This window comes from Caloenas nicobarica, chromosome 7 (genome assembly GCF_036013445.1).
Source record: "Caloenas nicobarica isolate bCalNic1 chromosome 7, bCalNic1.hap1, whole genome shotgun sequence".
NCBI lineage: Eukaryota > Metazoa > Chordata > Aves > Columbiformes > Columbidae > Caloenas > Caloenas nicobarica.
The window spans coordinates 7,402,310-7,474,398 of record NC_088251.1 but is presented as its reverse complement, the minus strand read 5'-3'; the positions used below and the strand labels follow the sequence as shown (position 1 = coordinate 7,474,398).

The 72,089-nt window shown below is 38.4% G+C and overlaps 2 protein-coding genes across 2 annotated transcripts in view; one reads left to right on the top strand and one right to left on the bottom strand.

The window, feature by feature from the left end:
- The window catches only part of SLC18A2 (solute carrier family 18 member A2), a 27,372-nt gene extending 19,486 nt beyond the window's left edge, over nucleotides 1-7,886 (top strand). The window contains exons 10-16 of the mRNA XM_065638965.1: nucleotides 555-650; nucleotides 3,518-3,596; nucleotides 3,843-3,894; nucleotides 4,331-4,394; nucleotides 5,541-5,660; nucleotides 5,952-6,085; nucleotides 7,779-7,886. Coding sequence (XP_065495037.1) covers nucleotides 555-650; nucleotides 3,518-3,596; nucleotides 3,843-3,894; nucleotides 4,331-4,394; nucleotides 5,541-5,660; nucleotides 5,952-6,085; nucleotides 7,779-7,886 — 653 coding nt within the window. The remainder of the gene's footprint in view (nucleotides 1-554; nucleotides 651-3,517; nucleotides 3,597-3,842; nucleotides 3,895-4,330; nucleotides 4,395-5,540; nucleotides 5,661-5,951; nucleotides 6,086-7,778) is intronic.
- A 5,296-nt stretch (nucleotides 7,887-13,182) lies between these two features.
- PDZD8 (PDZ domain containing 8) lies at nucleotides 13,183-68,570 on the bottom strand. The gene is made up of 5 exons (XM_065639461.1): nucleotides 67,645-68,570; nucleotides 48,956-49,078; nucleotides 43,606-43,708; nucleotides 17,181-17,343; nucleotides 13,183-15,995 (listed from the first exon to the last, which is right to left on the bottom strand). Exons 1-5 carry the CDS (start codon nucleotides 68,541-68,543, stop codon nucleotides 13,801-13,803), a joined length of 3,483 nt encoding a protein of 1,160 aa, XP_065495533.1. The 5' UTR covers nucleotides 68,544-68,570; the 3' UTR covers nucleotides 13,183-13,800.
- Between the last annotated feature and the right edge of the window lie 3,519 nt (nucleotides 68,571-72,089).

Genomic DNA, 72,089 nt, shown 5'->3' with positions numbered 1-72,089 from the left:
GGGTGACTAAAGGTCCAGGAATTCAGAAGAGATCTGGAAGCATTTGAAATTCATAGGGCTGGGCAAGCTCAGCCAAACCCACGCTTTGCAGCATGGATTTAACTGGCTGCTAGCTAGAGGATCTCGACACGAAATTCCCTTTTGCAGGGGACAGACATCTCTGTGGCTGCCTCTTGGTATTTTTAGAATCAGGACCGCCACATCTCATCATAGTCATTCTCTGATGACGGAGGCACAGGGTCAGAGCCGGTGCCTGTTACACAAGAGGGCTCTGGTTTTGCCCCAGGAGACTAGATAAAGACCAAAAGATCATAGTTTTAGCTAATCATTTGTACAACAGTCAGACCTCATGAACTTCTAAATGTCATCAAGCTCACTGCAAACTTTCACATTATGAAAATAGCTTAACCTTTATTGTAGAATTTCTAGGAGAATAAAAATATATAGAATGTTTTCTTCAGTGATTTTACTTTTTGTTCTATTTAACATTTTTTGTTCATGGTCAAAAGAAATAATTACTACTACTTTTTTTTCCCTTCCCTTCTTTCTCTAAGGATCAATCTGCTTTGCAAACATGGCTATTGCTATGCTTGAACCAGCTTTACCCATCTGGATGATGGAGACCATGTGCTCAAAAAAATGGCAGCTTGGTAAAGTACAGTGTATTATTTGCATCTCTATATTTCGTCTAATGACTGTCTTAATTCTGATCCTGTTAATGACGGTCTCCTTATGCTTCAGGGTGTATTCTTTTTTAACTGTCTTTAAATTGCTGGTGTTGTACCTGTATGATTGCAAACATTGGTCTGTAAGAAAAATAGGTAGTGGATTGGTGTTATTGCAATAGAGGCTCCAGTAAGGGGCAACACTTGCATTGCAGGGAGAAATAGATGGAGGCAGCCGTGGCAATGGGCTTGTCCTGGCTCCTTCAGGAGCCCCAGCCGCAAATCTGGCAGCGAGTGTTGACTGGGAGCTGCAGAGCCAGCCCAGTGGGGCAAAACAATGTGTTTGGGATTTTTCTCAGAGGGAATCCTTCCTTAGTTCCAGGTTTGAATTGCCAGGAGTCATCACCCACAGAAACCTGCAGCACGGCCCTGTGTTTGGTGCAGAGCATGTCCGTGCCAACACATGCTCCTTCCAGGGCTGCTCCTGGTGATGTGTGGAAGGATGGACTTTACTGAAAGTGTAGCCACCAAGGGCATGAGGAGCATTTTCCCTTGAATCTGAAAGATTTGACATCCTTCCAGTGGTTACTTAGTCATCCCATGCAGTAGAAAACAATGGGAGAGCCCCAACTTGGACCACGTTATAACCTGTAACATGGTCTTGGGAAAACAGTGTCCACAGGCAAACTGAGAATGTGTCCTGTGTGTCAGGTTAGACTAGAGAGTAAAACTGGGGCAGTTGCTTTCTTTCTGAGATGAACAAGTGGAAAAAAAAAAAAAAGAAACAAAGATGGACTAAGAAATGGACTGACTTTCAGAGTGTCGAGCTGTATGCGGGAGGTTGATGTGAATCGTCCTGGGTGGGAAGTGGCTGTCGTGTACCACAACATGTAGTGCTGATCCTCTGTATCCATCTAACTGATGTTTACCCTTTTAATAGTTTGTAGGAAAGAGCTACCATTACAAACACAACATACACTTGATAATGTTAACGACTGTTCTGGATTGTGTCATTTCATTAGGGTATTTTTTAGTATCGATATGTGGCATTTGAAAGAAACTGAAAAATTCTTCATGAAGAGGATGATCAGCTAGCATCCGACTAATATCCCTACTCAATCTTAATGTGGATGTCCCTGCGCCATAAAGCAAGCACAAACCTTAGTTCTTATTAATGCAAACCCAGATCTAGAGTGGCCATATCTAGCAGTCCTGTAATATAGTGAAATTAATGCACAAACTTAGACATTTTAAACCCCATGAAGAAAAAGAAAGATTGCTTATCTACCTCCCTCACTAGAGCTTCATATTGCTGGTGCAACGGAAATGAGATTTGGAAATCTCTTCATTGAGCAGAGGTTCCTGAAAGAAAAATATCCATTTTAAATTAAAAATGATAGAAGTCGTTGACTCCATTACGTTTTGTCTGATTTGTCCGCATTAATTAAAATTTTTAAGCCTCTTAAATTATATCTTGAACTGCAGGGTTTTAAGCAAATGATTATCCAGCTGTTTGAAGCATGGTCTGAAGAAGGTATAAAGAACCTTGATTTGATCAATTAATGTTATTGTGCATAAAGCTTATTTGGAATATTATGGTTCTGCTTCAGTATACCACAGCTTACACACAAACCTGCAAGTCTTATTTAACAAGGCTTTGCAGTATTTTTTTTTTTCAGTCATAAAGGTCTGCTGTATGTGACCATTTGGTCACATATAAAAAGGGAGCTCCAAGCAGTACCAAAGTAGCTGTGGTTACACAGGTGAAAATGTTTCACCAGCATCACCATTGTAACTCGCAAGGATTTTAATCACAGGATATTGCTGGGCTAAAAATTACCTCTCTCTTTTTTTTTTTTTTTCCTTATGAATATCAGAGAGATAAGAAGGAAGATGGATAGGCAGGAAATGAGAAAATCTGTGTTGCCTTGGTGAAAGATGAGGAGCATATACACTTAGAGGAAATGGTTTGATTGTGTACCATAATGTCCCGGCTGCTTTCTAAATCTGAATTACCTGATTTAACAGTGACCAAATGGAGGGCTTGTCTTGGCATGTGCTAATTTGGCAGGCTTTCTTAGTTTTTTCAGGTTTCCCAGTTTTATTTTTCTTAAGAAGAGGCTGAATTTAATGGGAACAACGGAATATTTCCCTTCCTCTGCCTCTCAATATTTTTCATTTATTTTTCTTCCCCTCGAGGGCAGCCCTTGTTCTCACACACACCTGCATCCTCCTCTGTGCTGTCCCTTAGTATTTCATAGAATCATTTTTGTTGGAAAAGACCTTTAAGATCATCGAGTTCAACCTTTGACATTTCTCCTCTGGCTGGGTCCTGCCCTGCGGCTCATGGGTGGGAGAGGATGACTCCTCAAGCACACACTGTAATTGAATTTTAAACCCAAGAAGGGGACCGTGACTTGCAAAGCCACAGCAGCTGTCCTGCTGCCCCCTCCTCCCGGGGGGATCCCCCCACCCCTGACCATTCTGGGTATCTGCTCCCTAAGCCATGCAACCAAGAAAGAGTCACTTTCCTTGACCTATCCCAGCGCTTATTGTAGTTAGATATAAACTTGTTGCTCTTTGTTGTTCTGTCCCCTCTCCCAAACCAGTTCTTGCAGCTGATGCTGAAAAAATGCTTTTCAAAGGCATCACCTCACTCCTGCGTTTCATAGATGATGTCCTTAGATTTCATGAAAAGGCTGCAAGAAACCGGATATTTGATTTTTTTGGGCTGTGCACAAAGACTCTATTAGATGCGTTCAAATCAAAATTGCAGCATCTGGAATTTATTAGTTTCTTCTAACACTTTGCTAAAATCATTGCTGATAAAACATCTCGTTCATATTTTTCAGGTGTTGCTTTTCTTCCAGCTAGTATCTCTTATCTCATTGGGACTAATCTTTTTGGAATACTTGCACACAAAATGGGAAGGTATGCTTAATTTAAAAATATTAATAATATTTCAGTCTGTTCATGTACCATTTCTAGTGTTTCCCAGAGCAGTTTATTGATGATGGAAATTGTTAAAGTTTGTTCTATAGTAGTGAAATCACTTTTTTGAACGTGTCGCTACCTTGGTTGTAGAACTCAGCACTTCAGACATGACTTTGATCATTCAAGATCAGCTCTAACATCTCAGTATCCCCCATCTCTGAGTGACATCTCTTTTTTTGACAGGTGGCTTTGTGCTTTACTTGGGATGCTAATCGTGGGAATAAGTATTTTATGCGTAAGTAGAAGATCATGTATCTTTCAGACCATCTAAATGTTCATGTGTTCGTCTTCAAATACCTGCTTTCCCTGTGAGATTCTGCTGAATTTTCTGCTTTATGATACATTATTAAACAATATGTAGTTAATAGGTTCCAGATCACTTTTGAGTGATTTTGAATTTCAGTGCTTCAATTATTTTGAAGGAAGGCTGGCTTTGCAAGAAGGAGGATGATCCTTTTTTTTTGAGCTGTCATTCAACAGTTTGTTCTTGCTCGGTGGATTAATGGCACTGTTGTCTGAAACAGTAGCCCAGAACAAGAATCAAACTCTTAACTTGCACATCTGTACCAGATGTCGCCTAATTACTCTGAGAATTTATCTTAGAAAAAGAAAACTAACCTCATTAGCATGTGCAGTGTGACTTAACTAAATGCCTGAAATTTCCTTTGTAGGTACCATTTGCTAAAAACATTTATGGACTTATAGCACCAAATTTTGGAGTTGGATTTGCCATTGGTAAGAAAAATTACAATGACTTCTTACCGTGTGTTATTTAGGTAAAAATGATTTTATATGAGAAATTACATGGAAAATCAGTTTTGTTGCCATTCTGCTTTGACGATAGTGAAGCCTGAGCTGTGGCCCAAACTGGTAGGTAAAGCAAGAAGGACTAAAGGACGGTGCTCAGGCCGTTTGAACCAGGCTGCTGTTAGACAAGCTGGATTCCGAATTCTGCCCAGAATTGCTCCATCGACCTAAACAGGTCTTGCAAACCGTCCATGAGTTTTATTCCTTGTTTTCAGAAATAAAGCAGTGCGCTGCTCAAAACCCAACGTCTACCCTGTTTTGGGAAAAAATTAAATAGCTATTTTAATAGAAAAACAAACAAACAAACCCCAACAATAACAACAACCAAAACTACAAACAAACCAGAACAGTCTTAATTTTTTTTTCATCAAATCAGAAGTCCCAAGCCCACACACATGTGCTCTTTTTCAAGTACCGCATGTGAACTTTGCTTGTGCTGGACCACACCAGCAGGCTGGAATGGGGACCATGGCTTGTTTTTTAGTGCTTGGCTGGTCAGCAACATGTTCTGGGGTATCTTCATGCACAAGGGATGTGTAGTTAGAAGTTACAGGCACAACTACAAATCCCCAATATCTCGGCAGTTTTGTCAGCTGCCTTCTGCTGTTTCTTGCCAGCAATGAAAGTGTGGCTCAAGAGACCTGGTCAAATCGCCATAAATAATCTTGATTGATTGGATGGAGGTTAATGCTGTCTTTTAGGCCTACAGTAAGCGTAAGTTCATGCAAAATAATTTTCCCCTAGATGAAAGGTACTTGGCTGGTGATGAGAGAAAGGAGCCTTTGCACAGATGGACACTGGGAAGAGGTTGACATGCTCTAAGCTCACATCTCTCTTGTCCTATGTCTCATGTATACATCTGTACATGTCCAAATGTGCCCTCAGACACAGTAAAGACCTTAAAAAGAACAGATAATACAGTCTACTTGAAGATGAATATTTTGCTTATTAAAGAACAAGCATCCTTTTGGCTGCATTTGCATCCCTTTTTAGCACGTAGTTGGCCAAAACATTAAAAGAAAAAACAGAAAAGGCAGTATTTTCCTGAAATATGTTTCCTTCCCTCATGACCAGGAATGGTGGACTCCTCCATGATGCCAATTATGGGCTACCTCGTAGATCTGCGTCATGTGTCCGTCTACGGCAGCGTGTACGCGATAGCTGATGTTGCCTTTTGCATGGGCTTCGCCATAGGTAAGTCTGGCCTTTTCCTGCCTATAATGTACCCAATAGTTAAGAGAAATATGCTGTGATGGTTGGTGTGAGTCCCAGCGGCACCTGCAGCCTTTATGAGCTGGGGTGGTTGTTTCCTGCAAGAAACCAGAAGCAGAGGGAAAGGACACAGGGAATTACAAACATGTCTTTACATTCCTCAAATCCATTCGTGAAGTGGGAGGTTTGTATCTAAAATTACTGTTGTTTAAAGTGACTGCTGAAAAAATTACGTCTGGGCAGTATTCAGAAAAAGTGTTTTATTTATACAAGGTCCTTCTGCCGGTGGTGCCATTGCAAAGGCCATTGGGTTTCCATGGCTCATGACAATTATAGGAATTGTGGATATCCTCTTCGCTCCACTGTGCTTTTTCCTTCGAAGTCCACCTGCCAAAGAGGAGAAAATGGTAAGCATAACGTGGTTTCTTTAGTTTGTTGTTCTGCATCTTTGCCTTTAACTTCCCCAAAACGGGACCAGCAGAGTTCATTTCACCCTCATGCATCACCTTTGGAATGAACTCTGCCTTCTTTATATCTCTAAGACATATAAATAAAAGCTTTCCATTAGTTAGATGTTACAAAGTTGCAAATTTGATTATCATGACGCAGGGTCCAGCAGACATTGATCTGCAGCAGCGCATGCTGTGCTGGAGTCAGGGTAAAAGGTATTTTTGTTTTCCTCTAAGTGCCAGAAATGTATTGACCAAGTACCTGCTTAATGTGTTTCATGCCTTTGTGTGCCTCAACCAGTTTTCTTCATGGTCTTCTATAGTATATACGTTTTCCTCTATACATTATAGTGTATACAGTATATAAATTTTTCTATACATTCTTCCTCTTCTTTGCTTCTCCACACAGATCACCCACCCTTACAAATTAGTGGCTTCTCTTATCCTGTCTGTACCACAGGTCTTACCCTGACTCTTTCTTTTTTTAATATAACTTAATTTTCTGGAGCAGTCAGTAGATCCCAGACACCGTATAAGCATCCGTAGAAGGTTTATATGAATGATGTTTGGCCAAGTCCTCAACCTTGCCCAGTCCCCTGCAACCTGCAGTGGGTATTGAGGGATGTTTTCCCTTCCACACAATGTCCTTTACCTGCTCCCCAACTCTGCTGTTACAAGACTTGCTGTTCCTATAGATTTATATAAGATAAGCATCAAAACCCCCTTACTGCAGGAGGGGACCCACTGAATTAATCACTATTTATTCAGCAAGCAGATTGGAAGCTCCTCAAGGAATTACCAGGCAGCACAATCCCTGTTGTGATTCCAGGGTTGGAAAAGTCTTCGAAAGCAAAACCGAATCTTTGCTGGAACTTCTGCCACCACCTGTAGGTTTTGCCTACCCAGCAACTTCATCCTTGCTCATACTGAATGAGGTTGACTTGGGTGTAAAGTGCTGTCACTAAATTTTAGTTGGGTGAAAAGAAAATATAACTTTGCATGGCCATAGTCTTACTGTGCAGCAGCACATCCCTGCAAGGGAAGAGCAGAACCTGCTGCGTGCGCTGCTCACGCTTTGTACGGGCAAGAGCAGAACAGAAGGTGGAAAAAAGAATCTCGCTGAAATAGCGGCATATGTGAGGCCAGAGACCTTTCATTTTGCACATATTTGGACTGTAGAATCCCTGAGATTTCAGTTAATCCTTCCTCATAACCTTTGTAGACTACACTGATTTATTATTTTTTTTTTTTAACACTGACTAAGGCTGAGGAAAAGAGATAAGAAAAAAAAAAGCTGCTGCTGTTTGCTGGAGATATGAAGTTTATTGTGTGCTTTCCTGGTCACTGACAGGGTTTCACATGTAACATGGTAATTGCCAAAGGGACAGGATCTCTCCCCATGGCCTAAACACCTTCCACAGTGTCTGTGCCCCCCAAAATAACTTGAAATGTAAAGTGTCTCCTGTTCCCAAAGTGGCTTTGTGTCATCAAACTGATTTACTGTTTCTTTCAGCTTTGAAGAGTCAAAAAGAGAGACTCCATTTTGTGCTCTTAATTAACTAAAACCCAAACTTAATCACACTCAACATGAAATAAGTGAGGGAGTTAAGCTAAGCAGAAAAGTGAATGTTCATGCTTTGTTTTCTTCCAGGCAATACTCATGGATCACAACTGCCCTGTGAAAACAAAGATGTACACCCAGAACAACATCCAGTCCTACCCCATGGGTGATGAAGAGGAGGAATATGAAAGTGATTAGTAACATGAAAAAGCCATACATTTTGGTGTACAAAAATGCAGTGTTTCATGTGAAACATCTCATCCAGAAATAGGTTTTAGTTGTACTGTACATTTAATAGTGAAATGGTCAAAAAAACCAAAGGTATATTATTCATCGCCCATGGTTATAAAGCAGACTGCTAGCTGCCTTATAAGAGAGGGAAAAGCTTTTATAGAGGATTTGTATAGTGTTAATCTTTATTTTGTGTATTTAATTTTATTGAATATTACACTATATTTTTTGATTAAATGTGTAGTATAAGTCTGTATAAACATGTGAATTTTAACTATTTTTCAAAGTCAATTCATTGACAAGGTATTTCATATTTTGTTTGGAGTCATGAGTTACTGGCAAAACCTTGGTCTGTCTTATTAAATTAAAAGGAAAAAGAAAATAAGCAAAGCTCGAAGATGGATGCAAATTGGATAGTTTTTCTAAACTGTACCCTTGCAAGTAAATCCACAGGAGCTGGAGGCTGGAATTCACTATGAGGTTTTTGATCAACTTCAGATCATCTATTAGTAAAGTAAAAGGCAAATCTTTGCTGATTTCAAAAATGAGCTCTCCTTGAACCACCCACGGAAATGTTGGGGAAAGCAGTATTCTGAGCAGATGAGTGTATAGCTATTAGTCACTACTATTTAATGAAGTTTTAATTAGCTAACCACTTGTGCAATATGAAGCCCCCAACCAACCACACAACATCAGGTAAACTAGTAGGTATGAATGTTCCTTTCCCATACAGGGAAAAAGAACAGCATGAAAATATTTATTTCTGTATTTTTAATCTTTTGTTTTTAACATAACTTTATTTTAGATGCATTTTAAGTGACTGGTTAAGAAAAGCTGCAGTGTCACAGTATTTAGACTTAGCATGTACTGAAAACTGATAACTTAAGCAGTTCAAACAAAAATCGATTTTACATGTATTTGCATAAACGTCTAGAAAATCAATATATATTTCTAAAAAAATGAATTAAAATATCAACTTTGCTAAAAATAATGAAAAAAAAATGACCAATATTGCCAATATTTCTTAACATCTGGGGACACAGCCTAATACAGGAAAGGCAATGTGTTAGGCAGTCCCAATCTGCACTGAGAAAAATCAGACTTTGAAAGAAAGAGGTTTAAAACAATCCCAGTGTCCTTATCAACTGTGGTGTACCTTTTCATTTGTGAAATTAAAAATCTTCATGTGCCTTCTTTCATGTAATTGCAGATGTTTCATGTACTACAGCATAGATATTATGTTTACACATAGTTTTGTAAGGTGTACATACTATAGTCAGAGAATATGAAAAATATAGTGGATCAGACTTCAAGTATTGCTTTCTCAATAATTATGCATTCAGACCACAGTAAAGTTATGTAAAAGAAGTTCATAATCTATTGTAATACAGTAAAAATAACAATAAAGAAATCCCCCTCGTGATTTGCCTTATGCATTATTGTTTACTCTATATCAAGGAGGGAAAGGCCAACGATTATTTCAGGTCATGGGCAAAGATTCCTCAGTTCTAGTCCATTTGTAACCCAGGACAAAGATTTTCACTCCAGTTCACACAGGTGCAGTTGCATTAAGCAAGTGTGATATCTTCCAAAGAAAAAAAAAATATCAGTCTGGTATGTGGCTGCTGGTCAGAGATTCAACTTTTGGGAAAGAGACAAGGCCAAATGTGCAGGACCAGGGGACACCCCTGTACATAGGCTGTTTCAAAATGATGGACCCAGTTTGAAATCCCTACACTGCTGAAACTGGGTCCATCTTCTTGAAAACATCCTGTATTCTTTAAATAAAGGTGAAGATTCTGAGAAAACAGCGTACGAGGCTTAAATGGTGCGAAAGGCCCAGCAATACATCCTGTGGTTGACTTGAAAAATCCACTTACAGGTGTTTGTAGCGGTGTATTTTCAGTTGTGTTCTTTTGAATATAACAGAGATGAAAATCCTCCCTGCAAAGCTGGGAGGGGTTTGGAGACAGACATTAAATACCGCATCGACCAAGATTCTGTCATATGTTGAGTACTTCACTGCCACTGAATAAGTAACGATTGCACATATCAATGGTTATTTACATGAAATTCAGACTGTAATGTTGTAGAACACTCAGATATTTGAAACTTTGCCTCAAAAGAAGTTATTTTACTTAGCTTCACGGAACACTTCTGGTCAACATCAAATTGTTAATCCAATTAAATTTGAAAGTAATATACCGTGTTAGAATTCTAAATTATCACACAACATGTTCATTAATTTGCCAGGTGATTAACCAACGTACTGCCTACATTCACAAATACAAAAATAACGCAAACATAGCAATTTATGTACATTAAAAGGCACAGAATGGCTCACTTCACAGCTTGGCTTTGCTTTTGAGCACATCAAAATGAAGGAAGAGTTCCCATTAATCTGCAACACCAAACGAGCAGGAGGAGGCCCAAGGACGGATGAAATGATCACGGTCCTCGTCTGCATTTGGAGCCCGGTTTCTCCTGGGGCCTCACAGACCAGTACCTGACCCCAGTTTGCCCAGCAAACCCCCAGAGCTCAGTCTGGCTTCCCCAGGTCCTGCTCAGCCCCTGGGCCACCAGAAGGTTGGGACAGAGTTTAGTGCCACACACAACCCCATGTTGCGGCTTTCTACACTCCCAACCCCCCCAAAAATACCACCACAACCAAACAACCATCTAACAGTTTTTATACATTTTACATTTTCTGTGTCATTGAGGAATAAGGAATCAAACACAAACCTTTTTTTTCCTGACAGTCAGGAAATAACTTTAGTCACAGGAAATATTAAAAAAAAGGGGGTTCTTGCATATTTTGTGTATTTTTATCTGTGTCATTTGAAGTGCGATAAAGTCACTCTGTTCATTTGCTCCCACACCTTAGTCCTGCCCTGTAGCTGTAAACTTCCATGCATATTTTATTTCAAATCTGAGGGGAAAAAACAAAAGGATAAGGAGTTACAAGGAGAAACTGCTTAGATAAAAATGAGCTAGTAAAACAGTAAGGACTTGTTTAGTTATCCATTAACATTTTACAAAGGACAGGGCAAGTCAGCAGAATTTTTCTTAGACAATTTTTCCTCTAATGTAACTCCAGTGGTGATCATTATCACTAATAATTGAATGGCAATATCTGAGCAGTGCTTGGAGGCCTTAAAAAAAGCCAAAGCACAAACATCCATTTTATGAGATTATCTAGCTACACAAAGAATCAACTGGAATCACCAATTTGAAAGAAATCTACATCTACTAGAAAACTGTGTAGAACATAAATGCATATCCCAACAGAAAGAATGCATAAAAGCCCAGTTAATCCAGCAATCAGTAGTTTTATTTAATGCAAAATTTGTGGTTTTCTTCCAAAGATCTTTAAGCAGTGGCTTTAAACGACGAAATATTGCAGTACAAATGTTTTTAAAAAAATATTAACACAATGCAAAGAAGTTGATAATTTAGCAAAACTATTTTATTAAAGCTTATTCTCATGATAAAATAATAGCCAACAAAATCATATTAGGCAGATCTTCTGCAACTGTGTGTAGCTGCCACCTATTCCAATATTATTAAGTCAAGATATTCTTGTTTTCTGTGGTATTCTTTATTTTCAGCTATTTACAATCAAGCACGAAGCAAAGATTACATCAGGAATGTAGTATTACAATTTTCCCCTTGAGATTCACCGTTTATTGTAATTAATGCCAGATTGGAATTTTGTTTTCCTTCTTACCTCTAAAATACAATTATTTTGCCCTTTTCCCATTCAGTATATTTAAAAATATTGCACTACCTTCAATTTATCTCTTACAATCATCATTAGCAATACTATCCGAGGAAAACTATATCCAGCTTTTCTTGCCCACTGTATTACACAAGTACATTTAAAACCTTGAATGCAGTTTTTAAATCAGTATTTGCTTTGTTTTCACAGCTCCCTCACGTGTACTAGGGCTTAAATGAAGTACTTGGATATATTTGAAAACCTCTATAGTAGCCCACAAGAGCGAACACTGATGGAGATTGACCGCAGATCACCACCAATGAATGCAGATCAAGCCGCCGCGAAAATGGAGTGGGGAAGTCTCAATACGCATCTCAAGCAAGTATGGGTTAAATAACTTTAGTCAACAAGGGAAGCTAATTTTGTGCAATTATTTGCTGAAGCTTAATTTCCAAAGTGTGTCACATGCCTGTTTTAGCATGGATAGTGTTTTCCACACATCGACTAAATAAGTATCAACTGCCCAGAACTCACAAAAAAGTGCAAGTAGTTGCATGAGTGGAAGTAACAGTTTCATTTAGAAGTACAAGTACGCTTTTCCATCTGTGAAAACCATCGCTTCTCAATTTTGCCCACCACTAAATAAACTGAGAAGCAAATTTAATTGAGAGGTACATTACAGACTGCCTGAAAATTTAAATGAGTTATTTTACCGTCTTAGATTTGACTCCATTTCTACAAAGGCATTTTCTTTTCTACTACCAGTGATAATGACACCAGTATCCAACACAGTACCTAAAATAAAGATGATATTTTATATGGCATTTCTACACACGGAAGATGAAACAAAGACATGTTTACAGAAAATAAATAAGAACAACAGCCTTAGCCAGGTGATGCTAAGATCCACAGTTTACATGTAGCACAAGACCAGATAGTTCTTTGCAAAAGCTGCTGGCTGAAATTCTTCCTCATCTCTACCGGACTCACTGATTTTGACTCAAATGAAACACGTTATATACAGTATAGGACATTTTTCTGACAAAGATGATCCTTCTGCTCAGACTGCCTCTCGCCTGAGAAGCTGAATGCAACTTACCACTATATGATTACTCAAAAGTGTTTAGAGAACACATTTAGCTATTTCGTGTTTTGTACCTTAAGTTTTCTGAAATGATAAGATAAAGTCTGCAGCAAAATGCTATTTTTTCTTAAATTACTTAAACCGTCATTACATGCGTTTTCATAGAATGCAATGAAACCTCCAGTCTTATGAAGAACAATTTTCCTCTATCAGCTTATCGGATAATAAAACAACACTTAAACATATAATTTTGTTCTGGAAGGCAACCAGCCTCTTACTTCAAAAACATTCCTAATTAAATTATTACGAGATATTGGTATGTACTTTGATATCTAGTATTATTCAATCAGGATACAATAGCCCAAATTTCTAAGGAGGATTTTTTTTTAGCATAGCATTACTATATTTCATGTTAATTACAAACTATGAAAAGTTATTGTATTTAACAAAAATACGAAAGCAAATGATACGCAATGTTAACTTCAGTAAATACTAATAACAGACAAAATGAAAGACCTTTTGTTTGCTTTCATGATATGTTTGGCAAAAAAATACACGACCACCCAGAAGATGTACAGTAACAGTGATCAACATTTTAAAGCCTGGTCCCTCACTGACTTCTGTGTCAGTCATCAGCTTAGGCATGCAACAAGCTTATCATTTTTTTCATCATACAATGGAAACTAAACATTTTGAAAATCCTGACAGTGTCCTGTTGAAAACATTAATGCAAAAAAAAAAAAAAAAAAAGGGAGAGGGAAGAGGTCAAGTAATACATTCAGGACACCACACATCAATGTGAAATGATAAGGTTACATAATTAGAAAAAGTAAAAATAACTTATTAAAAATAAATTTCCAATATAAACCCCAAAATGCAGTTTTAACCAGCTAGCTTAACAAAATGATGGTGCTGTAGCTGGAGAAGAAATGTTATTAGCTGTACTCTTACACAGGCAAATAACTGTGGAGAAGCAGGACATGTACATTATACCAGTGTTTTAATTTAATTTGTGTGTTTGTAATTAAGTGCAAAGTATTCTTTTCGTCCATTTTTTCCAACGCCTAAATATGTAAATATCAGTCTACCGATTGAGGTGGATCAACTGCTTCTTCCGATACAATGTTGATTGTTGGCGCCTCCGTCAGACTGACGTCTTCGTTTTCCATTTCTTCTGCTACATTGGGTTCCTCCGAATCTTTCGTCACCCTTTTGGCCTGCCGCTCTACCGACAAGTTCTCCAAAGACTCGATATCCTCAATGCCCGCTCTGTAGTGGATCATCAGCAGCGTCAGGGCCTGCAGTCTTTCCCCCGACTTGGCCAGCGCAGCAGAAATCAAGGCTTTTCTCCTTGCGTCGGTTGCGTCTCTTTCTTCTTTAACGAGCGAATTATTATTTTCCAGCTCATGATCTATCTCATTCTGCAGCTTATCCAACATAAACTCCAATTTCTGAAAACGCTCCTCTGTAGGTAAACTTCTGTAGAGATCGCGTCCAATTTCTTTAACGGCGATGAAGACGCTGTCATCTAGACCACCCTCCTTTCGGACCAGCTTTATCCCGGTACCTGTCGCACGCTTGGAAGGGCTGCTTGGCCCGCTGATTTCAGTATCGCTGCTTTCGTTATCAGAAGTGTTTGGTGTGTGCTTTGGTGAAGGTTCTACCACCTCTGTTCCTGGGTCAGAAAGTCGAGCTTTGGGGACTTGACGAAGGTTTAAGAAGCGGGTGCTTGTATTGAAGAATTGCCTGGTGAAACCCGCAGTTCTGTTAACGGATTTGGATTCGGAATCGACACGAGAGGACGCGGCTTGGGGAGCCGCCTGTCCTTCAGCTCCACCTCCCACAGTTCGATCAAGTCGCTTTTCAGCTTCTACACAAAAAGGCGTCTCAGTAAGACATTTTTCTTGACATTTTTTGTGGCAAACGTAAGCGCAGAGCATACACTGTGAAGCCGCTTTAGTCCATACTTTCTTTTTGCAGTAATCACACCAAGTTGGATTCTGAAAGTGAGTATCTTGAAACTTATGCTTGTTCTCTGGAAGAACAACTGGCCCCAAATAAGAATCCTCTTTCTGAACTGCACGAGCTTCTTCTTCCAATGGACATTCGTTTTCTTTCTCCTGGAGAAAGCTTGAATCATCCGCTTCCCCTTCTTTTAAACATTTGAAGTGTAAAGTTACATCGCCGTAACGAAATTTTTCATCAAATCCTTTAAGGGTTGTCAAATTCCTCAATGCTGTTCTAGTGACTGCTGCTTTAGGTCGAGGAGCAGCCAGCTTAAATGTTCTAGTATATTCCATTGAGGATGTAGCTATACAATCGAAAGCAATTTCTTCAAGTTTTATGCTTGCATATCCCAAGCAGATAAAACAACCTACTTTGAGAGGGTCTCTGCACCACAGTGCAACATTAAGGTATTTATGGTGTCCTTCTACTTCAAATAGACAGGAGGATGTTCTTGTCCTTGGCCATCGGCCTTGCAGGACTTTATAAGGAATTTCTGGTGATTCCCAAGTGTGATTATCATCTCCACCATCTTTGTAACTGCGTGCATTTTCTGAAAGTCCATCTTTTAAATTATCTTGTTTTGGTGCTGTTATTACTTTTGATACTGTTGGGTCTTCTGTTTGATCATTATTCTTTACTACTTTCTCCATACATTTATCTCCGTTATTTGTAGGTGGAGGTGGCCTCTCTGGTTTTTCAGAAGATACACCTCCAGTTTCTCCCAGATTTTGAGTTTCACTAGTAGGCAAAATAGTCTTACTTTGTGGCCTAGGTGGCACAGGAGGCTTAGTACTGGATCCTTGGGATTGTTTACCTGATTGCTGTGATGCATCTAAACTCTCACCAGTTTTGGGTGTTGACACTTTAGCTCCATCTTTTTCTTGGGTTTTCGATGATGTCTGATAACTTCCTAATGGTATTTTTCGATTCAGAATTGGAGATATAGTTCCAAGTGGTTTAGCAGCAAGCATTACTGCCGAACGTTTGGGACTCGGAATTGTTGGCAGTTCTTCCTTTTGTTCAGGTGATTCAGAAGCTAATTCCTCAAATTCTGAATCAAAGTCTCTGTTATCAACATCAGCTGATAAACCAGCTTGGTCATCTTCTGGCTGAGTCAAGAACGCAGAGTCTTCCAATTGTCCAAATCCATCCTGCAGTGCTGAACCGTGCTGATTATAGCCAACGGGCCTTTCATAAAAGACTACAACTCTGTCCCCAGCCTGTCGAATAAGCTTCAACACTTGCACAGTTGATGTGATTTTAACACCTATTAAAAAAGACAAAAATTGTTAGATTCAAAAACATGGTAACAATTTAAATGGCCAAAACCAGTTGACAAATACATTTAGATCTTTAGTAGTGAGCAACAGTATTATTACACTAACAGAGGAAATAAATTACAACAGAAGAGCTGAACTTAAGTGTAACAGCTGGATCATTTGCCTACTATAATGTTTAATTTACTCCCATAATATTCAGCAGAATAGAAAAAACATGCATTATTTCCTAATGATTGTAAACAGACTCCTATCTGCTCCTTCCACTAAGCTGATTAGCCACTGTTCTTGTTAATGGTTTATTTGTCCTTCTGTCCACTCCCCTATTCTCAAGTTTAACGCTGTAATATTTCCACTATCAGTTTCTCATTATGATCTAATTTTCTGTTGGTGATATGGTCTATATAAAACATAAGTATTGAAGATCTATCTGGAAACAGTCTAATTTTAAGTTGTAGAACATAAATTAGTATCAATTCACTTCATAATTTCCAGCTATTTCAACAGAATCTTTATTAAAAACCCACAACCCCCGCCCTCGCAAAAGTCAAGGGTAATGCTGCATTGAGGCAAAAACTTATCTGCTAGTTACAATTTCAATATGAGACCCTCAGAGTAGATTTCAAAAAAAATACATAGGCTCCTACATGTCAAAGCTAACAAAAATTGATACTAAAAGTAAAAAAATACTATTGAATATTCAGCAGATCATCTTGGGTCATTTTGACATGTCAGACAACATACCCAAAAGTATGTTTCTACTACTTTTTCCATACTCTATTTAGTACATTTAGGTTAACTGCTGAGTATGCAAGCCTAGGATATAAAATATTATGGTTTTCTTTGTAAACTAAGGACATTTTGGAACATCACTGGAAGAAACTAAGTAGAGAACCTCACGGCATCATTATTAGAGCAGTTAAAACGTATTTACATTCAAATGTTTATTCCACTTTATTTTGGCTTTTACCTTGTAAAGACTAAATAAATATGCAAGGAAACGAATCAAGTGAATGATAACCTTAAGGGGCCATAAATACACAAATGTTGGCTTTTATTATGAGCGCTGGGCATAACTGTAATTGTTGAGAAAGGCGGTCTGGTTGAACTGCCTGCAGACACGTCGTCCCCATTTGCAAGACGACACTAAATTTGAAAATTGACGTATTACTCACTGCCAATTGCCAGCAGTCTGTCTCCCCTCTGTAGATCAGCAGCTGCAGCGGGTGAGTTTGGAGTCACGGTTTCGATGACAACGTGTCCTGCATCGTCTTCCTTGGACTGCACGAGGCGGAGTGTGAGCCCAACGCTTTGCAGATTCCCTTTCACTAGCTCTGCCTAGAAAGAAAGAAATTAGGAGTTAAGAGTATGTTGATTAGGCTCGCTGCAGGGATTCATGGTTACTAATGGTCTTGTTTAAAATAAAATTACATTAGGACATCCATTGCCTTCAGGGAGCAGATCATCACAGAAGGGATTCGCTATCAGTCTACACCTTGGGAGAAAGATGGAACCAAATGTCACCAGTTCTGAAGAACCAAATATGCCAAAACTAGAAAGCAGTGCAAGGAATTGTCAGCAAAATAAATATGTATACATCTATATATAAATATTTGTACACCTGTTCCATAGTATATATACTAATAATAACAATACTGAGCTATCCTGTACAAATACAGCTCAGCAGGAATGGCAACACATGGCTCATTTTCACCAAAAGCCCCCGTCCTAACAAAGCTACAAACACCACCTCGTCACCCATTTTATCAGAAAGTTTTATTAAAACAAGCACTGTACCATCAACCTAGGTATCACTTTGAACATACCACATTTATGTTATAAAAACCTGTTCCTATGAGTAGCTCTTCAGTAGTCTATGCAAAAAGTGTTTGGAGTTAAAAAGCTATTATGTGCTTACACATTGCTAAAGTATTATTTAGAACAAATCTAAATTAACAACAGCCTAAGACTTTTCTTCCAAGGCTCAGAACCCTTTCTTCATACTTATATTGCAAGATAAAATTTAACTCAAAAACCTCAAATATTTTCTCCTTAAAGAAATGACTGAGATACAATCTCTGCAGTAGAGTTTCACCCCACACTCATGCAGGGATCTATTATTGAAGAATAAATCTACGTAGTGACCAATTGCTTACACATGTCAGTGTCTGAGATCTTTGGCAACTTTTTTCTTAAGAAGAGACTGTCCCCAATTAATGAAAACAAACAAAACAACACCAAAACCCTCAAACAACAAAACACACCACACAACAACTTTTTTACTAAAGGACGTTCCTTCTGGACTGTTTCAAACGACACCATACTGTCACTCCAAAGTATATTCTGTCTGTTTGAAAGGGGAAGTCAGTCTGTTTCAGCTCCAAGGAGAGAAGTTTAATTTGCTTTTCTGATTCCCAAGAACAGAGAGACGGATGCTGTTTGTAGAAAACCTCCATAGGAAATGTTCTATTTGGTTTCAATTTCCTGAGTTCAGGTAAGACAGTCTTCTCGTCCAGCCTGCACTGACTTTGTTGCTGTTCAACGGTCTGTGTTTGAACCGTCTGGAGCTGATCTTCCTCTTTGGAGGACGTATCAGTTTGCTCAGTTTTGTTCAATGAGTCCTCCAGACGAAGGGGATTCCTGCAGCACAGGACTCTCCCTGGCTGCGCAGCTCCCACGCCTTTCCCACGATGCTAATAGCATCACATCTTGGTTTTTGTTAATTGTTGTTCAGTTTCTTGTAGAAATAAAAATGCTACACTAATTCTCAATTGGCTTAGGAACAGCATTGAGTTTGAAGAAGCAGACTTGTATTAACTTCCTAAGCTTTGGCACTAACCTCCTGCATTTCCCATTATCACTTAAAGATAATATTTTCTCTCAAACTTAGTTAACGTGTATTATGAATGCCAGTAACGTATGCAAGAGTAAGACAACCACATATAAGCTTAGTTGTAATACCAAGATTAAAGGTTCCTATATAAGGCAAACAAATAGCTGCCTACAGAAACAATTGTGGTAGGTCTGGGGTTGTTTTTTTTTTTTGTTTAATTAAGGTTATTCCCATTTACACCAAAAAAACCCTCTGCTGCATAATTAAACAGTACACTGCTCCAAAGCTGTGTTAAGAAACAAAGAAAAAAAAAAAATAGAAATACCTGTGGAAGAAGAGAGATTTTTTTGTTTTTTAAGGAAAGGAATTTTCACCCTGCTTTAGTTGCTTATTTATATATAATATGGCTTTAAGTTAGTTCACGAATGTTGCACGTGCTGTATGGAAACATCATGAACAATTATTACAATTTAAAACACTAATATTTTAACTGTCAAAACCACAAATGATGTGAATTTGCTGTGGCAGCATATAAACCTGCAACAAAAACTCCTTCCAAAATCACTCCCCTATGTAGTTCTGCATCTTATTATCAAACAAGAAGGAGATCACTATTTCTGGAATTTGCCAGAATTTAAGCACTCAAATCTCAGTTTTCTTATGATGGTTTCCTTAAAAGTCTTGCTCTAAGTGATTCAGGTTGGAAAAAGACTTCCAATCCTTCTGTTTGAATAGATAATGAAATCATCGTAATGATGATCAGAAAGTAAACTCCCAGTTAAGGAATGCCGACAAACAATATTACAGAGACCGAAAAGGAAACTATCAGCATTTTTTATCCTGCTTTTCATTAGTCCACTGAAGTATAAAGCCCTTATGAGAGAGAATTTCAGGAAAGAAATGGGTCATTAACCAGGAGAGAACAAACAAACGAACAATAAATAAACAAACAAGCCCCCCCCCCCAAACACAGAATGATTTTTTTCTTAACACCAAGTTATTCTGGTCATTTAATTACACTCCTTTAGCGATACATCTATTTTGACAACATCCAGTTTCTTCCAAAAATCCTGTATAAATTCTGGATCTTAATGCCCAGAACTGGCGTTAATTTATTAGACATTCTAAAGTCATAGCTCACACAAGATGGATAGTCTTAGTTTTGCATCATTGCTGTAAGTTTTTTTGCAACATGAGGTAACTCTCGTGCAATTGACCTTTCAGCAGACCAGAAAAATACCCAAGTGCTGAAGGACACCGGCCACCGGAACACTTGTACAGGAGCCACCTCATGCAAACCTACTTTCCTTTACAGCTGGAGATTTTCTCAAGCAGTCAAAGAGTGGCGCACAGAAGTAATAATGTTTCTCAAGATCCGTTCTTCAGAAAGCAGTGAGTCCTGTTTGAAAGAGAGAATGTCAGAAGGAAAACAGGAGCTGGTACGGCAACACCTAGTGGTTTGAAGAAAGGCAGCAGTGAGCTCTGACCACAGCAAACCGTGTGATGAGCAAAATATGGGAAAAGGGCATAATTAGGAAGTAAAAGGGAAAAAAAAAATGTTACCGAAAGCTTTCTTACAGTTTGTCAGTACAGACCCATGCCTTCTGGAGCTTCCTTTGACTCCAAAGACAACTTTGCACAGAGCTCGGCAGTGGGTGACTTCACAGTGAAAATATTTCTCTACTGTAAAAAAACCCTGGAAGCCTCCAAGGCGATCCCCAGCATTTCACCCTTCCCTCCTCCTCGGGGCGAGACCACAGAAAAGAATTGAGGGACAGCTGGGACCAAGGACACGTAGGTATCTCTGCACATTTGGCTCCCATGCAGGGACACCGACCACAGATCACAGCCCGTACGACCCGCTGACGCGAGGAGACTCCCGATACTCCGGCAGGATCTCACGGAAAACTGGTTTTTTGGAAGGAAAGTGCCTTTGAACATAACAAGCAAAGTTCATCTCAGATTTTTATTAACTTTGGCTGCAGTCACAAGCTCGCTCACAAAATAAACTCGTTTTATTTGTCAACCCAAACCACATGAATAGTTCCCTTGATTTTTTCTTTCTGGCAACTGAAGGTTTCCTCAAGTAACACCACAGTATCTCAGGCTGCAGTGCAGGTAAATGCTATTTCAAGCTCTCAAACACCCCCCAGCCCAACAAGTTCACTCACAAACCCAAGCATCTTCATACACCCAGCACAGCTACTTTATGCCTTTCTGCCTCTCCCTCAAATTAAATCTTGATAATAGACATGAAGAGTCAAATATCTACTGGAACATGAAACATAAGGACCAAAAACAAAAAATCAACTAAATGACACAGAGGTTAGAAGAAAATTGCTGAAAATGAACAGACACTGTTTGCTATAAGGGAGAAAAATTAACAGCTATGCCTAGGAGAAAGGGGAATTGTAACCAGCTACCTATACCTTCTTAAAGCAAGTTTATTTTAATTTGATCTAATTAATAGGTCTGTTTTACTAGTTCTTGCAAACCTTTGTAGTTACTTAAATAAGGAGAAAGACAAAGCAAATAATACCATATGCTTGTCAGTGAAAGGCATAAATTCAGAGTAACTTATATTGAACCATGTCATAGAACTCAGAAAATGTACCTTTTCATAAAAGGGTGAGCAATCCCCAGACTATTTATGAAATACTTGTTGAGACTAAGATGCAGTAGAACAGCAATTACTGCCTCAGGGGGGAAAAAAAAAGTAATTTCCTTAGTATTTTATTATTCAGGAAAACAGCAACAACAAAGAAGAGGACACAAGATGTCCATTTACATTAAAATTAATAAAACATTTTGATGTGGGGCTGTGAATGCCTGACTTTTACAGAACAAAGTCTATAAGCATTGATTTCACAATACAGGCTGTAGTTCATTTATATGCATCAATGTGTGAGCTGCGGAACAAACCCCACCGACACATTCGGTTCAGTATTGGAATTACGCTCTGGAAATACAATGCAGCAGAAAATTATGTCTCATAGCCTTTCCTTACCTCAGCCTTGTCATTTTGAAAGCCCAGCAGACGTTGGATGTCAGTGAAAAAAAATCAATTTCTTCAGCCTTTAACATACTGATACTGAATAACATAGTTGCGAAGTGATAATTCAGAAGTTTATAGCTTGCTAATACCATTTAAATGGATGAATATTTAGACTAGTGTCTTCAAATACTTCATTAAATTATCAGTCTGAAAGAATTTGCAAATACAAAGGGATGATAAATAAACATCCCTCTTACAGGCAACAGACAAATCTGATGCCATCTCATTTACTATGTGCTTCCAAAACGGTACCTACAGAGTTATTTTTGAATACAGAGGCACTTCCATTCAGAATTTCTAAGACAACACATAATAAATACGGTCCATCTATAAATATGAAAATCACAACATCTGGAAAAGTACATATGACAACCTCTTACTAGTAGTGCAACGTAATTCAGCTAAACTTTAGAAACTATTAGATGCATGCAAAAAGAAAAAGTAACAAAATTAAGCCACAGCATGATAATTAGAGCGTAAGGCTTTTGCTTTTAAACCAAATGACTTATTTTCAGGAACTAAAATAGAAATTGTTTTTTGAAAGCTTTCTTTTATTCTCTAACTAGCATTTCATATTTGTGTAACTGTTTGTTAATATTAACATAATAAAGCTTTGTTAAAAACAAGTAGTAAGTATTCTACATTCTTTTGAATAAACACTAAGAAAGGATGATCACTCACATAAGAAATATCACTTCATTGACTTTACATCAACTACAGAACAACATTTTTACATCTATTTCTTATTCCCTATCAATGATATATAACATGCTGTATATATCACAGGTTGACACCATGTCAGTGTTGTATTGTAGATTAAAAAAAACCTTAATTTTTTCCAGCTCATTAGAGTTACTACAGTGGTTCCTATGTAGTCTTGGAAGGTAGGGTCTGATGTGTTTTGAGAAAGACGAAGAGATAATGTCTGTGAATACGCCTGTAAAGCATCATTTTCTTCCAGACAACCCTGCATGCTGAGAGGAAAGGAAGGAATATTTCACGTCAAAAAAAGCCCCAAAACATTAAAGTATAAAACTAGGAAGCTGTTGCTTCTATTCTGAAGGCTCGGATATTTGTATTATTGAAAAAAAAGGGGTTTGGCATATATCTTTAAAATATGGATTTTAACATTATTGCTTTTTTCAGCCCTATTATTGAATGCAGTAATATGACCTGCACAGTGGAGAGATTGCTCGATTATTTATACAGAGAGGAGTCAGTGAGAGGAAACAGGTATCACCAGTCTCACAATACGCTCCTTAGTAACGTGACTCAAAAAGGGGAAAAATAAAGGCAACTGTTCTGAACATTCCGAGAGGATTTCCATCTATGCTTTAGAGAAGTAGATGTTTTTCTTCTCTCTGTGACACTGCCCTGAAGCCCAAAACTACAGGGCCAGAGCACCACAAGCCTTTTCCAATTTCTTCTCCATTTCCCCCATCCTCACAGCAGGAAAACCCCTGAAATGTTCTGGGGAAATAGTCAAGAAAAACTTTCACAGAAATAGTCTTGACAAAGGAACCTCTGACAGAAACCCTTTCATTTCCCAGGCACAGAGAAAACTCCCAACAATAGAGAAAGTTTTCTGAGCATCCGAGAGCTTGTCGTGGTCTTGGGATGCTTAAATGCTCAGTAGTCAATAAGATATGTATCAATTATCAATTATAAACTGTGTTCGCTCATGTCATACACATATGTAGGTGTATTAGATACATATACACACACACGGCTGCACAAAAATCTGTTAATAATAATTTTTTAAAAACCCCAAAATTGGTTCATAAAGTTCATAAACTCCCTGGGTTGTGTGCATTCAAATATACTGCAAGACCAGATACAAACCCAGAAAGAAGAAATCCAGGAACCGGCTACCAAAATTCTCATGTGCCTTTAGCTCCTCAATCTTTTTGTTTCCTTTAGCAGTGAAAATATACTTCTGAAAGTATCAGAAGATTTTTTAAAAAACAAAACCCAAGAGTTATATTCATATTTATAGAATAGCTACACATAACAATGAGAAGAAAGAAAATTTTCTCTGTAAGACTTCATTGTACACAGAAAAATGACTCTTTTAATAATTATTTTCTTCTCTACTAGAAAGAGATATTAATTACAACTCGCTATTAAGAAAAAGTCTAATGCAAAAGACTACATACTAGCTACTTAAAACATCAGTATATTTCACACCTAGAAGCCATACTGTGTTCTAAAAAAAACATATAGTAGGAAACACATATACAAATCTGGAAATTAGTTTATTGTTTTGCGGATTATTTTGTTCATAAAATGTGTTTCCTAAGATTGCTTGAATAAAAATCTGATTTTTGTTTCAATAATTGAACCGAAATCCTTAGATGCCAAGTTGTGACTGTTCCAAAACCTGCATCAAGACTTCTACGACAATAACTAATACACCTTTTCTTGCTATGCGATGCTTCCTCCACACCAAAGAAACATACACCTTTAATAGAGGAACCCCATAGCCGTTGCAGGAGGCACAGTTTAAGTTCAAACCCTAGAAAATAAAGCATTGAGAGAGAAGTGAAGAAACAAACTCTGAAGTCCTAATAGCACTGGACTTTTTAAAAACTTCTTTTAAGTTGTGAAAAACTCAGCTGCAGGAGATTATTTTTTTTTTTAAATTGTGGTTCCTCTTCTCCCACTCAGCAGCTGATGCTCACGACCCACACACCACCTTCCCATTCCTGTTCCCCTTTGCTAAGAGCAATAAAACCAACCAACCCAAACCCCCACAAGCACACAACACTGAAACACCTTTCCCTTCAAAAGACCCCTTACGTTTACTGGCATCTGGAAATGGCCAGTGAGCAATCAGTTCTTACAATCTCCTGTAACCAAAACATAGTAAAGTATATGCTGACTTTAAACATGTTAGCCCATATTGGGATGTCCAACAAGTCGGCCCAAGATGAATTATCCCACTCGGATATTGAAGCAGCACTAAATCTTAGCACAGGTAAGTTGGTACTGCTGATTGTGTCGTGTGTATCGATATTTTCTGCTGCTTTAATAATACATATCCCTGATTTTCACCGTTTTCCACTGTTATGAATCTCTTCTTGTCCATTTCAAACATGTTTACACACAACAATTTTCTGCAAGCTATGCTTCCAGGAGTTTTTAAGGGACAGAATTTCCCACGAATGAGTATGTCACATTTTAGCCACCCCAACGAAACAAATATTGGTTGGTTTTTAATGTGGCGCACACTTTCTGTTTAATCAAATGGCATCATTAATGAAAAAGTCTGTACAGCAAATGTGTCACAGAGAAATCAGACTCATAAGGAATGGACTCGGTGCCTCTGCTTGCTTAGCAAAGTCTGGAATAGTCAGCAGCTTTGCTTTTTGTGGAATATTGGGAACAAAAGAGATTTTTAATAAAACAGTGGGAAAAATGGAACTTGGATGTTAGACCTTTTGCTGTTAAATTTTCCAGCTGTGTGAATTGTGGTGTGGGGAGACAACTATCTCAGACAAAGGTTGTAGTCTTCAGGATTTTTTTTTTTTTTTTACTTTTAAGAAACTTATTTCTGGATAAATTTCTTGAGATACTTTTACTAGTCATCTCATATAGCAAGCTAGTGGGCCTCATTTTCTGTTCTACATGATATCTTGTAAAAAACAAAAAAAATATAAGTTACAAAATATGACGGTAATTTGATTCTGAAGTGAGTTACATATTGGGGGAAGATTGTATTTAAAATAATCATTCATTAAGGCCACAATACTGCAAATGTTACGCACATGTTTAACTTTATCTGAAATATTTGTGACAATTCATGATAGTTAAACATCTGCATGTCCCCGCGATGAGCACTAAAAACATTTGACACCAGTAAAATCCACAACACACTAGTTAGCCAACAAAATAAGGAGCTACATCTTATTTTCCGCAGTACTTCTGACACATTGCATGTACTATTTTACTAAGCTACGACTAAAAACTGTACTTTCCAGTGGTACAGGGAAACAGGTTATGTGACATGCAGAAAGTCAGCTGTTCAGCAATTATCATGAATTGCTGAGGCATTCTTGCTAAACAGCAATTACATGAGCTGAATGGAGGGGTTAAAGACAAACAAGGCAGCAGAAAACCTGCATTTAACTTCAAAGTGTCAGAAGCAGGTAAAATGCAGACCTTCGGTTTTATGTGGAGCTCTTCTTTGGAGAGCAATTTAGTACAAACACCAATGTAGCTGCTCTTTAAGTGCTCTTACTCACTGACATCCTTTTAGTCTTTATTAAACCCAACTGTGATGATTTCCTTTGGCCCTGAAAAAAATTGAAAAGATTGATTTTTTTTTTTTCTTAAATCTCATATCACCATTTATGCCTTTGATAGAACAAAGGCTTCCTCCAATATTGCTTAAGCATGACTCAGTCATCACATAAATAGTTCTTAAAAAACTCAGGTAGTCTAATAGCAAATACCGAAATATGGTTACTGAAACTGGATATTAAAAAAATCCAGAAAGTTCATTAATAATACAGTGTGTGACACTGAACCAATAAAAAAGTTTATGTAGTTAATGATTTTCTTTGTATAAGTTTTTTATGAATTGCTGCAATGCAAATTACAGATACAGGAGATTAATGAGAGCGTACGAGTTTGTGCATTGTGAGTATGTGCATGTGAGGTCAGTCAACCCACGGTTTCGTTCAGCTATTCTGAGGGGGAAGGAAGAAAATGAAAAACATACTCAAGCATATATGTTAAGAGTAAAGCCTCTAAACCAGCCAGTAATTACTTATATTTGTATTGGAAGTATCCAATTAATATCTATAAAACAGGTACTATTAATCTTTGTGTAATAAATCCAAAAAGACTATTGGGTAAAAGTTCTTGATAATGGAAATAATATTCATGGTGAAGAGTTTTCTCTTCCACACAGAAAAACTGCTTTACAATTTTGACTGTCATACCCAGCAGCATTAACCACCTGATTACTGACACAGATATTGCCATCAAAACTAAAAATATGGAAAGTTATTATCTGCTGTAGTTACAGTAACATGCATCACAGATGCCAGTTTCCATGGAAGTAAAACATACAATACTGCTTTCTAATGCATACCAATCATAACTCCTAGATCTCACTAATGGGCTTAAAAGTCACATTTTAAAGGGCTTATGTTTTTGAAGCAAAAATGTTGCTGGAAAGAAAAAGTGCATTATTTATAAGCTGATTTTATTCTAAAGCAGAAATGTTTTTTGTAGAGCAACAGCAACGCCAATTGCAGACAGTTCCATCTGGAGCACAGCGCATCTTCTGAAATGAGCAGGAGCTGCAGAAATACTCCTTGCCTGGAAATTTTCAGCAAAACCTCGGGATTTGAGAGGGGAGCAGAATCACGGCTGGAAGTGCTCTGAGGGGGAGCTCGGTGCTGCCAAGGTTGGGGCAGAGCTGGGGGGTCCCAGCTCATCCCCAGCTCTCATCCCTCCACCGCCCCCAACCCAAACAGCATGATCAGATTCACCTTTCTACCAGAGCTGAGAAAATCAAGTAGTGTCATTTCTTATTAAAGATGTAATGTGTCTAAACAATTGCTTACAAAACAGCGTGCAAAAAATATGTTAAAAAAGTATACTCTTGCAAACAAAACATTATTATTTCAGCTAACACAAATGACACACTTAGTAATAATGTAGTCAAAGCAACAGGGACCTCAAATGTACCTAGAACCAACATAATTACACAATTTGAAATATCAGAAGACTTAAGCGAACACAGTTATTTCTGCACTGCATAAACATACCATCTTCTTGACAACTGTTAACATTTCTCACCCATATCAACAGCTAGGTGGCTATTAAAGAAAAGCACAGGCACAAATAATATCTGTCACAAACCGATCACTTTTCAGGCTCCTATGTTCCCACAGAACTAGCTAAACCTATAGGAACTAAATCAGATGCAGTCAAAAGATTCATCATCATAACAGCTCTTCAGAGATTAAACGGAAGGTCCATCTGTACCAAAATGAAGCTCCTGTCACATACAACCTCCAAACCACAAGCTCTGCCTGGTAAAAACCAAGAGATCACTTTTCTTCTGAAATTCAACATTAACAAGGCCAGAAGACATGAGAATTTATGTCTAGCTTATCCTGAATAACTGCTATAAGAAGGCCAAGGTTTTGTATATAATCATCTTTCTTGACATAGAGAACCAGCCAAACCACACCGAGTTGTTTGCAATTAAAGTTCTGGACAAAACACTGCAGTACAAACGCACAACTATATAACCAGTAAAGATTTTCACGACCATACATCTATTTCTGGTTATTTTGTTGAACACATCACATCAAATCAATTTGTTTATGGTTATAGGGCGCAAGTCGCTGCCAGGCAGTGAAACAGCAGCTCCATGTCACATCTAATTAGTAGCACCAAGACAACAGCACACCTAGAAGCCGGATTTTCATACTGAACCGTCCTTCACTTATAAAAATTGCCACAACTATTAAACTGAAAAAAAAAAATCTTTACACCAACTAAATCAAATACTGACAATTCACTTTGCAAAATAAATCAATACCTACCTGTATTTGCTTTGCACTTGAAGAATATTCTAGTTTTTTTTACCCTCCAAACACACATAATTCTTCAGATATATTGGGAAGTGATCTTTATTTAGAAAGTTAACATTAGCTGTAAACTGGAACCAACATGCTATTGAAGCTTGCAATCTAGCTTCTATAAATGCTTCATAAAGATCCAAAGGTCTCAATCTTTCACAGAATCACAGAACGGTTTGGCTTGGAAAGGACCCTTGTGTTGCATCTTTTTCTCCATGTAATCAATGTGATCGTATAACTGGCTAATAAAAGAAATAATTTTTTTTCCCCTATAGTTGGATATCTGAGTCACAAGAAAACAGAACTGGTGTAACTACCTAGAGATATTAACATCCTCCATTTCTATGATATGAAAAAGCTTATTACAATGGATGTTCTAAAAAGAAAACCAAACAAAACCCACTTCGCTATGCCACAAAGATTTCCGCTAAACGTTTGCTACTGGGATTGTGCATCACCATGAGGCTTAGTCACAATTCTGGCAGAAATCCCATGATTCACCTCCCCCCATGTATTTCTGGAGGTCACAGAACATACCAAAAAACAATTTTGGACCTCAAACCACTAGCACTGAAGCATGCAAAAGTGCTAAAAGAAAAACACTCTTCCAGAAACAGCTTGTTAGGAGTTGAAAAAACATAATTGCAAGAGGAGCAAGACGCTACCCACAGTGGAAGTAAAAGTTTATCCATTTTGACTGGTGTTTTTAAAATATCTTCTGGCTCACGGGAGCAACATACACCAGTTCCTCATCTCCCTATAGTAAGGTAAGTGAAAGAATGAACAGGAAATTATGTCAAACCTAAAAACTACTTTTTTAACTTCAGCACTCACTATAACTCCATATACCCTGGGTTTATGCGCTATTATTTTTTAAATTAGCAACAGATCTTATTGATTGCTGGTGAAATATATGAGAAAAATAGCCAGCAAATTTCATAACGCAACATCTTTCCATTTCCCCTTCTCTCCTCCGCCACCAGAAAGGGGGTTCGCTTGGGACTGCGACCGATTACCTTCAGTAAAGATTTTACAACTCCTTTCATTTAGAAATCAACAAAAATATTAGTCGGTACCATAGAATGCATGTGAAATAAATATATTTTAAAAATAAATCATACCAAACAGGGAGGGGGGAGAAGACTTAAGTAGATCTTACTTGTTTACTTAAAAGTGGTAAATATTTGTAAGGTAGCAAAGATCTTTCTACGTATTACAGGGATGGAATCTGCATCAGTGCTGAAACCATGAGTTATTTGATTTCTGAAGTACAAATAATTCAGTTTACTTAATAATTTGAATGAGCTTTAGCAAATAAAAAAACCCTGAAAATTGCATCCAAGAAGTTGATGAAAATAATCTGCGCAATATAATTTCAATACTTGATATCAGGCCACAGTACTATAGTTTCTTGAGCATCACTGTAAGGCTGTTGGTGAAGCGGCCCAAAAATGTCACTGTTCATAAATAGCACATTTAATACTAAGTATTTTAAGCCTGAGGTTTCTCTCAAATTGATACTTCAAATATTTGACTTGAAAAGCTACAGGTTTAAGAGATTAGAGGTCTATAGAAAAAAATGTGCGATGTGATAAATGATGAAATACTTTACAGTAAAAAAAAAATACAGCAAAGCCTCAGGATACAAAATTAGAAATTTAATCATTAACTTGCTCTCAATTTGTTATACAGTCATTTAACTCCCACTATAGTTCACGAGAACAATAGATGTGTTAACTCAAAAAAATGTTTGCTTTCACAACCTCTGCAACAAACTAAAAAGCCTAAGAAAAAAGTACCTGAAACACTATATTCAGTCAGAGTTAGGGTGGGGGGGGGAAGTAATAACACTCAATGTAGAAATAGGGAAGAAAAGAAGGATGCAGATACAAAAAAAAAATAGATCTGGATTTGAGAACTGCAATCTGCACGTCCCTGGTTGTGGTACCATGGCAAAACACTCTTAATTCTCCCATTCCCATGACCTCTGATCATTAAAACTTTATTAATTTACATCAACTAGCAAGAAACCCATTGCTCAAACTCAGATTTTCAACTACCTATTTGTGTACAATGACACGCTTGGGTACTGACCACCATGCACATACTACAATATATTCTACTGGAGAAAAGTATAAAGAATTGTCTTTTTTGAGAGACAAAAGAGACCATTTGGGGAGCTAGAAAAGAAAAAAAACCTATCAGCATGGTGCTCTATTTTTTACTTAAGAGTCTGTTAGCCTGCAATGCCAGAAGAAAATCATAATGAATAAACATGTGTGTTCATCATGCACAGCTTGTCCTTCTTGATGAACTCTCAAAGTTCACAAAAATAGCCTTTGACTTCAATACTTTAGTACCATTTGAAGAAGAGCACTGCAAGATAATTAAAACCAAGTTAATTCTACATTGCTAAGTCATACCAGCAGCAAAAAATGGACTGTAATTGAGATGTTTTCAGAAGAAGCATAATTGATTTTTTTTCCCCTATTTTCATACAAGCACACACTTCTGAGTTGAACTGGAAAGGTTATTTTGCATGCAAGTCAGGCCAAGATTAAAAACAACATGCAAGGATCATGACTTGTGTATGATAATGAAATCAAATAGTATGTTGTCTGTAACTATTGAAAGAGCTATGGCTTTATTACATAAAGAGTGACAGTGTGTACTTCCATGGAAAATATATGGTTTTTTTGGAAGGGTCCTTCTCCATGGCAGCTGCCAGTGCTGTGGCTCACAGGGACAATCACAGGGAAGAAGTGGCGAGATCCAGCTCTGCCCAAAGGGGAGAGAAGGGGGACAGGGAGGTCCCACAGCAGCAGGACCCTTTGGGCAGCCAGGTCACCCCGTCCAAGTGGGCAACCCCACTGTGATGTGGAGCCCCAGAGCAAATTCACCCCTATGGAAAACCAGAGATGCTGACCTGGGCTTGTGTTGTCCCAACAAGATACAGCTGCAAATAGCAAAGCTCTGATGAGGACACAGGATTAATGGAGGGACTAGAGCTGAACTGCCTCCTTGGTTTAAGCCTCAGCCTGGTTAAATACTCCCTTTTTTTCTAACAGAAGTTCAAACCCACAGATTTCACAAATCACTGTGCTTTCTTCAAAAAGTGTCATGCAGCTATACAGATCCTCATGGGGATATAAAAAGAGACACGGGTATCTAAACAAATATTAAGATGAGACCCTTTGACTGAGTAATAAGACACTTTGCAATGGATATCAAACTTATGTCTCTGGATTTAAGTGACACTCACTCAGTTGACATAACTACCTCAACACATCGTGGCTAAATATTTTCTGAAATTGTCAAATAACAAAACAACAAAAAAAATCGCAATACTAGCAATAACCTATTAAAAATTAATCCTTACACTAGATAAGAGCCCAAACAGTCATATTATACCAAGTATCAAGATAAATGGCAGCAATACTCGGAGAATGGAAGTAAAGGATATGTTGGAAGAAAGGATGAAGCGATAAACAGATACGCCAGAAAAGCATGTCTGCATGCCCAGTGCACTCATTTGACTTCTGCATATCAGCCAGACCCTCTCTCTTAGCCAAGCCACTGCTTTAAAGTGTTTCTGGCCAACTGACAGTCATTAGCTCCCTGCTCCTTCAGCATTCTCACCTGCTGTTCTTTCTGTAACAGATGACACATAGAAATACATGATACCTACAGATAGATAAAAGGATGACTATCATACACTTCAAGTTCATTATCTACTTGCAAAATTTCTATGTCTTAAATAATGGTTGGCTAGTGCTCTGTTTTGCATTAGTGCTGTTGCCTCAATAGAAATTCCACCTTTAAAAACATAAAACAAAACGACCCCCCCCCCAAAAAAACCACCCCACCTCCAACAACAAAAACAAACAAAACTCAAAACCAATCTGTCTGTTCTAGAGACAAAAGAATTTATAGTCCTGTACCTCGCATTTACCAACACGTAATGCTTGAAGCTTACCCAGTAATCTGTAGGACTGCTCGATACCAGCCAGCAAGAAGCACACAGCAAGGAGAAGGGAAAAAAAAAAAATCTAGCTTGAAGAATTCCTTTCAGAAGCTGGTAAAATTATTCTCCAACAATACTTAGAAATAAAAAAAAAAAAAAGAAAAAGTGCCATGTTTCAGTGTAAAAGATTTCTTTTCTGATTTGATATAGACAGAAGAAGGAATTTGCTTGCACTTCTCCCGTTCTACTACTGCCCAGGATACAATCAGTCAAGACCTATATATTAATAGCATCTTTCCCTAAACTGTACCTCCTGCAGCCACAGCAACATTCCTTGCTTCTCTTCTACTGTAGCTTTAAAATATTTATTTCAGTATTTGAAGAGTCGCACAGTAGGCTGGGGGTTTGGCACTATCAAAAAAAAGTTCTCTTTGCTCAACTAGATTATTTTTTCAACATGCAGAAAGCATGTATTCTGTCTAGGACACATTTCCAATGCCTTCATAGGTTTCTTCTTTCAGCTGTCAAAACACACCCAGAAATGAAACTAATCTGTGGAAGTAAATTGTGTGATCTTGGCTAGAATCAGATTCTTTACTTTCTGATAAATCTCGTTTACTTTCATTCCAATTATTAGATGAGAGAATATTGCTTTAATGACCTTTTGCAAAATTACTTCCTCTTCATTGCTATTTTTAAAGTTCAGGAATTAATTACAATTCTTGGTTACCTCATATATAACCAAAACTGTGCTTCCTAATGCACTTCTACACATCAGTTGGCAAGAATCCAAATGTTTTTGCTCACAACAGCAGCCAACAGTTCGTTCCTATTTATTAGAAACATATTTTTAGAATATATGTTATTTCAGATTCTCTTCCAATAACTAAAGCTTCAATAACTGTAGTGGAAACAGAAATCTCTATCAAACCTGACCAAAAAAAAACCCCAGTTTGTTTAAACAAAGAATGCTTTGCTCAAATGTTGTTTACAAGGAATACAAATCCGTCATAAATGTTCTCGTGTTTTTGCTAAACACCTGCTGTAACCAGACTGAAAAAGTTTAATAAGGCATACAAAAATACTACATTTTTACTATGTTCTCTCTCCAGCAGGTTTGTAAGATCAGGCATCGCCTTGAAGAAATTTTGTCACAGAGTTTTTAGGCTAAAGCTGCCTCCTGCCTGGACCGCCTGCAACACAGAGAAATTTTACTCCATCTGAATCCATCCCTATAGAAATAGTCCCAGACCAGAAACAAAACCCCAGGAAAACTTCCACGATGTGTACGGCTTGGAAGTTGTGTCCTCAGCCCCCAGGCTGTACCGCTTATTAATGCGGGGGCAGCCTAAGCATCCTGCTGTCAACATAGTCTGTGATATGCACATACATTTTCCAAATTGTCTTCCATTTATTTTTCTATACAAATATCAATAGAGGACAACTTTATCTATAGTCTATACACAGATCACAGATTCAAAAATTAGGAGTAAAAGCATGTTATACACAAGTATGTACAACATCCATCAACACCTTTGTCGCATGGTGTTTTTCATACCCTTCTAAGAACGAGCTGTAGATCTCAAATAGATTTTTTTACCACACACTTCACAGAAACACCCTGTGACTGAACAGCAGCTCATCATTTAAGCCAGTTACTTGTTACAGACTTAACCAGTTCACTGCAATCATGACTAAGTGTGTTTTCCTCTCTACTTATTACAAATGTGCATCTGATTTGAGACCAAAGGGGAAAAAAAAAAAAAATCCACTGGTTTGAGAGAGGGAGAGATTACTGTGGAGATAGACCACGTTTGTGTTATGAAGTTATGAATGCTGTAATCCTATGCTCACTTCACATGTAGTTCACCTTGTTATGTAAAGTAATTGTATTTTTAGTTTACAAGCTGCTGTACAGCCTGTTCTTACTATAATCTCACAGATGTGTGATTTAACTACCAAGGAACCTAGAAACAGGTTTCTACAATTGCTCTGATAAACATCATCTTTGTATTTCTCGACTCGGAGTTGTAAACGCTGGTGAACTTCCAATAAGCCAAGTCAAATTTCTCAGGAGTCATTTACTGTATTTACTAATATCTACATTTTTTAAATGCACAGTCAATTTGTTAGCCATGAGACTTCCCTTCAAATTCAACTGAAGAACAACTGATGTTTTCCATTTTATATATATATATACACACACACATACACACAAATGAATATATATTAAGTGCATTTATTTATATACATGCACAACCCATATATATAAAAATACATATGCAATTTATATATGTATTTGTTTAGATGTGAAAAACTTTATGGCTGTTTTTATAATTAAAAAAAAAACACCTTTCTGCATATCTGGCCTCGGATTTCTAAGGGACTTTATTGTTTTGTTTTTTTCCATCAGCTAGGGAAAATACATAGCTTCAATTAACATCAAATGGAACTAAGGGTACACAGGCATGACACTTGTTCCAAACTAAGCACCTAAAAATGGAAACAGATGACATCAGTAAAGATCTGAAGCTACTGACTGTTGGTTAAAATATTCGTGAAGACATTCATAGTTCAAAGGTTCTATGATCTTACCAAAACTTTAATGGAGGCAGCCTTTTAACCGACTGCATTAAGGGAAATGCTCCATTTTCTAACGATGACTCACTACTGATTACTTCCGATATGTAGGTGTCCTTTGCAGAACAGTCTGCTACATCTAAGCTTAATACACTGGAATGACCTTTTAGTCATTTCATTTGTATGACGGGAATCAGCAATTCCATTTTCGATCCCCAAGGCTTTTCCAGGGCAATTGCTACACTGCCCACTCATATTACTTTCTCATTTCTATGTGCCATCATTATAGAGCATTTGGAGAACACGTACCACACTTGCATTACAAAATACCTGCTTATACTTTTTTTTTTAATTACTGAATTTAAAATGTTTGGTCACCCTTAAAAAAAAAAAAAGGCAAGAAGAATCACTTATCCTGCACTATTACCTTAACTTTTGTCCATAAAGCAAGATTTCACTCCTGCTGTTCTATAGACATGGAATAGCCACAGTAACTACTGAAAATCATATAAATCATATAAATTCTCCAAACCCCATTCTCCTTCACTGTTGCCTCCAGATGTTGAACTCCACCCTGACAGACCCATAAGCATCTCCTGTAACACTAAGAGACAAACAGGTAATTTCTGCTTCAGCTTATGATTGAAGAAGGAGAAAGGAAGGAAAAGAAAAACAGTCATTTTGAGACAATGCTCAGTTAAATAATTACAGCATTCTAGAAAAGAAACATATGACACATGTAACAACATTGCATTACCTTTAGTCCAAGCATCTGAACCACTTAACTCATTTGACTTCATAAAAATATTATAGCAACATCACACAGGATTGCACTCAAAGAGAATTCTTCCCACAAAATGAAAGGCTTTCTTTGCAGTTACTCAGTTTTTATGCCTGTACTTTGACACTTGCACCACAAAATTTAAGACAACTAGATATCAACTACTTGTGGTGTATGAAAATTAATTTCCTTCCCACTGAAGGGCATCAAATACTTAAAGAACCATGAGTTCATTAGTTAAATCTTCAATAATTATCATGCTATATATTTATTAAATATTAAGGATCCTTAAAAAAAAAATCATTACAAATTTATTCCTGATATTTAGTCTGATGATGCTTTTTGCTTAAGCTAATGTAGCTTCTATATTTACACTCTTACTACAAAATGAAAAGTAGAAACTTTCCAGGAGGCCAACCTGTAATGGCTTTACTATATATCACGGAAAGGTCTGCCAAATTTATCCATCATTTTCAGTGACCTAGCGGGAGTTAAAGACTCTGTGAAATCTCCAAGCCCAAAGTGCCAATCTGGGGGAAAAAAAACAAAAAAACCCTCAAACAAACAAACCAACCACACAATACCAAGCAAGCAAGCCACATAGGAATGGTATAACCAATTTGGTCAAAATGCTGCTAAAATAAGTTAACTTCTCCTGGACATTCATTTGCACACAAACTTGCTCTGCTCCTTCTGTAGCACAGCCCTTAGCAGCAATAAACAGCGTAAAGAATGAGCTTAGCTAAAACTCAGTAGCAGCATTTGACATAGGGCAAGAGAGCATGGGAAGCTGTCTGACAACCCATAGAGAGTAAAGCCAAAATTAAGTGTACAATCTAACTGCAGGCTCTTGATAAACTTCTAGTAAAAAGCTGCTCAGTAGCTTTAACTGCTCAGACTTTGAAAACTGGGAACAAAGCAACTAATTAAAGTGGTATTCAGGACTCTTCTCATTAGTTATTACTGCACTTTGAAGTGTATAAACAGGTAAATTCTTTATACTTGGAACCAAGGGCAATAACAGATTACTGAAGGCACTAAAGGGTCAGAAGTTTAACATCAGCTGTTCTGCAACAACTACGAGCACTTGCCTATCCTTTGACAGTCTGCACAACTACAATGTCATTTTCTCCTTAATTGCAAGATGAACTCCCAGATGACGAATTTACTTGTGGGAATAACTCACAGCCAAGTTACCACCGAGCAACCTGCAGTCAGGAACAAACACCCCTATACTTCATGATGTGTCAAACCCCTACGTGTCTCAGACTGTAGAAGTTACCTGGTTTTAGGAGAGCATATGGGCACCAAGTGCCAGTACCTCACCATTTCTTAACAAGTATTTTCATCCACAGCCACTGACGCCTTTTCTGAGACACTTTGTATCCCAGCCTGCCCAGCTTTCTCTTTGTGTTGGTACAAACCAGAAAACACATTTTTGTTCATTAAACAAACATTTGAACACAGGTTCTCTTCTTATTTGTTGTTTTGGGAGACAACTGTTCACCAACAGAAGACAATAGTTTTTGACATGAACAGTTTACTTGGTCGGGTCCCGATTTGGTACAGAAACATTACAACATCACTCAAATCCGTACAACTGGGTAAATTAGCTTCAATCTAATTATTACCCCATTAAAAGGAACAGATCCCAACCTCTCAATCTGAAAAAACCTAGTGCATTAAGAAGAGGTTAACTTTAAAAATATATTTTCTCAGAGCACCTTTATAAAAGTAAACTAGAAGACTGAAGAAAACAAAACAAAACAACAAAACACAAAACAAACTACAAACCACTGAGAATGACAACAGCTTATTTTTCCAAAGGTGGTTTTGGATATTTAAGTCATTCTCCTCCCACTCCAGCAATGTCACCAGTCACCAACTCGAGCTACTGGCTCATCTGGCCATACAACTTTGCAATAGGACATAATAAAATAGTTCAGAAATATACTGAATTACCCAGAAACCACTTCGTTTGCTCTGATCAATAAAACACTCTTATCTCTCTTACAATAGGCCATACTGCTTATACAAACAAAGTTGGCTTTCATGCATCAACCATCTATTTATTTAGCAAGATCAACTATCATGGTAAATCAATTTCTTTGCAAATGAGAAACACAGCTGCTGGTAAACCTACTTTAAACTCTTTCCTGCATCCACTATTTGGACATGTAGCACAACAGATGACAACGATACCAAAGTAAAAGAGTCATTAGCACCACATCTATTGGCCCACTGAAACAGTGTGCCTGTCTTAGCTTTTAAAAGCATTTTTAAGGAAAAGATATCATTTAGTGTTTACTTAACTGTTTTATATTTTAAATACAAAGTTGTAAGATAAAAATTATGACAAAAGCTTACAATTGCTATTCAAACTGGGTCCTATAAGGAGGATATAGAAGACAGGCAAATAAAAGGTAACTCAAGGAATTTGTACTACAGGTTGGTTATTACAGGAGCAACTTTCAAGGAAAAAAAAAACCACACAGCAAAAATGAATGTTGTTTATCAGCTCTGTAAAAAGCATTAAAAGAGCAGAACTAATCCCTGATGAATCCTGAAGTTTTATAATTTTTTTGTCCAGAACAGTCACGCAGAGAGGGTTTACAAAGGTGAATTAGCCAACACAGTCATCTCAAGGGCCTGCACCTCCTTCATGACCCTGTGATGAATCAGGAGGTCAGTACTAAAGGTTCAGAGAGTACAACACCCTGCAAAATATCAACTTCAAAGACCCCAGCTGAATAGACAGTATCACCAATGGCAGCTGCAATCCAATTTGGTTACAAAATCTAATGGCAATTTAGACTGGAATTAAGTGGCTTCAAAACAGACTTATTTCACTATACAAGACAAGCATCTGGCTGCAGAAGAACTTCTCTTCCCCAATTCAAGTACCAGGATGAGATCCTGGAGTTAGGCACGGGGAAGCACAAGCCCACACACAGAGCATTAAGCACCGCTCATTAGTTACTTTATTCATTCGTCTTTTCATCTGGTATTTTAAATTTGAAACTCAGCAAGTCAGATCCATCGCAAGCATCAATCTCTGCAGCACTCGACTTCAAGTGTGGCCGCAAGAAAGCAGGGGCACGTGAGGGAAGTTACAGGCTTGGATGCACATGATGCATTTGGTACCGTCTGCTGCCAAATGCAGTAAAGTGTGGTGAGCGCTGCTTTTACCTGTCCCAGGTGAGGCTGTGCATGCCCTAAGATGCAGGACACAAGAGCTTCTGAATGGTTTACAAGCAAGCAAGAAGTATCAGGGCAGTTTGTGACACCTAGTTTTAAACAACTACCTGAATATACATGCACTATGAAAAAAAAAAAAAGGCTGTTAGTGTTATTTCTTTGTTGTGTTTTTGGTTTGGTTCTTCTAATGTTCACTTCAATAGCCTAAGTAGGGAAGAACTACAGCGCATTTTCACAGAAAGTCTCTCACTGAACCACAGAAAAGCTTTCTGAAGCCCCAAGTCAAAAAGCTTAAATGTTTAAGATGAGGTAGAAAAAAATCCTGATGGCCTTCAAGTTTATTTGAAAGACGGATTACAGAGCGTTATGTAAGGCACAAATCTCAGAACTAGTCCCCATTGTATTTACAAATATTATCAAATTTTACAAGATCATGAATTTTCATAAAAAGTGACATTTTCAAAAAGCTTCTCTTGCTTTAATCCTCCTCCTTTCTTTTGATAGGATTAAATGCTGAAATGGCAGGCTGTTAAATAAGCACACTGAAATGCCAACTGTGAGGCATTTAACTCCATGTATTTACAAATTAACGTTTCACAGTTGCTTCAAATTTTGACATTATATTTTAGTATCTTCAGGCAACTCATTTCAGAAGGTGCTGGATTTGATTTATATTATTGCTCATTTTACATTCATATGTTACGGGTTCTGGAATACCTTTAAGTTTTCCTTAATCCCCAATAAAGGAAATTTAGTTTTATGAAAGGCTGAAGAATATTGCGCTGTTTTTGTAAACAGGTTCCAACCAGCCTGCCTACAGCACTTTCAAAATTACCATTAAATTTACCTATAAAAGGCCACAGCCATCAAGATAACCTCACCAAATTAAGTGGAGATCACAGCCTATATATGTGTATGCATACATATGCACAAATCCAGAGTGCAATACTGAAAGATGGTGTCACTGGTCCTCCTCTTCAGTTACTCCAGTGCTGACCACGATGTTCAGAATGAACTGGAGAATCAGCGTCAAGCAGAATTCCTAAAAGAGTGGTGGGATGCTTATCTTAATTCTTTCTACTATTAGGTTACTTCACAGCTTATCTTTGTGCTCCTGAGACAACTGCTACAAAAGTAAAGTCCCGTGGGGTATTAAATGCGGAGTTTCAAATGGAAATCTTTCCTTTGCAGAATATGAAATGCAATTTCTGTATTGCTCAAGTTAGCATTTATAGAAAGGGTTTCAAAAAAAAATCCACACCAAACAAAAATAACACTTACTACCTTTCGGAATATAAAAGTGTGGCTACTCCTACAGTACCACCTCAGACAACATATTACTTGAAATCTGAGTTTAAAGGCGTTTCAGATTGATTTGATAAACAGCTTAGAAGCCTGAGACACCTTGTATTAAAACAGACACTTCAATAATGCCCCAGATATGTTCAATAACACAGCATCTTTTTTCAAAACCAATTTTGACACCTACTAATATTCCATAAATAATGAGATCAGATTAAAGTCTCGCCAAAATTCATTATGAAGTATTAAACCCGTCTAATCTTTTATCACTACTACTAACATAATAAAAAGAATGAAAATGCCAGGAAACATAGAAAGTTATGAGAATTTTCCTCAGGAGTGTTGCAGAACATAGTCTGAATCAGAGGATCTATTCTCGTGCCTGTATGAGACTCTTACAAATTAGACACTTTTAAACCAGAACAAAGGGTATCTACTTTTTATTTCACCTTAGTCTAGCATCTCTCCTCTGTAGTTTCTGAAGTTGTTACTCATTGTAACAACTTTATCTCAATTATTGCACACGTGGGCATTAAAAGATATTAGATATTGAGCACTGCATATCAGCTGCCTTGTGGTTAACATTGCATTAGAGCTAAAAATCATGATTAATGATAGAAGTAAACATTTTGCTTGGAAAATACCACAATGTCTTTTCTTTATAGCTTCCTATTCAACTGTTCAGACAGTTACCATTTCTCAGAAAAATAACGAAGCTCCAATGTTAAGTATGTTAGCAACACTTCTTTTGTCAAGGGTCCTTGGCGATATTCTTGCCACGCAGCAAGATCTCCTAATATTTTGTAACTTGCATATTTAACCTGATTTCCTGAGGAAGAGACTTCACTTCACTACATCTGCTGAATGTAAGTTGAGAAGCGAAAAGTAGTTCTGCCAAGTCGCTCATTTTCACTTTCCATATTCGACCATACCAAGACTTTCAAAAGCAGAACATTAAAATTATGTTACCTGTCTAGTGGCCTAAAGTTCAATGTGGTTGAGCACAGTCAGTTCATCACAGCTAGAGATGCAGCAGCTCAGATGAAGGAGCCTCTGCTCTGGCAGGCAGCGTTTGAACGGCGCTTACTGAACAACTGCAACACAGACGCACAGAAAACCCTTCCGTACATCGCAGGCCAGATTTCCCAAGGCTTAAGAAATTTTTAAAACCTGCCACTTCGTTTTAGATGCTGAAACAGAAGATAAATTCTGGATAGTCTCATCCCGAGTACTTTTCTGTAGTTATAAAAGGAGCTATTCCACCCTCCATCAGTTCAGTGCTGCTGCCATCTGCTGTCACAAACACCCTGGTGCCACGCTGCCTGCAGAGTGTTTTTCTTTCCAGAGTGTGAAAGAACATATTCCAATATCACTATTCAAAATTATCTAAAAAATAAGCACAAGTTGGTTTGTCCAGAGAAGCGTAACGGTAAATCAGCACACTGCCACCTCCATTGCTAAAGCATCGAGCCTGCAGATCCGTGCATGGTTTCATCCACAGCTTCTCCCAACAAGAGGGTCATTCGCACGAGCAAGTATTAGCAGGATCAGGTCTAGATTCTGAAACTGTGCGTGGGTTTTGGTTATTATTATTAGGAAAGGGTTATGGCTACAAACTGGCCAGACTACCAAGGCTGAATTGCTCCTACCTTATTCTTATGCGATCATGCAAAGCAGCTTAAACCTTTAGATTAAAACAAACTAGAAAAAGTTAAACAAAAATTTAAAACTGCTGCATAAAACAGATTAAACAAAAAGGTCTGACAATAAATTACTCAAATGTACCTCCTGCCTAGTTCCAGAGTTAAGTGAACTCAGTAATTCCTCTCAGGACCACTGGAAGACTTTAAGCCATCACCTCTGGTGGCTCCAACAGCTTCACCTGGCTGGAGCTGCAGCCATCCCACTCCTTTCTCCTTCCCAGTGGCACTGGAGCCACCAGACAGCAAAGCCAACTGGGGGAGCTGGCCTGGAGAACTGGTAACCCCACACCTACCATGGCCTGCGTTAGGAGCGGGGCAAGAGGGGCCAAAGTAGAGACAGCTGAAGAACCAAGTCCTGAGCTGCCAATACAGCAGCTAAAACAACAAAAAGAGGCTGTCATTTGCTCAGCCAGACACCCTTTCAGGCAAAACATACTATACAGTAAGCTGAAAACAAGTATCATAGCATTTGTCACAAGAGGTATTTAAAACAATGCAAAGTGGAATTTAATTGCAGAAACTGAATGAAATGGTGAAATTCTGGATTCTTGCTGCTCCAGTGGAAAAACGACACTGGTCTCCAAATACAACTCCAGTCAGACAAAGGCACAGGGCTTAAGCTAGTTGCTGTGAGACAGCAGAGGGTAAAATACAGGACACTGACTTTTGTTCCAGTGATTTCTTTGCATGAAACCAGTTGTTAAAGTCTTTTTAAAGCTTCTAGGTTTTATTTTTTTTTCAATTGCTCAGCATAAGCCCAATTCAATTTGAAGACTAACACAATAACACTCTAATATGAAACTGAAAGGCTCCTTCATACATTGCACCTCTGAAGGAAAAAGGTAACTCATCCTCCCCACGTGTACACACACACACAGGCAATTTGTGGGCTGTATGCTGCTAAACTCATTTTATCAAGTACGATAATTAGTAAAAGATTAACTTACAATACCACCGACACCACTACTTTCTATCTTTGCAGACATCTGTAAAAGTATTTTTCTTTAGCAGACAGGGTAGGATTCATACACTCTAAAAAATGTTGAAGATCCATGGCAATTGCCTACATTTTCACAAAATGCAGGGGGAAAGGAGGAACTCAGTCACGAGCTACCCTCTGCTCACACGTGTCTTCAACACTCGCATCAGAAGGGAACACGCTATGGCCAGTGAAAGACACCTGAACCTGACTCACCTTTTCTACACATTGCCGCACCCAAATGTAACAGGACTATAACGATGCATACTTTACACTACTGGTTTCAATGCGGATAGACAGTTGACAATATATTCCAATCAGATGCATTTTCAAGCACAGTTGTGATAACTGAGCATGGTGTTATCTATACACATCAATTTGCCAGTGAAACACTTTGGATTAAAAAGTAAATAACTGGCCTGTTACGAGGTTTTTTTGTTTATTTGGGGTTTTGATTCTTTTTTGTTTATTTTTGTGTGGTTTTTGTTGTCTTTTTTCTTCCCTGCTATATCACCCATTTGATTGTCTAGAAGGAGTGTATCTTAGGAAAATTTATTAAGAGCATAAGATATTGCAACATGCAAAGATTATATCCTTTTTTACCGTTTTAATTGAACTTCTTGATTTTTCTTCCCAAACGTTACTGCTCAGCTCCATTGTGCAATGGACATTTGCTTCTCTTTCGTAGGATCCAAATATAAGTAACCTGAAATAGAGAAGTCTATAGTAAGAATTGTAATACTCTCACATATATCCCAGATATCATATTGAACTCCATTATTATGAATGCGTACACACAGAGAAGTCCACACAAAAACAGATGCCACAGGCACAGCTCTACATCGAAGGAAAGACACTGCCACCCTCTAGTGGAAGAACTCCAAAAATATCCAATATAACTTAAAATTTTTAAAAAGCAAAAATAGCCACAAGAGTCTTCCACTCTAGTTCTAAACTTCATAATACACTGCAGCTTTTCTTGGTTCAAGAGTGTTACTGTAGATTAAAGTCACAGTTTACCAATGCTTATGTTGCTATTTCACTAAATTGGAAACATCTTATATCTGTAATTTTTTTGGAACATTCATAATAAATGAAAGAGTGGTTCTTCATGCACGATACCCTATTACAGAAGGCTATAAAGCTTTTCAGGCAGATAACAGTACTATAAAAGACAAAACAAAAGAATAACCTTTAGGGTATAGAGCAGAAATAAAGTTGTACACAGCTTATCCCACAGTAGCTGGAAGCAGATAAGTATTTTGGAATAAAAACTTCAAATAAATCTTCTCTTTTGTGGGAGGTAGTAGATTTTAATTCCCTCCCCAAGTTTTCCATATACATTTCACCCAAAGTGTCTTATTTGTGATTGTGAAGCGTTACACAACCCTTTAGATGATCCAGACAAAAGCTGTCAGAAAAATATGTCAATTTTCTCTGTTTATCTTGATGTTGTTAAATAATGTTTCTAGGTTAAATATTTATGATCAAAAAGTGCCTAGCCTTCCAGATGTGGAAATAAGTAGTAGATGTACTTTGAAGATTAAGTAAAGCTATTGAAAACAACTTTCACCAACAATTAGAATTGGTAAAATCAAGCCGATCCCAAGGGAAAACACCCCTCTGGCTATGCCAACTCTCTAGCCTGCATTGCAGCAATGAGATGTAAATAAAGATTTATTTTCTATGCCTCCCTAGAAAGATTTTGTCTAGCTGGCTTTTAGCAGAGTACATGAACGCATGGGGGAGATGCTGGGGAAGATCCCATTTGGGTTGGTACCCAGCACACCTGATGTGCCAAGTGCCGGTTGGTTTTGGCTCAGTCGGCGGCCGTGTCCTGCAAGCCCTCGTGCTCTGGGGAAACTCCGCAACCGGCAGCTGCCAACCTCAGCTCCAGCTTGACCTTCAGCGCTCGTTTGTCTAGACACTATTGATTTGATTACTATAAGCAGAAATCCAGCCTCAGAACCAACTTTGTACTTTGTCTGGACAAGACTAAGTTTGTTCAAGGTTACTTGAACTGACAAACTCAAGCCACCTTTGCTTATTTTTAAGGCATCCCCAGCAACCCTCTGTGGCTTTTCCATTCTGCTTTTTGGTAGTCGCTTTTGAGTAACACAATTTTTCCTCTGCCTGCCACAATCCGTCACGCGTTGATATCAGCCAGGTCATTAAAGCTTTTCCACAGTTGGTCACTGGTTGCATACATTACATTTCATCTTCTGGCCACCCAACTTCACAGAACACATGCAGGGAAGGGACTTGTGAGCAATTAGCCTCAAAGTAGACAGGGCAGTAGAAATTCTCCCCCTAGCTTTGCAAAGGAGAGAGAAGCAAAGTGGGACACAGAAGGGGAAAAAAAAGGCAGACAACGAAGCTGATAAACCAAAGACAGTTACTCAAAGCATTCAGAGAGATACAAGAAGACAGACACACTCTGCAGGGATTTTTTCCAGGAGCACTTACTGTTCCTCTGAAATATCAGCACAAGCAGCTATTTGGCTGTTTTGTACTGGTGGCAGCTAAGATAGAACAGGACAAGAGGTAGCTCACGACAGGAAGAAAACGTAATTTTCAGCCAGAACCTTAACATAAAAGTCACACAGAAAGCAATTAACTGTAATGAGATTTCACCTTACGTTAGGTTAGCAACACTCAACTTGAAAACAACATACTGCAAAACACCAAAACTACACACTGAAGCTTTAAAGAGCAGCACCGGCCTGCGGACACTTCATGCTGGAGTTTGGAATCCAATTTCAGAAAAACAAAGGGGAAATTTTAACTGCTATTATACTAAGGAAATCTTTGTTTGAATAATACCTCCAGTAGCATGCAAACAAAGGGACTGTATTCTATAACACCACTACAGATAAAGACTGACATTAAGATTGTGTTATAACACACCCCAAACAACTGAACATTAAGGAGATATCTATACCCTCTTGAGTCGAGCCAAGAACTTCAGCGAGTCTTTCTAGTCTTCCAGAAAGGAGGATGAATAACAAGGCTATCGAGTTCCCTGCTTTTTGCAGGATGATGCTAAAGCACTGATCTGCAAATCTAAAAACAATCCAATGTGTGCAGGCAAAGTACACACCAAGCTTTAGTAACGTTATTTATTACCAGGTACATAAAAGCAAGCTGAATTTATTTCCTTTACAACCCTTTCCTAGTTTTTTAAGTTTCAACTTTGGCCTTTCTCTTTGTATTTTAGGAGCTGACATAAGCAGAATATTTACCAAATTTTAGGAATGTCAAAAGCAGATTCAATATCCACATACTTAGATAAAGTGCCACTGCCAAACACCGGAGTCCACTTGAAAACAAAAGGAAAAGAACCCATGAAACTCTACATTTGAAAAGTCAGTCTTAGTAACGCTCTGTGCTGTTTTACTAAATTACTATCTTAGGAAAATGTCCTTGTCCACAAAGGTCATCTAGTGAAACAAATGCTGATTTACAAAGCCTACTTGATGACACAGTTTTGGAAGACTATTGTCACCTAATATAATCAGAGTTTATAGGCTTTAAGAGTTTCTTTACAGTGTATCTTTAAAAAAAAACCCACCACACAAAAAAACCCAAAACACATAAACAAAAATACACACCCCTCCTAGAGCACATAAACCCAGCATGTTGCTTTGTTTTTCCTCAAAAATTTAAGGTAATGAGAGATAACAGCATTTTTGCAATGGCTGAGTTCTTTGAGGGCACTGCACTTGTACAAGAACTTACATTTTCAACAGGTCAGACAAAAATTTGCAAAACATATTGCTCATTATTTAGACCAAAGTTCCCACCCTTTCATTAATTCAATTTTTAAAATGTACAAAATATCTTTTTTCTTTCAATAGCATGACAGTAAAGAAATTAATATGGTCAAGCCTGCAATTAGAAAGGAAATAAGTGCAAAAAATTTAGGTATTTGGTCATGTGAATAATATAATGAAATCAAACTAGACATTTACAACATACAAGAAGTTTGCTAAATGTTTTATCACTATAGTTTCACCATTGTATTTGACTTAAGCAGAAGTAGCAGAACTGTTACAAGGCCAGATGGAATAAAACATCAGCGGTCAAGAATCCTACACCAAATTCTGTATGCAAGTCAAAGAATAGCTACTGTACCAAAACAGAATATCAAAACTTTCTGGGGCACCAAGCAAAACTGAAAACCACAGAGAAATTAAAGTGATCTTTTATTTCTGGAACGAGAATGTGTGCAGCACTGCATTGCCAAAGAACCGCTGAGAATGGTCCTGGCACCTTCACACCAACTCATATAGAGAGGTGAGGAAAAAGGGAAATGTCATTGTCGCTGTTGTGTATATCGTATATTTCTTTTTTTACTACCAAAATCCTCTATATGTCTTTCAGCTTCTGCCTCATCACCATCCTCAGGTACAAACTAAGCAAGAGTATTTCCTCACAGGGGGTAGAGCAGTTGTAGTTTAGTTCAAAAAAGGATGGGACGCCTGGAAGATCTGAGGAATGACCATGAGACCCAGCATCAGACATCTAGATTGAGAAGTGCCTGTTGAGAGACAGTTTTCAAGTGTGTCTCGAGAAACTCCAAGCTGCATAAAAAAGCCAGATTAAGTCAGACCTGAAGCTTAAAAGACCTGACAAGCCAGCAACTGCCTCCTCTCTCAGCCATCTGATAAGCATCTGTGAGAGCTGGAAACACTGAGAGGTCAGATGATGATGTCAAACTCAGCAATCTGGCTTCTAAAAGGTAACGGAAAGAAACACAACACTAGTGATATCTTGGTGATGTTAGACAGCATTGCAGATTCAGGAAAGCTATAGTATTTAAAAACATCGTTTTCCAAACCTAAAAAAAAAACCCCAAAACCTAGCTGCATGTGACTTAAGGTAGTTATTTTGAGCCCTCTGATAATAAAAATGAACACACTACTGAACAGAAATTGGAGACTGACTATAAAGAGAGATCACAAGTTCCCTTAATATGGGTGAAGAGGAAACATCCTGAACAGCCAAGGGGTGCACAGAGTCATTTCGTATCCGTGGATCATTCACAGAAAACATATCACAAAACTAGGGAAACAGGTAAGCAGCAATTTTATTACAATAAATAATCACTGCTGTGGCCCACACAATCCTTAGAAGGAGAAGAGTATTTTCTTCTGATAAACCACATTAGTATAGCAAATAACTGTTCAAACAGTTGTACGAGGCTACAAAAAAAGAGCAAAAAAAAACGGAGCTCGTGGTAATACAAGCACTGAAAAGAACAGGTTAAAAAAGAATCTTGCTGCAAAACAGTTTAGTTCATAAAAAGCAGAACGGCACATGACCAGATCAAAGTCTAAGCACTACTAGGATAAGATCTAACATAAACCAAGAACTAAGAGGTCTAACAAAAAACCCAAGAACCCACACACCTTTTCTCCAGCTTTAAAAATAATGTTGTTATTTTTTTCTCCTATGAAGGAAGTAGACTTTGTATTGAACAAAATAATTGAAAGAAATAAAGACAATAAATAATGCCTTATAAAAGTTATTTGGTTTCAACTAAGTAGGAATGAATGAAACAATTATTTCTCTTTGCTTACAACAAAATACAATAGGATAATTACAACTTTTATACTGTCCTGGAAAGATTCACAGTTTGGTGTGCCAAAAAAACCAAACAAACCAAACAAAAACACACACAGGAGGTACAGATCAGTTTGTAACCAGGCAAAATTCAAACGAAAGGCAAATGCATGTGCCCACACACCATGTAGAAGTGCCTGAGAAACTCAGTGCAACTTTTGTTTGTTCATTTTTGCTTAAAAATATATATTTCTTGATTAGAGCTTAATCACAACACCAAAGCTGCTACTTCTTGAATCAGAACAGGCCTATAGCTATAATTACTACAAAATTAAAGAAATACACGTACTTGCTTATTCAAAAGTGAGCAAGAGAGCACAAAACGTACCTCGTACATTCAATTAACGTGACTTTTAGTCGACCTTCTGCCAACAGAATATCCTGTATACAGAGGTCTCGGTCTTCATATTCATCAGGTGGCAACACTTGAAATGGAAAAAATGGCTTGAACCTGAAAAATATAGAAGAGACTTATCTTAATTCAAATGACACAAATGCCACTAACATACAGAAATTTAAAAAGGTAACAGGATTACAATGAAACTTGAACACTCCTAAAGAGAAATACTGCCATTCCTACATATTTATTGGTCAAAAGGAACAAGTAGAAGCTACTAAAGCTTTTTGTATGCAGAAAACTGGAAAATCTGTAGACAAAGATAATTTCACAAAAATAGATTTGAGTTATATTTACCAGTGCAGATAATTTTGAGAAAGTGGTAAGCTGATCAAGTCATGGAATATGTTTATGATTGCAAATGTGATTTAACGCAAGAGTCCTTTTGCAGTAAATATCTTAGCAGGTCTTTATTTGAAGTTCATCTGCATAAAACATCACAGCACTGAAAGGTGAAAATGTACCAAGATGCTAAAGCGTAAATTTTTATGACACTGCTGTACTTAGAGGACTGGCGGACCCTAATAAACAGTACACTTTAATTGCACAGATTGATACTTCGCTCATTTTGTGAAAAACATTTGGTTGCTCTTTTGAACCAGTCTTCTTCAATTAAAATAAAGATATTCTAAAGGTATTCTAAATGTCTGCCCCGAAGCTTTATTTCCGTCATCGCCGCATGTGATTCACAGGAAAAGCAGTTCATGTTCGAGATACTAAGAGATTTACACGTTATCTCACCACATATTTCTCCCTCTTTGATTAGAATATGCTGAGTTATAAATACCGATTTCGTTTTTCAGTGGTAGCGCTTCGGTGTTGGCCACAGCCACGATCTGACTCAGACACGCAATCCTAACAGCAACACAACCCTTTCTATTTGCAAAGCAGAAAGACATCACGGAATCTGCACAAGCATTTATATAAAGTATTTGAAAAAGCACTCGCAGGGTACTCCTCCTTTCTGTTTTTATTTATTGCTCCCATTTCCTAGCACTGCCCCACGCCTTGGTTTCCATCCCCTGTCCCCGACACGGCCTCCCAGTGATTATTTCTGTTGAAGACTTACAAATAGCAGGACACGAGCCCCATCGCCTGCAGGATGTATCTGCCATTTCATGAGAAAGGAGCCTTTCATAAGGACTGTTTGCTCAACCAGAGGCATCTGCTTGTCACATTCAGAGATCACAATATGTTCAGGAAACAGTCACATGGATCTGAACTGAGAAGTTTGAGATTCAAATAAATAACGAAGCGCCCTTTAAGTGCCGGCGCACTCTTTGGGAGGGAGCCCGATGCCCTGATTCCAGACACTTGGTTTCTGGACGAGCAGCCGCCTCATACAGAGTCATGAGAAAGACATTTCTTTTGTTCTCCTTGTGAATAAATACAACTCAACACTCCAGCTCTTTTCCTAAAATCCAATTCAACTCCTAACTTTAATTTGGTTCCAAGTTTCTCCCTCATTAACTCCACCAGGAAGAAACAGGCTTCAAATTGGTCAAGTCAAAACATTTAAGTTAAAGAAAATAAACTGAATAAATTATTTACATCTACATTTGAAAAATGTGAAGCGATTAAATCACATCAGCCATGCTTTAGGCTTATAAGCATGCCACAACCAACCAACCCAAAATATTCCTACTTGGTTTGATGTTTTACTCAAAATCTTCCTTTATAGTTCTTGAATTATTAAAGGCATAGTAAGCATCACAAGAATGGGGAAAATAATCACCAAGACAATCCCATTATTTTCACTTTACAGATTCCTAAGACCTGCAACCACTGCAGAGCTTGGCCACCTCCCCTCAGCATGAGCAAGGGTACCTGTTTCTTTCAGAAATTATTTTTACCTCCTCAAAATACAGATTTTAGCTCAGATTTGTCAGGCAAAAAAAAAAAAGAAGAGTTAGGCAACTGCACTGGAAAATAATGCCAAGTTTTGAGTGAATAAATACTTGTAGGTTGTGTTTGGTTTGGGTTTTTGTTTATTTGTTTGGGGTTTGTTGTTGTTGTTCATTGTTTTTTTCCCCAGCACAAATAAACAACTTTTCAATTACTACCAGCCAACTGCCCATATACCTTCTCCCAAAATCTATTAAAAAAAAATTTTCCATGGGAATCTCAAACTAACGAGCATCACCAGGAGCCTCAATGAACTATGGAAACAAGATTTCCGGAAAGCAGGGACAGAGAAAGAGGATTCATTAGGTAACATCACCTCTCCAGATTTCTGCAAATGTGAGGCTTAAAAGTGTTAGTATTGATAGAGTCTTTCCCTTATATTTACCATAATACAGCCTGCTGGCTATTTAACAAAAAATCACAAACCTGGAGAAATGTATTTTCAATACTAAAAATAAGAACAAAAAGGCAAAATAACAAACTAAAATATTCCAGTAAAGATGCAGACATATCCACCTACGTATTCGAACCAAAAACGTCATCTCTCAAGTAACTTCAGAGCAAAGCGTTAAGTACAGCACACACCGCAACCTTTTGCTGCACCATGGAATGACAAAATGATCCTCAGTACAAGACAGTTTGTGGTAGATTAAGACAATGTTTACTATAATTTTGATTTCTATTCTCAAAATAGACTTTTTAAAATTAATACAACAATGAATTAAAGAGGAAAAAATCTAAAATACCAATAATATATATACACACACAATAATATACAATAGGCAAAACACTTAGCAGTGTATGCTGGACTTTGTGCAGCACAAGTTAAATTTTCTACAAATATGGGATGAAAAGCAGTCTCAACAACATTTTTAATTTAAAACGAGCACTTACGTTCACATTCTTAACACTGAAACTAATTTGCAAAATCCTTAGCAAAAAACCCTAATACATTATCTACTTCCACTGACATTAGCAACATAGAAACAGCTAAATATCTCACATTAAATGCATTTTTAATGTTTGAGTGCTGCTCTGAAGTCTTCCAATTTTATAACATAGCACTTATCTATTTAAGGTAATTTACTAAGAGCTTGTACATTTCCAAAATTGAACATCGGACAAATTACTATTTCAAGTAGATTTCAATTATCTAATAGTTAAATGAACTGTTGACGGACTATTTAAGTAAAAGGTAACCCAAATTTATTTGGAAAGATAAAACCACACACAGGCAGCCAGCAATTCACGCAGGCATCCAAGGTTCTCCCATCTTTTTCCCTGTGACAGGGTAAGTCTATGAGCTACTGTACCTTTTAAAAATCCACTACTATAATACAGAACTTATTTTATTAAATACCTTGTACAAATAAGCTTGCTGTAATTCCTGTAACAGCTTTAAGAGCGTGTTTGGCTACCTTCTAATAATTAGTCCATCTTTAAAGAGTGAAAGTCCACCAATAAATTCCTTAAGAGAAATTCATCATGCTGATGAAGAAAGAAAAGATCATGCAGCCTACCAATAAACCTCCGTTCTAAAAGTCTGTAAAGTAAAGTAACTTTGACAGCAAACTAAACGCCTCATTTTATCTCAGCTGGTCTCTGCCCTCACTCTGACCAGATCCTCATCACAGGATTCTCAGTTCCCTCTCTTAACTTTAAACAATTGCCAAAAAAGTTAGTTATATAAATTGGTGGACGTCCGTCAGCAGAGAACAAGCCCATAACAAATGGTTTGCAATCGGTCCATTCCATTTTAAGCCATGACAATGGTGTGGGGAAATCCAGGAGACACTCCTGACAGTACAACAGTTGAGAAAATGTTACCAAAAGGCACTTAGGAGAAATATAGTACCACTTTAAATCAGGTTCTCCAAGGCAGATTTTCATCGCAACTATATTAGACCCCTTTCGAGTAGTGTCTAACGCTGCCACCTCCTTATTCAAAAAGGTCAAAAGGCAAAATTCATGCTCATGTCACAAGTCCTTGACCTACAAAACAGGACAACACCAACCCAACCCATATATCCAAAAGCCTCCTTTTCAATTCCAAACCTGTCAAATGATGCTAAACAACTATCAGATGCAAGGTAGGTTTTGTGGGGGTAGAGATTTTCACTGTCTTTAAACCACATTTGTTAAGCTTTGGTAAATTCTTCATGTTCCCCAGAAGAACAATATAGGCGCACTGTAACTACTGTAGAAGAAAAAAACCGCACCTTACGGCCCTGTCCCAAAACCCTGTTTGAATATGTCATGCTATTAAAGCCTTTAAAAGTACCTTATATTAGATGCTTAGAGTATGTTATCAATTTGTTTTTAAATTATCAGTCTCCCTCCCCAAATTGATCATCTTATTTGTCCAGAAGTCTAAAATGCGAATAGCACGCTTAAGAAAATGTTAAAAAGCTAACATTTTAATTTAATAATATGAAGACTAATAACCACAAACAAACTTAATGTGAAATTTTAGCGAGTGAAAAAAAAACCTATAAAGAATAATATTTAAAAGCAGCTGTCAACTAGCAAAAGTGTTTCTTTACGAACAACACAAGACACAAACAACAACAAAAAAAATCATTTCACATGAGAAATTGCGTCAGATGATTATACTGAAAGATAATTAAGATACAGTTATTCAATTAATATACAGGATTAAAATTATGGGTATAGTAGCATAATACTGAACTCTTCTACATCCAAAACACAGCAAACCCGTTCCCAGACACAGTGCGCAGCGTCTCCTTCCCACGGAAAACCTCCCCTCTCCTTTCCTGCCACATTTCAGAATCACTTCAGCGGCTCAATTGCTCTCATCTCATCACCACTTCACTCAGAAAGTCAGAAATTCAAAGCTGCATCTGAAGAAAGAACCAAAACCCAAACAAATCAAGTTAGTTCCCTTCATTTTGGGTGTTTTCAGCCCCTGAATAACACTATTCTTCCTTCTCAGTTCTGTGGAGGAGGAACTCACCTACTTGGAACAACACCGTAATTCAGTGGTTTAGTTTTAGAAATGTCTGACCTATATTCCCATTAATTCACATTCACTATTCTGTGATGATTGTTTTGTGGTCCTAAGCCAGCTTTTAACAGAGAACAGGAGTCTTTTATACCTTAGTTTAATTTAATTAATCTATTTACCTAAACTAACTGCTCCCACCAGTACATACTTAACTACGATAATTTTAGTTACATGACAAAATCTATTAAGAACAGAGAAAAAAAATACCACTTTACCTGGCCAAAGATAACCAAGCCCTTACATGTTTCTGTTTGTTGCATCTGTTAAGAATATCCAGAATTGCAGGACAAAAATAATTGTTAAGGGCTAAATACAGACAGGAACAAACTGCAAAAGGTCTCAGTAGCCCATTCCCTAACTGGAGAAGCAGAAAGACTTACAGCTTCATTTCTAAATGCAGGAGGGGGTTAGGATTTTGTAGAGGTTTTACAAAGAAGTGAGAACACTTTCCTAGAATAAGCTCTGGGAAAAGTTTTACATTATTCTCTGGGTTTATAAAGGAACTTTGATGTCTAAAGCAGTCATCTAAGAATTACTGGATATGTGTTTAAGACCACATTAATCACTTGTATGAATTCCAGCACCACTCTACTGCCCTAAAATAAGATTAAACTTTGTCAGGTTTACGAAATTTTTAATTGAGTTACATTAACTATTTAAATCTTAATAAACAAGACAAAAAGACTTTAAATCTCAGAAGAGCCCATCAGCTAAAACAAGAAGTATGTTTATTATAAGGCTACACTGTGTACATAGCAAGACTTGGAGTTTTGCTTACCACCCTAAGTAAAAATTAAATCAAAACCTAAATTCAGAATGTGTTTAATAAAGTATCAATATACTTTCCTAGATGCTACTGTATTTTAAAAATATTTTAGATACCAGAATCTTTAAAGAACAACTGCGGAATGTATTTTCAGTTTGGGGAGTACTCATAAGGTTCGACCAACTACAGAACAGAACTCAGCCATTTCTACATTGCCTTTTTAATCGTATTTCTGTGAATCAAAGTCATGAGCTTGTTAAGGCTATAAATTTGAAAGAGAGTGATTGACACCAGATATTTTAAGTATTAAAAGGAGTCTTCTATTCTTACATTGTGTGTAATTTAAGATGAAGTTTACGTCTACAAAAATTCTAAAATATTACGACCCACTCCTAAAAGGGCATGATCACATTAGTAAGATTTTAAAAGTACTTATGAGCTAACATTGAAGGCTCATTAGGTATTATAATGCAAACAGCTTATACCATTCTTCACGCTGAAGATATAAAAACAGAATTCATCCTTAGTTTGAAAAAAAAAAAATAGAAAAAAAAAGTACCACCACTGTTTTCACTGATTTCACAAGGAACAAAGCTGCAGAAGTATCTCAGTATTGATAATCAGAGGACTTGAGCAATTCAAACTATGCTCTTATTCAGTATAGAAATACAAATTGAGTTTTACCAACACCCAGGAAAATTTGGCTTACAAATAACCTGGAAACACTGTGATGAGAGAGTGGGTTTATTTTCTAGGCAGTTTTATGGAAAAGTGCAAATCAGTTCTAGCACTCCACCCACTGTGTTACAGGATATTCTGCCACAGGCATGTGGGAGGCTCATCCACATAAGTTCTCAATATATGAACAGTCACTTTTTAAATCAAGACCTCAAAAAAAAAAAAAAAGGAGGCAGCAAAGATTTTTTTTTTCTTCAAAGATGTTTCACACATTTCCAGATTCTTATTGTCGTGATATCAGTACCCCTGAGGTATATTTCCGATCAGACACTCAAAACAAGCACTTTTATAACTTTAAGACCCACTCTACAAGAACAGATAAAAGAATAAATGCAAGTAGCTCCTTCCAAAAAGGACAGTAGAATATTTTTTCTGCTTGTATGACAGAAGTCATTGTAAATACAGTCAGGAGAGCCTTAAAGACCTGCCATTGCTGTCTGTATTGAAGTAGCCACAAGTAAAAAAGAAATCTTGAATCAGGCTTATCAAAACTGCTTTCTTATCAGCACAAACAAGATCGATTTGACCTTGCACAGACTTTTTTGCATTTCAGGAATACTAGTTTCCCAAATTCTAAATTCCGTAGCTGCTGAAATAGCTTAGCTCACGCAGCCAACGCCTGCTTGATCTCCTTAAGCTTTCACGTGCCTTTTTTTTTTTTTTAAATTTGTATGTGACCGAGCTGAAAGCCGACTGTTGGTTCAAATTAAGAGACAGAGATCCAAATCCTGCTATATTTCAGCCTCAGACAGGACAAAGACAAAATTTCCCTGTCTGACCAGAAAGCCTGAATCGTTGTAGCTCTGCTCCAAATGGGACATGAGACGCAGAATATGTTCTTGTTCACGTAGAGCTGGAAGAGAGGCAGCCCTGCCAGGAAGCAGCTTTTAGGCTTTCAAGGAGAAAACACCAGGAGGAACCCCCTGAAAATGAACAAATCCGAGCCACCCCAAAACTCTACCTTCAGCCAGTTCGATTAAGAGTTTAGTTCCAGTAACTGACGCTAACAAACTTCTCACTTTAGCATTATATTCTCCAATAAGGAGGTCTCAGGTCTCTCTACAAATAACATCTCTGCAATCCAGGCAGAGGAAAATGATGTTCTAATAGAAGTCTGAAGTCCGTACATGGCTCATCCATTGAGCTCAAGAGTTTTAATCCTCTGCTCTGAACACCAACCTGCATCCATACAAAAACTGACAACATCCTCTTAGATCACTCAGAAAATGACTTTGTCACTGCTGGAAACAGTCTGCCAGCTGTAAACCAAAAGTGGAAAAACATCTGTATTTGTTCTGAATTCTAGACATGATGGCTTTCCAAGGTTTATCCTTACTCCTCCAGTCAGTTTTAAAAGTACTGAAATTACAGAAGAAGAAAAACTACAGATAAGACAAAAAATGGTCCAGTTCACACCCTTAAACCCTTCCAAAGTGTTGGAGACAGTCTAACTCAGCATTAGTAGGACCATTTTCAAAGCTGAGATGACTGATGGTTCACCCTGAAATTGTAAACAGCAGGAATTAGAGGTCAGCTTTTCTGACGGCAGTGGTGGGGAGGGCGCTGATGGGGACACACCACGGTATGCACTTGCCAACCATCCCCCAAACAAATGTGTCACCGTTTGAGAGTCACAGCATTTTATTGATGGGCCTGTGCTGTAAACAGGGTCACCTAACGCCTGGACATGACCTGTGGCACCAGTGTTGATGGTCAAAATACAGGACGGGATTGCAAGATTAATTAACAGGACAGGTCCCTGCACTTTGCAAATCCTGCAAGTTGCAGCTGGGACTTGTGATTCCATTTGAAAGAGGCAGCTGCTCAAATTACCATAACCTTCTCCCACACCATCCTCACAATGAATTTGAATATCTTCTCTTATTTGCCCTTCTTTCAAAGGAACAGGAAGAAAGGGAAAAAAAAAAAAGGAGAAAAAAATCTGAGTTTTTTTAGTATTGTTCTAAAACAATAACGCTGACATTGCTGTTCCCACCCCACCTCCCCTTGTAATCCACTGGGCTCTTTGCTTGGCAACATTAGAATTTGTTTTGTTTATTGCATGAAGTTTTGTTAGCGAGTATGCAGAGTAATTCTTTAAAAAAAAAAAAATTCAAACTGTTGTGAAGCTTTCAGAGTTACTCTGCATCATTTCCACTGTTTAATTACTTAGGAATTATTCACCCAGCCGGATCTTTCATAGCAGTGATTCAAACAACTCCATGAAGCCTTTTGCCCTGTCACTGCAACACTATGATCTTCAATTTCTACTGTTCCTATTTTAGCTCAGGCAAACAAGAATAATGGTTTAAGTAATTGGCTACACAAATGACATTCATGTAAAAGTCCATTTGAGCTCTTACTACACAATGGCTTACATTTAAAACACTATATAAAAGTGTATTTGACAGGATATTTTTCAAAGGTTTTAGCATCATTTAAAGTATTTTACATTTGTGGTATTAGTTATTGTAGTTACTAGTATCTTCACTTCAGTGACACTTGCAAACAAAATGTGACCTTGTACTTAATACCATTATAAAACCAAATTGTAGTATTTATAGACATTTCCTTCTGAATGGGCATTTTTCATAACTGTTGCCATTAAAACTGATACAGGAAAATATATTGAAAGTTAGCATTACTAATAATAGGATAAGAGAGTACTGAACAAAGTATAATCTGTGGGTGTCTGATGGAAATCATAACATTTATTAATTTCTGTCCCATATTTTAAAATTTTGTAAATTCAATCTCAGATTGCCCTTATAACTTTTACCATTCAAGCAACACAAAATTGCTAAAAAAAAGTTTTCCCAAAAGACTATCCTAATTTAATTTTATGCTAGTCAAACTGGGTAATTAATTACTGTCTTTGAGTATGTGTAACAGTCTGATTATCATCAGCTGCTCTCTGTAATACAATCTTTATTGCAGACAGATTTTACAACATCTGATAAGTCTTGAAAAAAATGGGAAAATTGTGTCACTGTGTATTTTTCATTACATAAAACAGCTTTAATGGAGAGGGCTGAGTGCACTGCTCCTCACAGACTGTTCTGCTGAACTACAGCGTAGCTGCAAGCTGAACAGGGGAATTAAGAAATTATAAAAGTTGTTCCTGTGTAGTTTTAAGGCTAAAATTAATTAAAACAGCTAGTGGTGGAAAACAAAAAAAAAAAAGTAGCTCTCCAGAGCCCAACTCAGAGTTGAAAACAATTTCTGCCTTTCATTGCACAAAAAAATTAGTTTTTTCCTGTCTTTCTCCTCTGCTACACCCAGCAACCCCTTGGCAGTGTTCATAGCTATCTATGGCCACAGGTCTATTAATAAAACGCTGCCAGGTCCTGCAATAAAGAGAGATGCTCTGGGCTGCCAAAGCCAACACAGCACATCCCCACCTCGATGGGCAGAGCAATTTCGGAGCACCCACACCCCGACACCGCGTACGCAACCAGTTCACTGTTGGTTGGGCACTTCAATCCTACTGCAGAAACTTTCTTTGCAACATAAAGGTATCCAACTGTAGTCTTCACTGCAGATTTTTTTTTTTCACTAATTTACTAGGTACACCGGTTGGGATCATTGAACATCTTGAAGGTCTGAATTGTAGCCTGGAGTTGACTGGCTTGTGAAACAACCGCAATTTGTTAAACAGTGAAGGTAAATGACAACAGGAAAAGTTTCCAAAACTTATGTGGATCTTACTCATGTCTCTCAACCAAGATGAACACACCAGCAGTAAATTCTTTAGTTTAACCAGAAACGCAGTGACTGCAGCAGAAACTGCTCAAAGAAATTATTTATAAATTCTGTGTTCAGTTTAGTATTGCACAATTAACCCTGACAAATGTTCATAAAATAGTGACTCAAATCTCCTTCACACCAAACTGGCACCCACTCATCTCCAAAAGGGGAATTTAACCACTGTTATGAACAAGCACTCCTCAGCCCTCAAACATCAAAACAAACACTTTCAGTAGAGCATTTTTTCTTAATTGTATAAAATATTGACATTCATGTATCACACAGAATCACATTTGTAATATTGGATCATTGCTTTCTTCTGGATAAAAGCACAGGTTGGGATCATCATGTAATGGTTTTTATAGTTCCACAATTAATAGATTTTAGCAGACCAGGGTAGCACAAATTATTAACTTAACAAACCACATAGGTATGTAACATTCTCTCCATACTCATTTTAGACAATAAAGCTTATTCATCGAAGAAGTTTTAAATGTAAAGTCTTTTCCTATTCTCTAAGGAACAATAATATCAAGAATAACCAAATGCTGAAATGGTTTTAAATCAAACAAGTGTGAACATGAACTATAAACACAGGAGCATATCGGGTGACTTGAGGCAATCTCTGCAGGAATGCAGAACAAGCAGTTTCCCATAGAAACCCAACAGTATGAAGGGACTGACTCCAGCCGGGAAATCAGCAGCCCAAGACTAAGTTTCACCATCCCTACAGCACCAACACTGTTTCTACCACAATGACTGCTAAAACCTACTGTCCTTGCTCAGGCTGCTGTATCATTTCCTAATAAAAATATTAATTATTTCACATACTTAACATATATAAAATGGGTGCTAGAAGAGACTCGTACATTTTGACATCTAACACGCTACTGAGAGCTGTATTAGCTACCCATTTCTACAGGTAAATTCTGTGCCTCTGTTCTTTGAAGTAACATGTCTCAAGGAAAATCCAGCGTTCAGTTTTGTGTGACAGGTAGGGAAACACTAGCCACACTATCTATCCACAGAAATTAAAAATCATAATACAACCTGTAGAAGGTGATTCAGAATAACCCAACTTTAGTGCTCGAACACATCTACCTGCTCCAACAGATGGGATCAGAGCCAAACTCAGACATTTGTTGGATGCCTACTGTCCAATAATGTGATTAACTCCTGTATGCCCTGTATTTACTTCGAAAAGAAAGGTTACCTTTCAAAAAATGAAAAAGTACTAATGCTTATTTCATATTTGAAATAAAAGAATTGAAAGCTATACAAATTATGACAACTGAATAAAAAGAGAAGTATTTGTTCGCTCCGAACAGCCAGATCAGAGTTCAGATGAACAGCAGAGTGAGGTCTCAATTCTAGTGCACACAAAACACCATGAAGTACCAACTAAATCTTATTGGATTTTTCAGAGCCTTCATTCACTATCCACCTGAAAGAAGGTCACTTCAGGACTAAGATCAAGTAATTTTTAAACACAAAACAGCAAAGGTGTTAAATGAGGTAATTTTCTTTTCATTATTATTGCACAAAGAATCTTTCATACACTGTTTCAAGCATGAGAAGTTGAAGGAGGTTTTATTTTCCTGTCAGACCAATTAACTTTAATGCTTATTGGATGGATTGCTACCTGCAGCAAACACAAACAGTAATCAGCATAACTTATTCTTCTATGTCTTAATCTCTCCCTTCAACTGAGATTTTTTTTTTGGTCCCTAATTATACCTATAGTCTTCCAGTTTCTTCACTAATCCATCTCAAGTCGATAAGAAGAAAGTAACAGTTGTTGACTAATCATAAGAAAAGGCTCACTCATAACCTGAAAAGAATGCCACCTGTATACTGAGAAACATCCAAGAAGTAGCTGGTCATTCATTCACTCTGACTTTAAAACAAACAATTTGAAACCGGCATTCTTTCAGAATTACATCTTTCCATTGTGAAGGCCTGTGAAGTGCTGGAGCTGGGGAAGAGACCAAAAGACTTCAAAACCCCTAGAACCAATAAGTTTTGAACTTGATATCTACATAAGGAGATTTACATACACGTTTTGTAATACACAGGTTTCTTCAGCTTAAATAAAAGTATTTAGTGAACCTCCAGACACAACGTATGTCTGAGACAGACCGCTCCTAAAGTAAAGACAGTAAAAAGCTCTGCACTACAAAAAGCTTACTTCTACACATGTAGCGCCCTCGAAGAAATGAAAATATTTAATGTTCCGGGGTTTAGTTGTGTTTACTGTGTTTCAGGTTGCCTACAGATCCATTTACCTAACTCCTGTATGACTAAGAAAAACTACTTGTCCATGCCCAACAAAGACAATCTTCCAAGCATGAAACTACTGTCTACAGACAGATCTGCTGGTTCCAATTATCACCACATTGCCATTAGCAGAACAAGTCTTTGTGCTGGCATCATTCAGAGCATTCACCTCCTGGAACAGCCTGACAACCCACAAGGCTCACAGTGCTGCTTTACCATCCATTTTTGCAGAGCAGAAAAGGACTCACATTCTGGGTTGTTGCTGTTGTTGGTTTTGTTTTGGTTTGGGTTTTTTTGTTTGTTTGCTTTTAAATGCTTCTGTATACTAGAAGATTTTTGCACTTAGAACAGGCATGGCATTAAAAAAAAAAAGAAAAAAGCATTTTTTTCAGCAGCAACAAGAATGAGAACTTCAAATAGGAGTGCTTTACAGATTTAACTAGTAAGAGAGATTCGTATCACAAGTACAGTAGAAATTCACTCAGAAGAAGAATCTCCATAGCCTCTCCCTTTGCAGAAGCTGTAGAGAAAGTAGGTATGCTGGCTGCTGATTTCTGAAGTTAAGACATGCTCACAATCTCTACCATTATGTCTGAGTATAACCTCATCATATGAATAATATATACCTTTTTAAATTATACTTTTTCCAATACCTCTATTACTATATTACGAAATCATTTCTATTATAAAACACACTTCAAATCAATAGCTACTTACATTACTACCTAAGTTTTGCAAAAAATAAGAAACTGCTGTGTAACACTCGAATTGCGTTCTCTAAAGGTAAGTTAAAATGGGCTTGTCTAATGGTTCTTCTCAGTGAAATTCAATATAGCCCCAGCTTCCAAATAAAGCATGGAATTATTTAACGTGACTAACTATCTCGCAAATGATCAGTTCCAAGGATAGCTTGTGTTGAAAAAGACCTCAAGAGGTCATCTAAATACCTGATATAGAAATGTTAGAAGTAATCCTTTGTGAGATTACTTAAAGAAAATAAAGCTATTCCACTCTGTAGTAGCATGTCTTAAAATAAAGCAAAGTATAGTTTCTCCAGCAGGCTAGTATCGATACAAAATATTAGCTTTTTTTACTGTAACAAACTCAGAAACGAAGTGTTCTTGAAATATACATAACTTCCTCGCTACTTAGGCAATACCTAATCTGCTTAGGATCTAATGGATGAACTTGCAAGACCCTACATTTAGAAAAAAACAAAACAAAAAACCAGAAAAAAACAAACAAAAAACCCCCCCCACACAACACAGCAGCTGTTAGATTTTTTTTTACCTTATTAAGAAACACTGTGAAATTAAATTCTGCAGGGAGACTAGACTGCGAGTACTTCCTCCTCACCTTTTACATACACACAAATTGCTTTTTATCTTCATGACAGCAAAGTGTATTTTTACTTTCTAGAAAGAGCCCAAAATCCAAAGCTCTCCAAAACATACACAAAGCAAGATCAGGACCTGTTCAACACAGCTAGATAATACAGCATAATTAGTGTACCTATATACCTGATATGATGGGGGAGAATATCAAGGTTGCCAGCAATAAGCAGCTTAATGCTAGGTTAATGAGCAAGGTATAGCTCATTAGAGAACTAACGGAGATGAACCCACGACTACTGCAACAACACCAGCAAGCAAGGGGATAAACACCTGAAATAGTCCTTACTCTGTCTCTAAATAATAAATATGCTACAGCAATGCGAGTAACTACAGCTTTGTGTTAACCACTTTATCCTACTATTAAAAGGACAAGATATAGAGAGTTAAAACGAACACGAACAATGTCTACAATACTACTTTTAAAGAACTGTTTGAGTGTATACACTGAAAACCAAAGGCTGGATCCAGGCCCCTAGATGAACTCCACTCTATGCTGATAATTGTTATCTACCACCCTGTTCTAGTGAAAGAAACCTACATGAAAAAATCAGTGTCAAGTCAAGCCATGCCAATGGGCAACACCAACTAAACATGGTTCCTGAGAGTGCCAGTGTTAGAGATTTTGGGACAGCGTGACACAGGTGGTGGGTCGGTGGCCACCCTGCACAACACCAAGAGTTGACATCACGAACAACCAACAGGGAAGCCAAGGCTTTCCATGCTCATTCCCAAGCTCCATCCAACTTGTCTTAGAAATAAAAAAAGGTATAACTTAACTAGTTAATTCAAGTCACAATACAGTTAAGGATTGTGTAGAGCCAAATAAATGATACCTACAACTCTTCATTACCTTACTGAAGTTAGGGCTAGTTATAGAAAGACCATCTTGACTCACAGTTATCTAGTTTCTCAAGAGCACACCAGAACTCTTGTGTATTAGAGAAGGAAAAAAAAACAACACAAAAAACCCACAACACGTCATTTTAGATATTCCTCACATCTGAACAGGAAACTTCCAACAGACCACAATGCTTTCAGAAAAGCTGTGTGCATTTCTATTACAAAGCAACAACAAATACATTAAAGTTCGCTATAAAAGACCAGTAACTCTTGCTATTACCAATTGAATTGCATGCACGCATCCATTGGCAGTGATGTCTAAAAAATCAAAAAAGAAAAGCCTACCATTCACTGAATTTTACCAGCAGCCTTGCTTCCAGAGATTTAACCAAATTCCACTATACGAGATAATAATTGCTATTCAATGGCAGAGCAGCTTCAAAATAGGGTGTTTTGCCACACACAAACACATTTCTAAAGCACCAAACAAAAGTGATTACACACTATTACAATAAAACACAAATTGCTATTTATTTGTTTAGACATAAAGTGCATCCCTCCTTTTACAATTAGTAAGCAATTGTTTTTATAGAGAAAATTGTACATAAAACACTAGACAAACTTTAAAATGCACTAATTAGTCTACACTGCCTCCCTTCATAGGCATTTAAGAGCACATCAGTAATGCAAGACGCCTTTTTCTACTTTCAAGCTACACACATTGCACAAAGTCGCTCCTAGTAATGGATGGTACAAAAGAAGATGATCTCACTAATCACTGCTTTTCCGCACAGAATTTTGCACATAACTAGAAAGAATACAAAAGTATGTGTGTAGTAATTTGGCTGTAGCAACAGACAATACGCGTGTGACGACACCACGCTTATTTTTTTTAATGTAATATTTTACAATTAAATAACAGAGGGAAGGGAGTGTGTCCTTTACACGAACTTACTTATAGGATATTCAAAATCAACCGTGACCAAAAGTTCTTCTGCCATGCACTACAAAGTAAGAACTTCTACGAGTTGCCTAATACAAAAGGCAAAGAAAATTACATATTGCAACGCTACTTAGCATCTTAAAACAAGATAAAACTCCTTTGTGGACTTCAATCTGGAAGCTAGCAGGGTAGCAAAGTTCCCCTTTAATCAGCTGAAAGAACTTCCTGAGCTCCAAGTGTGTTTGTTTACAAGGTTGTAATTACTGCTATTCAAAGATTTATTTATGAAGTTACTTGAGCAAGAGCAGAGAGACATCAAAAAGGTTTTGAACTACATATGGAAGCAAACACTATGTACTTAGACAAAAGACATATACGGCATAGGAAAAAAATGGGCAGAGGATAAGCACATTCCCTGTAGATGACAAATTGTTAAGCTTAAGGCAACAGGGCATTAAGCAGTTGTGAAACCCTCCTGACTTCTGCCTACACATTCTTTCCTAAGGAATATATTAACATACCATAATCCCGAGCCAATGTATTCTTACAAATTCTTCTAAAAAATACAAAGTTGTCATCTTATCAGCAAGGGGCTTGATTTTCCAAATCACTTTTCCATATCAGCTAAACCATAACATCTCAACTATGCCACCACGTAAAAGTCTATTGTTACCACTCGGCTGTTAGCAAGTTTTGCTTGTCTAGGGATCTACCTGCATAAACTGATACATGCATGTGGAGAACACATTTTCAGTCTGCGTTCCACAAAACCTTGGGCAACTGTGGACAGCTAGAGGTTCACAGACAGCTACAGGTTTCCATGCAGGGTCTGTGTTTCTACTTGAAGCATTAAAGACAACGTTCAAGACAGTTAGGACACCAATGACCCAATCTTCCTTCCTTAAGACAATTCATTAATGCGCATTAAGCTTAGTGTCCTGCCTTCCCCCTTCACAACACAGTGGGTCAGAACAACATGTTCAGAACATGGTATAAAATTTAAATGCCAAAAGCACCATATGCAGGGTTTGACAATGTTTTGTTGAACATTTGCCACCCTATGCTACCAACCTACTATCTACTGTAGAAACCAGACACGACACTATTCCCTTCTCAAGCATTCAAAAATTCCCAACTCCTTATAACTTAAAGGGAACATAGTAAAATAACAGTTCATTCTTAGTTTTACAATAATTTATGTAGCTTTATAATAACTTATGCTTCCTATGATGAACTCAGTGTCAGTTACCTTCTGTCCTCACTCTTCTTCCCATTTCTGTCCTAAACATTGCGCTCTGCTTCTTTCCTTATTCTCCCCTCCAGTCCCTTTAACATGTCAGTGACTCCCACGTGCCTTATCCATTCTTTCTGGTGCAGAAAGTTTGAGAAATATGTGAAAAACTCATTAACGAAATGATGAGAGTGCCCTGCTGCCTAAACGCATCTCCCCAAGGAAAAATAAAGATGACAATCCTCCTCTGCTGAAGGGGAGAAGCACATCATCATTGGTTCCACAGGCATCCTAAAAACTTGTCTACAGAGTGTAAAGATTGTTTGCTCTACTTGCCCTTTCTAGGTATGCCAAGAGTGCTCCTTCAGGCTCTTCTCCATGGTTAACAGCTTCAGTCTCTTTCCAACACAGCGAGAGAATGGAAGCAAACTTGCTCTTGACAGCTGCCCTGCTGCCCAGGATTGCTGTCTTCCAGAGAGCAATTCAATACCTCAAAACCTGAGAGGATCACCACGTTACTCGCAGAAGCTACTCATTGCCCTGTCAGGGCTTTCCAAGTCTTGGATATTTTACACGTTCACTTTCATGAGAACTCTTAAAAGTTCGATTGCAGAAGAACCGGCTCAAAGAGCTATAAAAATTACATCACTGCAAAGCTAATTATGCTGCAAAATTCAAATAGGCATTTTCAGTTACTCATCTCTGATGAATTTCAGACAAAATGCTTACTGCAGAAGAATGTGGTAAACAAAACAAAAATCCTTACCTAACACACAACACAAGTTACAAACAACAAACAAAAGAGAAATGAAACATGGTATCATAAGAGTGGTAAGACACATGACAGAAAGGGAACATGGCACCTGAACAACAGTAGAACATTCAACTGAGCGCGGAATCAAAGTAAAGATGCTTTTTCTGCTATAGAAATCACAGAATGGTTGCAGTTGGAAGGGACCCCTGGAGATCATCTAGTTCAACCGCCCTGCAGGTTCACCTAGAGAAGGTTGCAAAGAATTGTGTCCAGGTGGGTTCTGTATATCTCCAGAGGAGACTCCTTAAATATCACTGAACATTTCAATATATTCACTATATAATGCAGTTTGTGCTGCAGTGTGTGCATTTATAAAATAAAACATACAAAAATCTAAGAGGTCCCTCAAAGTTTTACTTACCACAATAGTGGCAATACCTCCCTTATCAACTTTTAGATTTCTCCAGTTACTGAAGAAATTCAGCAAGCCAGAAAGGAAGAGGACACCATCTCTCATGGGACCTCAAAAATGCTCCCTAGAGAGTGAACTTTATTCCTTCACACATTAAGTAACAACCACCTTGCCTCTATAGGTAAGGATAAGCCACAAATCTCACCTAGGTGGCTCACCGGTGGCAGAAGCCTGGGAGAAGGACACCCCAAACCGCACACATTGTCCACAGAACTCCCCTTCTACCTTTTCCAAGGAGGGATATCACAGTCCTGTTAGACACCTGACAGGATCCCAAAGTTTTTGATACCTACTAATTCTGCCACTTAGTTACATGTCCGGGGCATGTCACAATCTCACAGTGCAATAGCTTCTTCACCTATTATATATGGAAAACCATGCTTACCTTCATGGAAAGCTTTCTACATCAGACAAGCAATGTACAAGCTGTAGAAATGCCAAAACCAATCTCTTTTTATTTACTAAGCGCAGAACAGCAATTCTAATGCACACCACCCAAAGTAACATCGAGGACACGGGCCATCTTACCTGATTTTATAGTTGGGTAAGGTGTGCTTGCGCTTAATCACTTTCCTGAACTGGTTCACAATGATGGAATTGAGCTGATGCACCGTCCTCCCTTCGAACAGCGACTTGGCTTCGATGAGTATCAGCGGGTCATCCATAAAGGAGAAGGACCAGTGCGTGAAGGGCCGGCGCGTGAAGACCAGCTTCAGCCTCCCCATCACCCGGGAGATCTTGACGAAGAGGTAGGCCGACTTGCCAAAGACCAGGTCGGCATCGATGGCCAAGTGGAAGCCACCGTTGTACTCCAGGTCCACCTCAAAGCCCAGCTCCTCCGGGCAGCCCTCTTCGTTGCAGAGCACCGGCCGAATGAGCTTGACCGACTTGAAGACGGGCAGGACGTTGCCGAGACAGACATCTCTGAGGCTGAGCCCCTCCAGCACCTTCCCCGCCACCTTGGTCTGCAGCAGCTCCTCGAACTCCACCTTGATCTTCTTGGTGACCCAGTCCCTGACCAGGGCCGTGTCCCTGAGCTCCCTGAAGAGGAAGAGGAAGATGGCATTGAGGAACTGGCACGTCTCCTCCCGGGGACAGGGCTCCGCAGGGGGCTCCGGCTGCTGCTGCGGTGGCGGCTGTTTGGCGCTGGGCTCCGGGCCCGGGGCGGCGGCGGGAGCCGCGGCGGCCGGCGCTGAGGCCGGGGCAGGGCCGGGGACCGGCTCCGCAGCCACTTGGCTGCCGGCCGGCTCCGAGCCTTGCAGGTATTCCCTGAGGGTGGAGTCGGGCGCGACGCGGGCGTAGATGGTGCCGGGGAAGCCCGTCCCGGGGGGCTCCGGCTCCCTCCTGTACAGCAGCAGGAGCTGCAGCAGGAGCGTGAGGAAGCAGCCGGCCAGCGCCGAGAGCAGGATCACATAGACCAGCAGCATCCTCGCCGCGCCGCGCCCCGAGCGCGCTGCCCTCACCGCGCCGCCGCCACGGCGGGGGCCGCGCCCGCAGGCCGGCGTTTAACGGCGGCGGCCGCCCGCGGCTGCCTCATCCGGGTCCCCCCACCGCCCTCTCCGCGGCGGCGGGCAGGGGGCGGGGCAAGGGGCTGGGCCAGCCAACGGGAGGCGCGGCGCTCCCCTCCGCGCGGCCCCATTGGTAGAGACGCGAAGGCTTCGCCGGGCACGTCACGGCACAGCGCGGTGTGGCGTCACAGCGCGAAGGGCGCATGCGCGGGCAGCGGCGTTCCGCGGCCGCGCTGTGGGCGGCCCCGCGCGGGGAGGGCGGGCACAGGTACACGGAGCAAGCGGAGCCGCGTTCAAAGCGGGGCGGGGGCTCTGCGACCGCCGCCTGTGAACGGGAGGGGCCGCGAGCGCGGCTCGGTTGTTGTGGGTGCCTCGCCATGGGGACACCGGCTGGGCAGTTCACCTGAGCTCGGCCGGGTGCCGTGCTGTCAGTCGGGGGGTGTCCCTGCAGCGCTGAAGGCAGCGCTGGCAAGCGAGGGGACGGCGAGGGACCGCGTCCCCCCCGGGGGACGGCGACCGGTTGGGTCGGGCACTGGGTAGCTCGAGGAATGTCCGAGGAGTGACAGGAGAGAAGGGACGTTTAGTCCCTTCAGGTGATTGTTTTAGTCAAACCGCCAATTGGCAAAGGGACAGTGTCTGTTTTCCTGTGACTTCCTAGAACCTCTTGTGTGTCTCCTGCTGCTGAGAGGTGCTTTCAGCAAATCTTGAAAACATTACGTAGATAACATTTTATTAAGCCCTGCTATTATTGGTGATAATATATTAATCCCTTTCCATCCTCTTCAGCTATTTATTAATGCTTGAAAGCTGCCTTTGAATAAATGAAATTAAAAAAACCCAACCAAACATACGGAGGAAAGGAATATGAAGCAAAGAAAGCTGAGAACTGTACCACGTCATGATGTTCAGCCTGTGGTGTACATGAGATCGGTTGTCGGTGTGTGGGGCCGAACTCCCTTGACAATCGAGGGCATCGAGGTTTCTTTGTGCACGAGGCTGCGGCTTGTTGAAGTCGGAGGGGTGAAGAGTGGGTGTCTCTCCTCCCAAAATGTGCACAGCCCTTTCGGGGGAGGCAACAGTTGTAATGCGGGCAGGAGGCACAGCAGCCCATCAAACCGAGGACCAGGAAGATTGGGCATTTATAAAAAATACTTTAAAAGCAATGAAGGAGGATAGAAGAAACATGACATGAGGCAGGACTACAATGAGTGGGAAGAACATGTGTGGAGGCTTCAGAAAGAGTGGTTTTGGACATTTTGAAAGACTAACCCAGAAGACTCATTTTGTTAAAATCTGTTTTACAGGAGTGTCATTTACTGGTGAATGTAAACATACTTTAAAATTGCTGCTCTAATGCAACAAACTCATTTAAAGGCCCAATCAAAGCTGTATGTACTGCTGGAGAATGCGCTATGACAGCTGCACATTGTTTTTCCAGGTGCTTCCCCCTGTTGGGTAGTCTTTCAATCTTGAAAGAGAAGTTTTTTAATTTCTGAAAGACAGCCACAGTTCAGGCAAAAGTTACTTAAATGATAAAGCCTGGTAGTTTTTACACCTATTTTCATTTTTACTTAAATATCTATCTAAAAGGTCTTAGATAATGTTATATTTTAACAAAATAAAGTGCAGGCTCATATTGTTGGTTATGTTTTTCCCAACCTCCAGAATTACTTAAAAACGCAAACAAGAGGAGAAGAAAATGTAAAATTTAAATGCCAGGAAGCCCTCTTCCCCTTCCCCCTTCGTGAAGTCTGTGGGGTGGGAGGATTGAAAAGCTCTTAATGATGCAGCGCTGTGGTTTGAAACTGGAGATGCAGAGTATGAATTTTTTATAGGTCTTGTGACTGAAAGTTGAAATGCCTGGCTGTTTAACAGCGCATTTCTATAGAAATACCAGAGAGGTCATTAGTCCAACATTTGAAGTGCTCCGTTACGGGTCTTTACGGTGGCTAATACAGGCATATGCAGTAGAAATGGAAAGGTTTTGGATTTGCAACTAAATGGCTTTTCAGATAAGGAGTAATATCTTCAGAAAGGCAACAGCAGCCTTGGTTTTGAGTCAGGAGGAACAGCAGGAGAAAAAAAAAAAAGTAACGTTGCATATGTCTCAATTGAGTATTTTCTTGTGTTAAACAAGCAGAATAGGAAATTCGGCACATTTTGTGCACCTGATGGCAGCTTAAGAGCCTCTGAAACGTTCAGCTCAGTAATCGCTTTTCTCCTCTCCCAGGAATGTTCTCAACAGGAGCTGTGTTATCTTAAAGACACATTATGAAGCAAGAATTTGGTGTGTTAGCATTTCCAATGAGAATGAAAGAATGAAGGAAAACAGCAGCAAATGCGTTAATACGAATACAAAAAGGATGTGCAAAAATGTTATATAACATAAAATAGGATTGAAATAAGAGAGAAAAGAAAAGTATTTAAATTTACCAGGTAGAGGAGAAAAAAAATCATCTTAATACCATCTAAAAATGGCCTTTAAGAGCATACTTTACTTTGGCTTCAATTTGGAAGTTGCTATTTGCATTCTCTGGAAGTCTGGATAAATAGAAAGATGTATGCAATCGCACTGATTTCCACTCTGGTTACACTGAGCTTTGTAAAACTCTGTAGAATATCCTCAACTATTTGCACTTCGAACAGCTAGAAATTATTAAGTAGGATGCAAGGCATGCAAAAAAAAACAGAGCCTATATGTGTATTTGATCTTTTTAAAAAGTACTAGGGAAGAGTGTATTGAAAGGGATATTTCACCTACATTTAAACAAGGAAAATATTATTTTCTTTTGCAAATCAGTTTAGGACGGGATGGCAATAAACCTCTAAGTGTAGAGCTTCAAAACCAGCTTTTGCCATTTTGCAGGAGATTGCAAAAGTGATACTGCAGGAAGATTGCAAAATATAGAGAGCCCAGTAATTTATAATAGAGAACGAGTAGCACAAGTTCACAGCAGGGATGTGTGTTTGAGCCAGTTCTCCTGTTCTAAACAAAGAGTAGTGGCACCCAGGGAACATTTGTTTTATTCATCTCATTCATGACTGAGCCAGGGATCTTTGGATTTAGGAGCATTTTTAGTTACCCCAGACAGTAGAACCTGTCAAAGGGACACACTCTATGGTTCATGTCATGGCACTGAGGAAAGAAATGCCCATATCACAAGCTTTTTTCAGAACTTCTTTTTTCAAAACTGCCAAGCAGTCCAGATTATTTTTCAAAGCAGGAAGTGCTGGGTCATTTTGTAATGAGTGGGTTTTGTAATCGTTTTCATCACTGGACTGGAGTTGTTGCTTGCTTTTGTAATATCTGTTGGCAAAATGATTTTGTTCTTTCCTGGGCCTCCTATTGTTTTTGTATTACATGTCTTAGAGACCAAAATTAGATTATCATTCTCATGGTGCTGCATGAAACAGGATTTATAAAGCAATTAGGTAAATTCATGAGGAAAAAAAAAATCCATTGAA

What these genes read in the sequence shown, in the direction of transcription:
- PDZD8 (XM_065639461.1), bottom strand. Translation starts at nt 68,543, where the DNA reads ATGCTGCTGGTCTATGTGATCCTGCTCTCGGCGCTGGCCGGCTGCTTC. An exon ending in ACGTTAATTGAATGTACGAG is followed by an intron (nt 43,709 to 48,955) that starts GTACGTTTTGTG and finishes TCTCTATTTCAG; the next exon opens with GTTACTTATATTTGGATCCT. An exon ending in CAAGAAGTTCAATTAAAACG is followed by an intron (nt 17,344 to 43,605) that starts GTAAAAAAGGAT and finishes CTTTCTTTCTAG; the next exon opens with GCAGAGCTAGTGAAAGGGAA.